General features: G+C 42.9%; 2 protein-coding genes and 1 long non-coding RNA gene across 4 annotated transcripts; 2 read left to right on the forward strand and 1 right to left on the reverse strand.

The window, feature by feature from the left end:
* Positions 1-12636: 12636 nt before the first annotated feature.
* LOC127433251 (eosinophil peroxidase-like) lies at positions 12637-21724 on the forward strand. 2 transcript variants are annotated; one of them, XM_051684964.1, is made up of 15 exons: positions 12637-12671; positions 13327-13392; positions 14341-14434; positions 14527-14702; positions 14805-14937; positions 15491-15620; positions 15727-15933; positions 16036-16393; positions 16515-16675; positions 16777-17035; positions 18133-18303; positions 18458-18695; positions 18772-18968; positions 19693-19746; positions 20578-21724. In XM_051684964.1, the coding sequence occupies exons 2-15, from the start codon at positions 13329-13331 to the stop codon at positions 21012-21014; spliced, it is 2679 nt and encodes an 892-aa protein (XP_051540924.1). In that variant the 5' UTR covers positions 12637-12671; positions 13327-13328; the 3' UTR covers positions 21015-21724. The 2 variants fall into 2 exon arrangements, with proteins under 2 accessions (XP_051540924.1, XP_051540925.1); XM_051684965.1 differs by lacking the exon at positions 12637-12671 and having other exon boundaries at positions 14344-14434.
* A 913-nt stretch (positions 21725-22637) lies between these two features.
* On the forward strand, positions 22638-59975 carry LOC127433252 (eosinophil peroxidase-like). Its single transcript, XM_051684966.1, has 14 exons — positions 22638-22701; positions 24228-24321; positions 24405-24580; positions 24683-24815; positions 25375-25504; positions 25607-25813; positions 25916-26273; positions 26406-26566; positions 27525-27783; positions 30951-31121; positions 31280-31517; positions 31594-31790; positions 41060-41113; positions 59557-59975. The coding sequence occupies exons 1-14, from the start codon at positions 22638-22640 to the stop codon at positions 59973-59975; spliced, it is 2661 nt and encodes an 886-aa protein (XP_051540926.1).
* Positions 31652-37061, reverse strand: LOC127433261 (uncharacterized). Its single transcript, XR_007895864.1, has 3 exons — positions 32672-37061; positions 32003-32082; positions 31652-31787 (listed from the first exon to the last, which is right to left on the reverse strand). It is a non-coding gene; the product is annotated as an uncharacterized LOC127433261 (long non-coding RNA).
* Positions 59976-65085: the final 5110 nt, after the last annotated feature.

A 65085-nucleotide genomic window follows, 5' to 3' on the forward strand; every position in this document is an offset into this window, starting at 1 on the left:
AATTATAAACAAAACATTTCGCTGCCCAAAATAACTTCATATTTCATTGTGCATTTTATTGTGGAATAAACTGTAAAAGAACATATTTAAGCAGCTCGTCAATGCTTTTAAAATAGAAAAACAATAAATAGATGCTGTTTATCTGTTTAGAATTGCAGTCTGCTTTAGCAATAATAAAAATAAAAAAATTCCCCAGACTATTTAAAAAGTTACACAGTTAATTCATCAAGGACCAGTTTAAGTTGATAACACTGCGTGGACCACAAGAGACTACAGATACCTACATGTGTGGATGCATTACGCCTAAAAAAAAGACATAATAGCCCATTATTAATAATATTTATCTGAATTTTTATATGTTGTTTTAGTAAACTGTGAGAGACATGATGTGGGTGATTTGACTTAATGAAGTTCTTAACCAGGATGCAACTGCGATGCAAGCACCGTCTTGGCTGCACAAACGCTGTGTGCGTTTTTACCAGTTGTCAGGTCCCGTGCGAAACTGCCTTGTAGTTTCAAGTACATACCTATCTTTTTGTGTTCATCGTGCCAGCCACCTCAGTAATTGTTGTAATACAGCAGTCTCTGTAGTAACATTCAAGAGCATTGGTTGACTGACTGCCACTCTGCAGGTGTGTTTGCTCAACACGGTGAAACAAACTCTGGCTACGTCTACAACATCAGGGGGGGCAACAACTGCTTGCAGACAGAATGCCCCTGTTATTTCTGTTTCGTTATTTTTATTTATTTATTTTGTTCATTGCATCACAAATCTAATATCATGGACTCGGCTGGACTCAGAAAAAAATAATGAGTCCCAAAGGCTCGAGTCCATGACAAGTCCAAGTCCATTAAAATTGAACTTGTGACTCAGATTCGAATCCGAGTCCAAACTCGAGTACCCCAACTCAAAAAATTAAACTCAAACATTGTCACGGAGACAATAAATTAATTTCTAAAGAGCTGTAGTTACTTAGAAGATTAATATTGAAATAAAGGTTCCCTATCTGTCACTCACTCGACGTTGTGTCGATGTAGTGACACTAGGGGTCACTCTTGGGAGCCCCAAACACCTCTGCTTTTTTGAAAAAAAGAAAAAAAGTGGAATTTGCATGCCACTCCCCCGGACATACGGGTATAAAAGGAGTTGGTATGCAACCACTCATTCAGATTTTCTCTTCGGAGCCGAGCGGTTCTATTCATTGAAGCTGAATTCATCCGTGAAGTTCATTCACCTCATCTGCTGGATTCTACGGCGCATTTCAGCGGCTTCTCCCCCTCTACACCCGTGGAGTGCAGAAAACGCCCCTGGGCGCTTCGGCAGAAACAACTAAAAGAGTATATTCTAAAAAGAGTATATTTTCTTTCTAAAAGAGCGGCACACACGGAACGTCTTTTTAATGATGCTTTCCATTTGTGTATTATTCCTGGTTGCGGTTGATATCTCTCCACTTCTGACGGCCACGATCGCTGTCTTACGTGTCTGGGCATTGCCCACGCGGAGACATCATTTGTGGATGAGTCATGTCCTCATTGCGAGAACATGACCATGGCAACGTTGCGGTCCCGGCTTGCTTTCATAAGCAAGCCACCCCAGTGGCTCCCCGCACCGGTCTGGGGACCTCAGTGGGACCACCTCCGCCAGGTATCCCCCCACGGACCTCCCATTCCACAGCATGCTCGCTTGCCCCGATCGGGCTTTCACACGAGACCACCGGCTCGTCTCAGCACGAGTTCGACTTCTCGTTCGGAGCTCCGGAAGACGATGAGTTAGAGCGCAGCATCGGAGAGCGGGATCATCCTGTCTGATGCAGAGGCTTCGGCTGGGCTTCCTCCTTCGGGAACGGTCGCCAAGTCTCACGCCGATGTGGAAATGACGGACATGCTTTCCCAGGCAGCTGCAAGCATCGGGCTAGAGTGGAACCCTCCACTATCCCCTGAACCCTCGCGGCTCGATGATCGGTTCCTGGGCACAGGGCGCCGCCCATGGCCACGCCCCACCCCCATTCCTTTCTTCCCGGAAGTGCATGAGGAGCTGACAAGATCGTGGGAGGCAACTTTTACTGCCCAGTCCCGGTCTTTCAGCTTCCCCGCTCTCACTACCCTCGATGGTGGAGCGGCCAGGGGGTATTCGGTGATCCCCCAGGTGGATAAGGCGCTCGCGGTGCACTTGTGTCCGCAGAGCGCTGCCACCTGGCACGGGCACCCGAAGCTCCTGGCCAGGGCCTGTAGGTTTACATCGTCCCTGATGACTGTGGCCTGCGGTGCCACTGGACAAGCTGCCTCCGCCCTGCACGCGGAGCTAAGCTAAAGGCGCTAAAAGAACTGCACAAGGATTGATGCAGCATTGCGTGGCCATCACGCCGATCTGTCGTGGCCTCTTCAGCCCTTGGACCGACCTTGCATTTCTACGGGCAGGGGTTCCCCTATAGCAGGTCTCCAGGCACGTCGTGGTTACAACAGATGTCTCCAAGATGGGCTTGGGTGACGTATGCAATGGGCACACAGCCGCCGGCTCCTGGACTGGCCCGTAGCTGCGTTGGCACAACGACTGCCTAGAGTTGTTGGCAGTACTGCTCGCCCTGTGGAGGTTTCGGCCGTTGATCCAGGGCAAGCACGTGTTGGTCCGGACGGACAACACAGCATCGATAGCGTACATCAACAACCAAGGCGGCCTACGCTCCCATTGCATGTCACAACTCGCCCACCATCTCCTCCTCCGGAGTCAGTGGCACCTCAAGTTGCTATGAGCCACTCACATCCCGGGTGACCTCAACACCGCAGCAGATGCGCTGTCACGTCAGGTTACCCTCAGGGGAGAGTGGAGACTCCACCCTCAGGTGGTCCAGCTGTTTTGGAGTCGATTTGGTCGAGCACAGGTGGACTTGTTTGCTTCCCAGGAATCCTCCCAATGCCCGCTTCGGTACGCCCTGACCAAGGCACCCCTCGGTATAGATGCACTGCCACACAGCTGGCCCCCTGGACTACGCAAATACGCGTTTCCCCCAGTAAGCCTACATGCACAGACCCTGTGCAAGGTCAGGGAGGACGAGGAACAGATGATCCTAGTAGCACCCTACTGGCCCACCCAGACATGGTTATCGGATCTCATGCTCCTCGCGACAGCCCCCCCTTGGCTAATTCCCCTGAGGAAGGACCTTCTTTCTCAGGGACAGAGCACCATCTGGCACCCATGACCAGACCTCCGGAATCTCCACGTCTGGCCCCTGGACGGGACGCGGAAGACCTAAGTTGCCTACCACCCACGGTGGTAGACATGATCACTCAGGCTAGGGCTCCCTCTACGAGGTGCCTGTATGTCTTGAAGTGGCATCTGTTCGCTAAGTGGTGTTCTTCCCGACGCGAAGACCCCCAGAGATGCGCAGTCAGATCAGTGCTTTCCTTCCTGCAGGAGAGGCTGGAGGGGCGGCTGTCCCCCTCCACCCTGAAGTTGTATGTAGCCGCTATTTCGGCACATCACGATGCAGTAGATGGTAAGTATTTGGGGAAGCATGACTTGATTATCAGGTTCCTGAGAGGTGCTAGGTGGTTAAATTCCTCCAGACCATGCCTTGTCCCCTCATGGGACCTCTCCATAGTCCTTCAGGGTCTACAGGGAGCTCCCTTTGAGCCCTTGGAGTCAGAAGAGCTTAAGGCACTCTCTTTGAAGACTGCCCTCCTGACTGCGCTCACATTGCCTGGCCAGCGGCGCCTCTTTGGCAGACATCTGCAGAGCAACGGGCTGGGCAACACCCAACACCTTTTCGAGGTTTTACAATCTCCGGGTTGAGCCGGTCTCATCCCGTGTATTGGCTGGCACGAGCAGGTAAGTTCCGGGACAACTGGCCGGGTGTACCGCTTGTGCATAGTTCCTTTCCCTTGAGGTGAAGACGTGCGCTCTTGACTCCCAGTCGTGTTCACAGACTGTGATCCCTGGATGACTTTCCTCCTTAGCCCTCTGGCAGCTGAGTTTGCGGAGAAACTCGCTGACTGGCCCAGTACGTGCGCTAATGAGCCCCTGTGCTGAGGTAGGTGCTCCACATGTGCTGATTCCCCGAAGGCGACCCCATGTGATATCTTCCACAAAATTGTTTCCCTGACGGCAAACTGAGTCTTCCTTGGGCAGAGGCCCCTCTGCCCCTGGTCGCCATGCTCTGTAGAAACTCCTCCCCCTTCGGGTAGGACCTACCATAGGACCTCTCCACATGACATACTTCCGACAAGACTCGGTAAGACCATGTGACGTATTCCACTCAAAATACCCCCCCTTTTTGGGCGGGGTGTCGTCTCCGTGGTGTCTTCCCCTTGGGAGGGACACCCCCCAATGCAGACACTTATGGCTCCCAGTCAGTTAACAACTCTTTTTGGGCAGAAAAGAGAGGGAAAAGAGGCCTCAGCTGGGCTAGCCTGTCCCTGTAGTTGGGCAGTCGTCTTGTTCCTGATGGACCGTTCGACGCCATAAGAGCATTGGGGGAGGTTACGTGACAGCCTGGTGCGCTGGCTACAAGGCACACATCAGTCTGCCCATCACACACCACCAGTTCACGTAACACAGTTCAGCTAGTTGTGGCGTTTTGTATAGGGACCCCTAGTGTCACTACATCGACACAACATTGGGTGAGTGACAGATATGGAACATCCTGGTTACTTTCGTAATCTCCGTTCCATGATGGAAGGAACGAAACGTTGTGTCCCTCTTGCCACAATGCTGAACTACCCGGGCTTGAGCTCTGAGATCATCCCTGGACTAACGGACTGAAGCAAGAAATGGAAAGACAATTTGAAATAATTGATATAGGCATTATGAAATATAAATGTGGAGATGGGGAGGTGGACAGATGCCGGAAGAATTGTTGGGAGCGAGGGAAGCAAGCGTTTATTTCCTCAGGATTTGAATGGAAGGCCTAGATTAACAAGCTCCTCCCAAATTTACATTTGGAACTTCATTTATGCTCAAGTGAGATGTGTTAAATGCTTGAAAAAGTTTAAGCTTAACACTATGAAACGGCCCACTTGTTTAAAATTCCCTAAATTATATAATGGTTACTATATAACATCCTGGTTACTTTCGTAACATCCGTTCCCTGATGGAGGGAACGAGACGTTGTGTCGATGTAGTGACACTAGTGGTCACTCTTGGGAGCACCAAACACCTCTGCTTTTTTGAAAAAAGGCCAATGAGAATTGGTGAGTGGAATTTTCATGCCACTCCCCCGGACATACAGGTATAAAAGGAGCTGGTATGCAACCACTCATTCAGGTTTTGTGCTGAGGAGCCGAGACCAGGTCCTGGCCATTTCAGCGGGTAGTTCAGCGTTGTGACAAGAGGGACACAAAGTCTCGTTCCTTCCATCATGGAACAGAGATTACGAAAGTAACCAGGATATTCCCTATCTGTCACTCACCCGATGTTGTGTCGATGTATTGACACTAGGGGTCCCTATACAAAACGCCACAACTAGCTGAACTGTGTTGCGTGAACTGGCGGTGTGTGACGGGCAGACTGCTGTGTACCTCATAGCCAGTGCACCAGGTCATCACGTAACGTCCCCCAATGCTCTTATGAGCGTCGAACGGTCCATCAGGAACAAGTCGACTGCCCAACTATAGGGACAGGCTAGCCCAGCCGAGGCCTCTTTTCCCTCTCTTTTCTCCCCAAAAAGAGTGGAATTTGTTAACTGACTGGGAGCCATAAGTGTTTGTGTCGGGGGGTGTCCCTCCCAAGGGGAAGACACTGTGGAGACCACACCCTGCCCAAAAAGAGGGAGGGGGGTGTATTTTGAGTGGAATACGTCACATGGTCTTACAGAGTCTTGTCGGAAGTATGTCATATGGAGAGGTCCCATGGTAGGTCCTACCCAAAGGGGGAGGAGTTTCTACAGAGCATGGTGACTGGGGGCAGAGGGGCCTCTGCCCAAGGAAGATGCAGTTTGCCATCAGGAAAACAATTGAGGAAGATATCACATGGGGTCGCCTTCAGGGAACCAGCACATGTGAAGCACCTACTTCAGTACAGGGGCTCATTAGCACACGAACTGGGCCGGTAAGCGAGTTTCTCCGCAAACTCAGCTGCCAGAGGGCCAAGGAGGAAAGTCATCCAGGGATCACAGTCTGTGAACATGACTGGGAGTCAAGAGCACACGTCTTCACCTCAAGGGAGGGGAAAGATGCTATGCGCAAGCGGTACACCTGGCCAGTTGTCCCGGAACTTACCTGCTTGTGCCTGCCAATACACAGGACGAGACCGGCTCAACCCATAAATTGTAGAACATCGCAAAGGTGTTGGGTGTTGCCCAGCCCGCTACTCTGCAGATGTCTGCCAAAGTGGCCCCACTGGCCAGGGCCCAGGAGGCCGCCACACTCCTGGTGGTGTGGGCTCGTAACCCAGCAGGGGGTGGCACTTCCTGAGCCCGATATGCCATTGTGATGCCATCGATGACCCAGTGGGTGTTCCTCTGTTTGGAGACAGCGCTTCCTTTCCGCTGTCCACTAAAGCAAACAAAGAGCTGCTCGGAGCTTCTAAGGCTCTGCATGTGATCAAAATAGATGCGTAAAGCTCACACCGGACACAGCAACGACATGCTGGGTCTACCTCCTCCTTGGGCAGCGCTTGCAGGTTCACCACCTGATCCTAAAAAGGAGTCGTGGGAGCCTTGGGCACATAGCCCGGTCGGGGTCTCAGGATCACGTGAGAGTAACCCGGCCCAAACTCCAGGCACGATTCGCTGTTGATGGAAGTGAGCGCAGTCAGGAGGGCAGTCTTCAAAGAGAGTGCCTTAAGCTCAGCTGACTCCAAGGGCTCAAAGGGAGCTCCCTGTAGACCCCGAAGGACTACGGGGAGGTCCCATGAGGGGATGAGGAGCAGTCTGGAGGGATTCAACCTCCTAGTGCCTCTCATGAACCTGATGTTCAAGTCGTGCTTCCCCAAATACTTACCATCTACTGCATCGTGATGCACCGAAATAGCGGCTACATACACCTTCAGGGTGGAGGGGGACAGCCGCTCCAGCCTCTCCAGCCTCTCCTGCAGGAAGGAAAGCACTGATCTGACTGCGCATCTCTGGGGGTCTTCGCGTCGGGAAGAACACCACTTAGCGAACAGATTCCAATTCAAGGCATACAGGCGCCTTGTAGAGGGAGCTCTAGCCTGAGTGATCATGTCTACCACCGTGGGTGGTAGGCCACTTAGGTCTTCCGCGTCCCATCCAGGGGCCAGACGTGGAGATTCCAGAGGTCTGGTCGCGGGTGCCAGATGGTGCCCCGTCCCTGAGAAAGAAGGTCCTTCCTCAGAGGAATTCGCCGGGGAGGGGGGGGGCTGTTGCGAGGAGCGTGAGATCCGAGAACCACATCTGGGTGGGCCAGAAGGGTGCTACTAGGATGACCTGCTCCTCGTCCTCCCTGACCTTGCACAGGTTCTGTGCAAGTAGGCTCACTGGGGGAAACACGTATTTGCGTAGTCCAGGGGGCCAGCTGTGTGCCAGCGCATCTATACCAAGGGGTGCCTCGGTCAGGGCGTACCAAAGCGGGCAGTGGGAGGATTACCGGGAAGCAAACAGGTCTACCTGTGCTCCACCGAATCGACTCCAAATCAGCTGGACCACCTGAGGGTGGAGTCTCCACTCTCCCCTGAGGGTAACCTGACGTGACAGCACGTCTGCTGCGGTGTTGAGGTCGCCCGGGATGTGAGTGGCTCATAGCGACTTGAGGTGCTGCTGACTCCAGAGGAGGAGACATGCAATGGGAGCGCAGACCGCCTTGGTGGTTGATGTACGCTACCAATGCTCTATTGTCCGTCAGGACCAACACGTGCTTGCCCTGGATCAACGGCCGAAACCTCTGCAGGGCGAGCAGTACTGCTAACATCTCTATGCAGTTGATGTGCCAACGCAGCTGCGGGCCAGTCCAGGAGCCGGTGGCTGTGTGCCCATTGCATATGGTGACCCAGCCCTTCTTGGAGGCATCTGTTGTAACCACGACACACCAGGAGACCTGCTCTAGGGGAACCCCTGCCCGTAGAAATGCAAAGATGGTCCAAGGGCTGAAGAGGCGGTGACAGATCGGCGTGATAGCCACGCGATGTGTCCCACGGTGCCATGCCCATCTCGGGACTCGAGTCTGAAGCCAGTGCTGAAGCAGTCTCATATGCATCAACCCGAGTGGTGTGGCCACTGCTGAGGATGCCATATGCCCCAGGAGCCTCTGAAAAAGTTTCAGTGGAACCGCTGTTCAGGGAGGATCTGACTAAACACATTTCTACTGTTACACTTGGAAAACTCCACTGTTGGTTACAACTAAACAATTACATTTGCATTTCTACAACTGACACATATCTCTGTGCCATCTACATTCCTCCAGCGGAATCCCCTTACCATGATGAGGAATATCAGAAAAACCATCCACACAGAGATTAGCCATTTCCAGGCCTAGGGAAACGTGCTTCTGTGTGGAGACTTTAATGCAAGAACTGGAACTGAGCCTGATAATATTGACCCAAAGGGCAACAAACATGTATTTGGCCTGAGCTCCCTGAGCCTCACAAAAAATAAAAAATAAAAATAAATAAATAAATAAATAAATAAAAAAATCTCCCAACACAGAACAATCTCGACCATATTGTAAATAAAAATGGTACAGAATTAGTGCACCTCTGCCAAGTCTCAGGCCTATACATACTTAATGGCAGGATCAGAGGGGACTCTTTAGGGATACAATAAAAAATAAAAAAATAAAAATCCAATTGACTTTCCAATTACACATGATGAATTGGTTCAAAAACCTAAAAGCCAAAAATGCAAAAAAATCTTATGGTGCTGACAACATCCAAGGTGAAATGCTGAAACACAGCACGCCTGAGCTGCAGACAGCTGTGCTCAAATTATTCAAACTTGTACTTAGTTCCGGCTGTTTCCCTTACATCTGGAGCTAAGGACTTATACCCCAATTCACAAGAGTGGAGACAAATTGGACACTAATAATTTCAGAGGCATTTGTGTATCTGTGTAAGTAATCTGTGGAAGTTATTTAGTAATAGGCTATTTTAAATAATAGAATTCTAAACTTCCTTAATGAACACAGTGTCCTGAGCAAGAGTCAGACTGGCTTCCTTTCAAATCATAGAACTACGGACCACATTTACACCCTACATACCCTAATCAATAAACATCTAAACCAGACCAAAAAAGGGAAAATATTTGCATGCTTTGTTGATTTCAAAAAAGCATTTGATTCTATTTGGCATGACGGACTATATTACAAATTGTTACAAAGTGGTGTAGGAGGTAAAGTTTATGACATCATAAAATCAATGTATTTGGACAACAAATGTGCAATAAGATTTGGCAACAAACAAACAGAGTTCTTCACCCAGAAGAGAGGAGTGCAGCAGGGCTGTGGTCTGAGTCCAACACTGTGCAACATTTACATTAATGAATTAGCGGTGCAGTTGGAACAGTCTACAGCCCCTGGAATATCTCTGCAAGACAAAGACATCAAGTTTTTTCTCTATGCAGATGACCTGGTGCTGCTGTCACCCACCTCACAGGGACTACAGCAACATCTGGACCTGCTGGAGAACTACTGCCAGAACTGGGCCCTAGCAGTAAACCTCAAAAAGACAAACATTATAGTCTTTCAGAAAAAGCCCAGATGTCAGGAACACAGATACCAGTTCTCTCTAGGCAACACCACCCTATAGCACACGATGCAGTATACTCACCTTGGCCTGATTATCACTGCATCAGGGAGTTTCAGTAAGGCAGTGAATGCACTGAATCAAAATCAAAAAAGCTTGAAGAGCTCTATACGCTATTAAGAAAAAGTTCTATAATATTGAATTACCAATTCCAATCTGGTGTAAAATCTTTGATAATGTCATACAGCCCATAGCGCTGTACTGAAGTGAGGTATGGGGTCCACTCAGTGATCAGAAGTACACTAGATGGGACAAAAATCCAACAGTAGCCCTACACACAGAATTCTGCAAATTAATTTTCAAATTACAAAGGAAAACACCAAATAATGCATGTAGGGCAGAATTAGGATGATTCCCATTGATTACAAATCCCATTGATTTATTGTATTACATACAATAAAGATCTCTAAAATTTTGGATGCATTTAAAATCAAGTCCCACAAAATTGCTACATTTTAAAGCGCTACAAACCCAAGAACTGAACCCTGAAAAAAGTCCACTCAGTCAGCTGATTCTGAGACTCACTAACCCAGTTAACACTACTAACACTAACCAGCCTCAGACCAGCACTGCTTTTCAACCACACATCAGAATAAATCAGGTCATCAAACAATCTAAAATCACCTATCTGGAACACTGGGATCAAGAAACTAAAACACAAAGCAAATTACAATTCTATCGGACTCTAAAATCAAACTATGAATTGGAAGAGTATCTCCTGACTATCAGAGATACAAAGCAGGGACAGATCCTGACCAAGAACAGGCTCAGTGAGCACAGTCTAGCCATCGAGAGAGGCAGACACAAAAAAACATGGTTACCCAGAGAAGAAAGAATGTGTGCTCATTGTACGACAGGTGAGGTCGAGACAGAGGTGCACTTTCTCCTTCATTTTTCTACATATTAACTTGGTACAAATGTGAATAAAAACTTGAAGAGAGAAAGAAAGCAGCGTCATAAAGGTTTCAGCCTCCGTGGTCATGAAACTCGTTTTCCACCCTTTTTATTAAATAATTTGAGACATGTGCAAAGGAATGTGGGTGATTGAAGGCCACAAAGGATACACCTGATGCATCCTCCAAAATATGGCAAACAAGGCTGCCTTCCAAGTGTCCTCAATATTGAGACGGCCGTCGACGGTGCTTGATGATGTGGCAGCCGAGATATCCAGCCTAACGAGGCTGCAGCCAAGCACCCTTAGTCTGCCGCTTTCTGTCATAATCACGTAAGGACACGTGAACACGAAAACTGGTGCGGAGTATCAAATACACAGAATGTATGAGAGTCCTAACTGCACGTCAATATGAAGAAAGCCAAATCTCGAACATTTAAAGCCAATTTTTAAATCCCGGCCGGATGCTTTTTTCAGGTCCAAAAAAAGAGGACATGTCCGGGAAAAAGAGGATGTATGGTCACCCTACATTATCAGCATTGTTTCCTATAACCATGGATGGTGAAAAATATTATTTTAGTGGCATTGCATTTGCTTGCTTTTGCACAGGAGACTTGGTGTTTCCCTCAACTTTGTGAAACAGTTTAAATTTACTATAATCTGACACCGATAAACATCTAAAACTATGATCTATAGTTCAACTACAATGTAAAAACTACAGTATATAAACGACTTGAGGTTAAAAGACTGAGCTGATTCAAAGGGAAGGAATGAATTTCAATACACAACAGTACAAAGTGATGGATAGATAATTCGAAAAAGAGAGTCATTTGAAAAGTGAACATGCTTAACACTTGATTAGCGCTATCATATGTTTTTTATCTAATAGCAAAATCTCTTTTGAAAAACAGATTTTGTCTTGAGGTTTTGCCTTTAGTTCAGTTAGCCAGCAAAATAAAATAACTTCCTCTACATTGTTTTAACATTGTTGTGTTTATACATGTAACCAAAAAACAACCAATCTGTAGACTCTTTTAGTAGTACAAAAGTAATGAATATAATTACTGTGACAGGGCATTACTTGCCATGGAACCACTAATCATTGTTGCAGAAGTTGGCTGCACGATTTGTCTGGAGCTGTTCTCTGCAGATAAATAAATGAGAAACATATTGTACTATACATGAGAGACCCCATATACTGAATGTCCAACAACAGAAAGTAGGACATCTGACAAAACACAAACAACCTGATAAGAAAATGAAGAGACAATAAATTCTGATAAGGTTTTTAGCTTATATCAAATATTCTCTTCATTTAAGTCATTCTCGTTCTAGTCGAGCCATAGTGTGTGAACGTGCAATATTACAGAATATTTCAAATATTCTGTAAATATAGACATTCTTGGTTTAGGCTAATGCATGAAACAAGTTTCTAATCAGTTTCCAGGCTTGGATCAGTCACAACATGCCCTTTGTTCAAAGCCATAAACTCTTTGACAGGTGCAAAGTCAGTAAATATGGTCTTTTTGCCGATAAATAATTAGAGAAGGAAATTCTAATTCCTAGCATGTACGTTTACTGCCGTGATAGTCAGAGATTATAGGTCACTAGGTTGTTAATTTTTTTTTAACCTATCTATTGTTCGTCAGTTTCACAGAAAAGATTTCTTGTTTTTTAAGTAAGAAAAAAACAAACAATAGAAACAGGAAGACAATAAGGTAGTGAAATCATTCACATTAATAAGTAATTTTTAGGGTTAGATCAAGTTAAAACAGATCCTTGAGATACCAATTGCATGCTTCCACTTTTTACAATGTCTGCCAAGAACAGGGTTGGGAAACACTGATGTCAGTAATGTAGAGTAAAAATGTTTCAGAATGTCACTTCAAATAAATCAATAAAACAACTAACACACAAGGTCACTGCACTTGCGAAAAGGAAGAAGGAACTAATCCTGTAGCCACGCCTGAGACTCCCTGAGTGATGCATCACAGATTGAGGATGAGGGTTGCTTTAAAAGCTCATCTGCTCCATCCTCAGCCAGAACAACACACTCTGAGCCTTGAGTCACAAACATCTTATATACAGGTGAGAAATGCTAAATATTTTGAAGTTCTCTCTTAATTAATTTTCTTAACTGCAAAATTTTATTTTACAAATTATATGTGGTTATTGTTATTCTTAATAATGCTCATCCCAATGCAAGGCATGCATGTAAAGAATTCATGTGTTAAACTAAAGTCTAGTAGACTATTCTGCCCCTTTAAGTCAAAACACAGTAACTGTGCTTTTTTTTTTTTTTTTTTTTTTTTTGGAGTTACTGCAGTTTTCACTCTCCATTTTCTCTGAATTTGAGCACAGTTGAACCAAACCCATCTGTTACAGGACATATCATATTCTAAGAGTTCAGTCATAATTCAATTTTGACAAAATGTGTAGTTTATTGCGCTTTGCACAGCAGTATTGGTATTTATTTGTCATTTGTTTCTGATTCTCTATCAGTATTTTGACATTTTCTATGTGTATTATCCTGATCACCCAAGCGTTAGTTACATTGACATGTTTTTGAGCAGATATTTTGTTTTAGAGTTTTAACGCAGCCATTTAACTATAAAAGAAAATTTTCAAAAAAGTGTTAAGGCATAAAATGGCACTGCATGTGTTGTCCCAACACAATTTTCATAAACAAAAAATGGTCTATTATATGGTGAAAAAATTATTCTTCTCTGTATATCTGTTTCAGAGATGAATCTTCACACATTTCTTTTTGTGGTGGGCTGCTGTTGTGCCCTTAAAACAAATGCCTTAGGTAAGTTTACCAATTAATCATGAAATCAAAAACAGCAAGAGATGCAAAATATAGCAAACACATTTGTTATAGCATCAAACTACTGTAAGTAGGGCTGTTAACTGATTAAATTATATGATGCATCGATGAATTAATCACAATTAAATCGCAAATACGTATAAATATTTACTGAGAAAGGCCCACAAATAATGATACGTTAGTATATAATAATTTAAATAATTACACATAAATATTAGAATTCAGATAATTCAATACATTACATCATATACTGTACATACATATTGGCAGCACACAAGTTAAACATTTCTACAATACAAAAAGTCAAAATATTGTTTGTTTTATGTCCATATAATTGAAAATAACCCTATTAATAGAAAATAACCCTATTATTGGCTTACTTCCGTCTGAGCTACAGTATTTTTAATTTGTAATTTAAGAAAATAAAAAAATAAATGACAACACCTTAAAATGTAGTTTGAAACTTTGAAAAATGCATCACAAGATCCTTGTATTTGGTTGTGCTCGGGTCCAGCTGTCTTCGAGCTTAAAATCGCATCTATAGAAGGCTGTGCTGCCTGTTGTTCTTGTTGGTTTGACGAGGCATGTTGCCTGTACAGCTGGAGCGCTGACTGCCCCCTACTGCCACATCAATGTGGAACATCAAGTTTGAATTGCTCCAATAGTAGGCACATTCCTTATTACGGAAGTAATGTACGGATCAGGGGTGTGATTAATTGCATTAATATTTTTTATGTGTAATTTTTCATGTAATTAATTGCACTAAATGAACGTGTTAAATTGACAGCCCTAGCTGCAAGAAATCCTGTTTTGCTGTCATGAGTCATTAGACTTGCAGCTCATTCATCAGAAAAACGTTTTGCTATTGTATTAGTCATTATTAGTCTGTCTAGCATACGTCTCATTTCATAATACCCTTTTCTTATTTAGCAGAAGAAGAGAGTCCTGGAAGACAGTTCATTCTTGATTCAATTGAGGAAGCAAAAAAAATTGTGGATGCTGCCTACAAGTATTCCCGTGATGAGTGAGTAAAGTTTGTAAGAACGTAAACTGCTCAACGATTTTTTGACATCATGCCAGTTGTTCATCTATTTTCATACATTTTCCCACTTCCAGGAGTTTAGCAAGGGTGCGCAAGGACGTCATCAAGCCTTCGGACAAACTGCGTCTTATGAAACAGCCAGCTAGAAAAACCCGTGAGGCAGTGAGAGCCGCAGATTACATGGAGCAGACGCTTAGACTGATCAGTGAGAAGGCTCATCATGCACACAAGAGGTCCATCAATGCTATAAGTATGAGGGCAACACCTTGCAAAACTCACACAGAAATGCAGATCTGATCCATTACAGTGTGATGTTCCATGCCTACAACTATCAATGTGTTTTTTCTCTTAGGCCTGCTCACTCCAGATGAGCTTAACACCATCAAGCGTCTGACAGGTTGTGCTGCTCAAACCCAGCCCCCATCTTGTAGGACCACACCCCTTATAAACAAGTATCGAACTGCCTCCAATGTCTGCAACAACAGGTCAGTCCCTCCCTCCTTATTCAGAGTATTTTTTCTAAGTCTGAGTGATTCTTCAACTAATTACCACCTGGTAGAATTATTTTACTGATACAATACATTGGGGTTCAAAAGTTTGATAGTGCACTACAGTGCACTCTTTACTGTATAGGTCACTAATAAAAAAATAAGCAAATTTGTGACATTGACCATGTTAACCCCTTTATACAAAAGGTCAGGTTTCCTTACTTATATAGAAGCACACAAGATACTCTTTGCAGCATTCTCAAATCATGCTTGCAACATACAGGCTGTCATTAAAGACATACAAGTACTAAGAAACTCTGAAATTCATGTTAATTTAAAAAAAAAAAATTCTTTTATCTTGTTATGGTCATAATATATGTTATAAAACAAACAAAAAAAATGTATCAGATCAGAAAAATGCAAAACAGAAGCATTTTCAGTGGACTCAGGACCCTACTGAATTATTTACAATTGTATTCATGCAGTTACTGAAAACAAGTGAATCACTGCTGTGGACTGAACTCTGTTTGTGATTTTTATCAATCTTTAGGAGGAACCCTCTCCTTGGTGCATCCAACACCCCTTTTACCCGCTGGCTGCCTGCAAAGTATGAGGATAGCATCTCACAGCCCAAAGGGTGGGACCCCAACACATTGCACAATGGTGCATTACTACCCCTGGTAAGATGGAGATATTTATAATCAGCTTACTGAAATGAACATGACAATCAGGTAGGTCACCAATCAGTTCACAATTTCTCAATTCTGTCTGTCTTGTTGATTCCAGGTCAGACTGGTTTCCAATCGTATTCTAAGCACTGCGGATGCTGACGTAGAGAATGATAATGACTTCACCTTCATGCTCACAATCTTTGGACAGTGGGTTGACCACGATCTGACTCTTACGCCCACCTCACCAAGCATTAGGTCTTTCAGCAATGGCCTCAACTGTGATGAGAGCTGCGAGCGCTCCGAACCCTGCTTCCCAATTCCGGTCAGTCAATTTTTGTACCTTTGCAGTCTCTCAATGTCCTTTCCCACCTGTTTACTTCATTCCTAATTTGTCTTTCATGCTATTTTTAATGTCTGAAATCAGATCCCAAAGGAAGATCCACGTCTGAGTCCTGACACCTGTCTCCCCTTCTTCCGTTCATCACCTGCTTGTGGTTCCGGGAACACCGCCTTTATCTTTGGTGGTGTCCCCAAAGTCCGAGAACAGATCAACGCTCTAACAGCTTTTCTAGATGCTGGGCAGGTTTATGGGGCAGAGGATGGGCTGGCAAAGGAGCTGCGTGACTTGACCAATGATGGTGGTCTGCTTCGCTTCAATGATCAGTTTCTTGACAATGGGCGAGAGCACCTGCCCTTTACCAATGTACAGAGCAAAATGTGTGCTACGCGTGGAAAAATCCTCAATGACACAAGCCTGACAGAAGTGCCTTGCTTTATTGCAGGTCAGTAACTTTTTCGTTTTTTGATTGAAAATGCAGCAAATTTGTCTTCATATAAGATTATCACATTGCATAGTAGTTGACAGTTGGTAAATTTTGCCTCTCAAATTATGCATTTGTGTAGGGGATGGTCGTGTTGATGAGAACATTGCTCTTACCTCATTACATGCACTATTCATGAGGGAGCATAACCGATTGGCTCGTGCCCTTCACATATTCAATCCTAGTTGGAGTAGTGAAACCCTCTATCAAGAGGCACGAAAGATTGTGGGTGCCTACCAACAGGTAAAGCCACCCAAAAAAATCCATTGATTAAACACAAGCAATTACAACCTTTAATTGAACAGATATGCATTATCAAGGACTCCTAAATCTTTCTCTTTTAGATACTGGTGATTAAGGAATACCTGCCGCACATTGTTGGCCCTGATGCTTACAATAAACACCTTGGCCTATATCCAGGTTATGATGAGAATGTGGACCCTAGCATTGCTAATGTCTTTGCCACTGCAGCTTTCCGTTTTGCCCACCTGGCCATTCAACCCATCATATTTCGTCTTGATGAAAATTACCAGAACCATCCTCAGTTTCCAAGCGTGCCCCTCTATGAGGCCTTTTTTTCTCCTTGGAGGGTGATTTTTGAGGGTAAGTTTGGGAGACTTGCATGGTGTTTCAAACAGCATAAATTATCCTGTTTACACCTGGTATTAAGATGCGTCTTGGTTGATCCGATAACGTAGTCAGGCGAGACACGTCACTGTATACACCTGGTATTACCATGCGTCTCAAATGCAACTCCTGTCACCATTTGTGTTTGGTTTTTGAGGTGTCTCTGATTTCATTACGACATACAATCATCTGCATGATAATAAACTGAAAAAAAGATGCAAAAGTCGCTCCAAGATGCAGTTGAAGTTTAATCTAAGAACAAACGCAACATTTCGAGTAAAATTATCCATTAATGTAGTGGAGTACCTGTGTTAGCTGAGCTTCAGATGTGTGTGCTCCACATCTGTGTCCCTGCATGTTGATCTCATAAAATTTTCCCATCATACAGTTATTTCCTTTTAAAGCTGCACGTAACTGGCAAAGTTTAAAACTTGTTTTAGCAAAAGCATTTGATTGAGCTTATAGGGGTGGTGCTTCTCTGCTGTCCGGAACACATCAGGACAGATTATCATTTACACCTCAAATTCGATGTGGTCAGGGGCGGACTTGTCATAGAGAGAACCGGGACTTCCTGGTGGGCCGATCGTGAAACGGGGCCGAAAGGCTGGTGATAAGCTGAAACGGGCTGCCGCATTATGCCGAACGGGCCGCGACTGTTAGCAGAGCCTAGGGCTGTATCAGAGACAGGTGTGATATTTCATGGCACTTATTACAGTGTTATCTGAGGGATAATAGGGACGTTTTCTGCATTTCATTTAATAAAAAAAAAAATCACTTACAGCACCTTTAATACCAGGTGTAAATAAGGTCAATGATGCCTCGCGAGGAAGTTTAAGGGAGAACAATCATGGTAGCCATGCTGTAAGGTCGTTATTCCAATAAAAATGACTTGAGTTCAGAATGACAGTAATTTTAAGCCCCAGACTTTATGGCTCTCCAAGCACTCACAGTGGAGTGTAAAGTCTTAGAGGGGAAAAGGGTATATTCTGAATGGAACACAACCTGTAACAGATAATGTAGTACAGATTTGTTGTGGTCTACCCACTGAGCCCTAAAACTTTCCTTCTTGTTAGGTGGTGTGGATCCTCTGCTCCGAGGATTGATTGGTCAGCCGGCAAAATTGAACACACAGGATCACATGTTGGTGGATGCTCTTAGAGAGAGGCTGTTTGCTTTTACTAGCCACATTGCTTTGGACCTGGCCGCCCTCAACATGCAAAGAAGTCGTGACCACGGTATACCAGGTAAACATTCTAGCCTCTTACCAATTCTTGACCCTTTTAAAACCAACCACCTAAAGCTAATTCAGCCCAATTTCATGCTGAATTATAATTTAATTTAGTTCCATGTGTTTTTGAGAGGAAACTTACCATATACATACATTTTGTTCCTCATAAGGCTATAATGCATGGCGGCAGTTCTGTGGACTGTCCACTCCTCAAAATGAGCAAGAATTGGCTGTGGTGATGAACAACACTGAATTAGCTCGCAGGCTTATTGAGCTTTACAGAACCCCTGCCAACATTGACGTTTGGTTAGGAGGCGTCGCTGAGCCTTTTGTACCTGGTGGTCGTGTTGGTCCTCTTTTTGCGTGCCTTATCTCTATGCAGTTCAAGCACATTCGCCAGGGTGACAGGTAAATCTCTGTGCATTTAGTCTATTAGTCTAGTATGTGTGTGACTGGTGTTAATGCCAAGTGTGATTGTGTTCAGGTTATGGTGGGAGAACAAAGGAGTGTTCACAACTAAACAAAAAGCCTCACTGGCCCCTGTGTCTCTGGCCCGCATCATCTGTGACAACACAGGAATCCGTAACGTTCCCTATGATCCTTTCCGCTTCAGCAGTTCTGCAAGTTTCGTTAGCTGTGACAATATCCCAGCATTTGACCTCACCCCTTGGATTGAGACTGGTAAGACACCAAACAGAAGAACTCTTAAATGCATCAAGTATACGTATGTGGTCAAATATAACACAAATCGTCTTCCTCTGACTGCAAATTTCTGCTTAAGCTTCTATCTACCTTTATATGTGCTTGTAAAGTACTGTATCTAATTTTATGGTAGCATAGGCACATATTGGGTATTGAAGACATTTTACAATCTGTCTGCATTGTCACCATGGTTTGGTTCACCTTTAGTTTGGTGATTGACCTTCCAGGTGACAGTGGCATCCATGTTACAAACAGTGGAAATGAGGTTAGACAAGTTATTATTTTCTGCTGAATGCAAGAAAAAGAGTAAATAACTGTGTTTTGTGTATTACCTATTATTTAGCTTGAATGAAAGTGAACTTCTCTGCAAATACTCTGCAAAACCTTTCAACTGGCATGAGCATGAGCAGCTATTAGGGGCCAAGTATGTATTGCTGTACACAGGTTTGGTGCAGTGACATGTATGATACTCAGTCTAACTGTTAAGCAGTAATTTATAGCTCATCCAGGAACTGCACCAGACCTTTGTAAACTGTTAAGTCCTGAACTTCCTCCATTTTACTTGCTTAAAGCTTCTTGCTTGGGTTTTCTGCCTCTTTTGCATTTTAAATGGTAATTTATTTATTTTTTTATTTATTTACTATTATGTAAAATAATTAGGCACATAGCACAAAAATATAACATCCATTCATTAACCCCTCAGATTCTGATACCTTTCAAGGGCCTCCCGGACCCAAAGGACCTCCAGGGGAACAAGGTAAGCCAGTTTATCAGCTCATTAAGACCCTGTTTACACATGGTTTTAACATCTGTTTCGAGTGATTCAATCATAAGTGGACACTGATAAATAGAGGTGTAGACGGGATCCAAAACATCTTGTGATCCGAACACTCAAACCACATTTGAAAGTGGTCAAATCACCTGTGATCACATTGCATTTGTGTAAACACTCATTTGTTCCGATGCATCCTAGACAACAGTGACAAAATGCCTACTCCCTGGTCAATCATCCACTGCACTAAAATAAGTGTGACATATTGATTCACAAAATCAAAGACCCTCTCTTTGAATTCTGATCACAAGTGGCCACAGGAAATGCACAAGTTGTTGAAAGGTATTAACAGTGATGTGTCTTGACTGACCACTTGTGATCTGATCACCCACACTGCTTGTAATATTGGGTGTAAACAGGGCTTCAATGTTCTTTAATTATACCTGATGACAGATCTAACCAGTATAAACCAATGGAGGCAAGATTAGATAAACAGCATTAGAATAAAGTTTCTGCTCCTATTTTGCCATTTGAAAACTAATTTATAGCTACTTTCCAGACAGAATAATTATGCATTGATGTATACGCCAGCTTTACACTTAGCATGGCTGTTTAGCGATAATTGTTTCAGGCCCAGAATTGTATCATCTCTAAAAGTTGGATAACTGCAGAAGCTATACCACTCCAAACTTTATAATGAATGAATATACAGTATTATTATCTAATAAAGTATTAAACTAAATAAAACATGAAGGATGAGTATTAATATCCCTTAAAGATTTTTTTATTTTCCTCTCTAATATTTGCTCTTTCCAGGTCCCCGAGGTCTAGCAGGCCCACCTGGACCTCCTGGACCACCCATTAATACCACAAGACAACAGTCTGCCTTCTTTGCTTCCCTTGGCACAATCCTCCCGATCTCTGCTAAAGTTGTTGTGTTCAATAAAGTCCTTTACAATGGCCAGAACCATTATGACCGAACAACAGGGTTGTTCTACTGCAATATACCTGGTGTATATGAATTTCAGTTCTCATGCATAGGAACTAGAACGTTGGGCACTGTGACCTTAAAGAAAAACCAAATTGTACAGCTAACTGCTGAAACAATCAATCTAAATGTACGAACATTAGCTGAAGGGCAGGTAGTTCTGAGGCTTCAGAAAGGAGACTGTGTGTGGATAGAGACTTCTCGGGGTGCAAATGGAATAACCAGTTCCAGCTACTTCTCTGGCCATATTCTCTTCGCTGATTAAGGAATCTATTATGAAAAACATTGTTTTCATTTCATATTCCGATTCTTTTATTTATAAAAAGTGCACGCAAATGCTAAATATCCTTCTGATAAAAGTTTAATCAACCTTCCACTGTTTGGATACTCTGAGATTCTTGCATATTATTAAAATTAAATTTTTCAACTTATGTTACAACTGTGAATTTTTATTTATTAGAATAGCAAGAAAGAAGTACATTCCAGAAAATAAATGTAATAACCAGAGTAAAATAATTTGCTCAAAACCAAACTGTGGAAACCTATTCAATGCAAATTGTATATTTCTGCCACACTTATCCACCTTTTTGTATTTTCGAATTTATTTTATACTGTGATTGCTTACTTTCCCTGGTCTGTTTTATTGTTAACAAACATATTAACTATGTTTTTATCAAAGTAATGTGCTGTAATCATTTGAATCTCAATTTAGTGTTCAGTGATACTTATTGTTTAAGTTGTAATACATTACTACAGTATATTCATCACTATTACTGTATACTATATGAATATCAACTACTGTATATTCATTATTTAGTAGCATTATTGTAACTTTACATGCACTAGCTCATTTTATTTGTTGTATGTTTGTTTTGTTGTCATATTGCAACAAATTAATTTGTAGTCCATTCTGTGACAACTATATTTTGTGTATGCTTTTAACAAAGTGAAATAAGTACAAATAAAAACAACTTTTTTTTTTATCCTCCATTGATTAGCAGTCCTTTTCTACTTTCTAAATGCTAAATGCACTTTCAGAGTGTGAATACATAACCAAATAGGATATAATATCAAATAATTATGTGTGACTATGACACAATTGTTAATTCTAATCTACAACTGTGATGTGTCTGTATACAGCAATGACAGCAATGTATTCACTAGAACTGCCGCATTCTAGCCCTGAATGTCACCATCTCTAACCACCACTGACCACTTAAACAGTTTCTTAAAAGTGTCAGAATGTTCAAATTAATAAAAAAAAAAAAAACTACACATGGTCACTGCACTTGTACTTGGGACAAGGAAGAAGAAAGAAATCTTGTAGCCACGCCTTATGTTTCTCAAGTGATGCTTCACAGAGTGAGGATGAGGGTTGCTTTAAAAGCTCATCTGCTCCATCCTCAGTCAGAACAACACACTCTGAGCCTTGAGTTAGACCCAGAGAGCCAAACATCTGATATACAGGTGAGAAATTCTAAACATCTGTAATAATTACTTAACCGCACATGTTTATTTTGAAATTATATGTGATTATGGTTAATCTTAGTGATGTTCATTCAAATGTAAGGCATGCACGTAAAGTAATTCATGTGTTAAATTAGTCTAGTCTAGACTACTATCCTTGAAGACAAAACACAGTAACAACATGGAAACTGATTAAGTGGATGCAAAATTCTTTTGTCCAGGATATTTTCCTTTACATAGACATATTTTTGAGCAGCTATTTTGTTTAAGAGTTTGCTCATTTTAATGCAGCTATTTAATTTAGGAGGACAAAAATACATAAAATGACAATGCATGAGTTGTTCTAGTGCACATTTCATAAAAATACAATTGTCTATTATATGGTCAAAAGATTACTCTTCTCTGTATATCTGTTTCAGAGATGAATCTTTACACATTTCTTTTTGTGGTGGGCTGCTGTTGTGCCCTTAATACGAATGTCTTGGGTAAGTTAATCAGTTAATCATGAAATCAAAAATAAGACTACAAAACATGAAAAATATAGCATCAAATATGTTTATGCTGCAATTTGGGCTGTCAGTGGATAGAATTTTTTTATCTAAATAATTACATGGTGTGCCATTAAATTAATCACAAATATCAATATTTACTGAGAAAGGCCCCCAAATAAAGATAATGTAGTATATAATAATTAAAATAATTACTCATTTAATATATAATAAATAATTCAGATAATTCAAATACATTACATGATATACATATATTTTAAGCATTTCTGCAATAAAAAGTGCATTAAAAGTCAAAATTTTGCTTGTTTTATTTCCATATCATTGAAGAAAACATATTATTGGCCTACTTCCATCAGAGCTATTTTTATTTGTTTGTCTATGTACTTGTGCATCAGATGGATGCTTTTGGAGCGTCTCACTTTGGTTGTGTTGCACTTCACTAGATTTCAGCACCTCCAGTCATAAGCGCTGAGTTTTTTGAATGCTCTATCAAGTTAAATGTAGTTTGAAACGTTGAAAAACGCATTTAAAGATCTCTGCATTTGGTTGTGCTCAGTCCAGTTGTCTTTGAGCACAAAAGCGCATCTGTAGAAGGCTGTGCTGCCTGTTGCTCTTGTTGGTTTGACAAGGCAGGTTGCCTGTACAGCTGGAGTGCTGACTGCCCCCTACTGCCACATGTGGAACATCAAATTTGAAATGCTCCGATGGTAGGAACATTTCTTATTATAGAATTTACGTGTGGATCAATGGTATTAATTAATTGCGATTTTTTTTTTTATGCGTTATTTTTCATATAATTAAATGCACTAAATTTATGTGTTGAATCGGCAGCAAGAAGAGCAGCAAGAAATCCAGCAAGAAATCCAGTTTTGTTGTCATGAGTCATTTAGACGCAGCTCTTTCATCTAAAAAAAAATATATACAGTACTGTGCAAAAGTCTTAGGCACATAAGATGGTTATTTATATCTTCAGCTTTAGTGTGTCAATAGGAAATATAAATGTTAGACTCCCAAACATTACTTTTGCAAAAAGAAAAGATTAGAATAGAAGAACAGGGAGCCCTGCAACAGATGTCATGGCCCCCACAAATCCCCCCACTGAACATCGTGTCTGTCTGAGATTACACAAAGAGACAGAAGCAATTGAGACAGCCTAAATAGATAAAAGAACTGTGGCGAATTCTCCAAGAAGCTTGGAACATCCTATCTGCCAACAACCAAGAAAAACTGTGTCCAGGTGCACCTAGGAGAACTGGTGCTGTTTTGAAAGCAAAGGTGGTCACACCGAATATTGATTTAGCTTTTTTTATGTTTACTGGACTTTGTATGACATTAAGTGATAAATGAAAACTATTTATGTCATTATTTTTGAAGACATCCTCGCTATGCAAAATTTTTCACAAGTGCCTAAAACTTTTGCACAGTACTGTATATCGGTACTATAGTATTAGTCATTGTTAGTCTTTCTAACATTTGTCTCATGTCGTAATGCCCTTTTTTAGCAGAAGAAGAGAGTCCTGGGAGACAGTTCATTCTAGATTCAATTGAGAAAGCAAAACAAATCGTGAATGCTGCTTACAAGTATTCCCGTGATGAGTGAGTAAAGTTTGTAAGAATGTAAATTGCTCAACATTATTTTCCAGTTGTTCATCTATTTTCATACATTTTCCCACTTCCAGGAGTTTAGCAAGGGTGCGCAAGGATGTCATCAAGCCTTCCGACAAACTGCGTCTTATGAAACAACCAGCTAGAAAAACCCGTGAGGCAGTGAGAGCTGCAGATTACATGGAGCAGACGCTTAGACTGATCAGTGAGAAGGCTCATCATGCACACAAGAGGTCCATCAATGCTACAAGTATGAGGACAACAATTTGCAAAACTCACACAGAAATGCAGATCTGATCCATTACAGTGTGATGTTCCATGCCTACAACTATCAATGTGTTTTTTCTCTTAGGTCTACTCACTCCAGACGAGCTTAACACCATCAAGCGTCTGACAGGCTGTGCCGCTCAAACCCAGCCCCCATCTTGTAGGACCACACCCCTCATAAACAAGTATCGAACTGCCTCCAATGTCTGCAACAACAGGTCAGTCCTTCCCTCCTAATTCAGAGTATTTTTTCAAAGTCTGAGTGATTCTTCAGCTAATTACCACCTGATAAAAGTATTTTACTGATACAATACATTGGGGTTCAAAAGTTTGATAGTGCACTACAGTGTGCTATTTCTAGGTCACTAATAAAAAAATAATCAAATTTGTGACATTGACAAAGGTCAGGTTTCCTTGATTATACTGAAGCACACAAGATACTCTTTGGAACATCCTCAAATCATACTCGTATAACATGAATCATCAGGTTTTGCACAAAATGCTGACATACAGGCTGTCGATAAAGCAAAAGGGGGACATACCAAATATTACGAAATTCATGTTAATTTTTCAATTAAACTTTCCACTCAACTTGTTATGGTCATAATATATATGTTATAAAACAAAAACAAAAAATACTAAAGGAGAAAATGAAAATAGAAGCATTTTCAGTTGTGGACTCCTGGACCCCACTATATTACTTACAACTGTATTTATGCAGTTACTGCAAAACAAGAGAATCAGTGCTGTGGACTGAACTTTTGTATCAATCTTTAGGAGGAACCCTCTCCTTGGTGCATCCAACACCCCTTTTACCCGCTGGCTGCCTGCAAAGTATGAGGATAGCATCTCACAGCCCAAAGGGTGGGACCCCAACACATTGCACAATGGTGCATTTCTGCCCCTGGTATGTTGGAGACACTTATAATAAGCTTACTAAAATGTCCTTGACAATCAGGTAGGTCACCAATCAGTTCACAGCTTCTAAATTCTGTCATGTTCATTCCAGGTCAGACTGGTTTCCAATCGTATTCTAAGCACTGCGGATGCTGACGTAAAGAATGATACTGACTTCACCTTCATGCTCACCATCTTTGGACAGTGGGTTGACCACGATCTGACTCTTACACCCACCTCACCAAGCATTAGGTCCTTTAGCAATGGCCTAGACTGTGATCATAGCTGTGAGCGCTCTGAACCCTGCTTCCCAATTCCGGTCAGTCAGTGTTTGTACCTTTGCAGTCTCTCAATGTCCTTTCCCACCTGTTTACTTCATTCCTAATTTGTCTTTCATGCTATTTTTAATGTCTGAAATCAGATCCCGAAGGAAGATCCACGTCTGAATCCTGACACCTGTCTCCCCTTCTTCCGTTCATCACCTGCTTGTGGTTCCGGGAACACCGCCTTTATCTTTGGTGGTGTCCCCAAAGTCCGAGAACAGATCAACGCTCTAACAGCTTTTCTAGATGCTGGGCAGGTTTATGGGGCAGAGGACGGGCTGGCAAAGGAGCTGCGTGACCTGACCAATGATGGTGGTCTGCTACTTGCCAACAATCATTTCACTGACAATGGGCGAGAGCACCTGCCCTTTACCAATTTACAGAGTAAAATTTGTGCTACACGTGGAAAAATCCTCAATGACACAAACCTGACAGAGGTGCCTTGTTTCATTGCAGGTCAGTTACTTATTCGTTCTTTGATGGTAAATGTAGCAAATTTATATATGAAAAGTCTTCATATGAAATGATCACATGTATTAGTAGTCGACAGTTGGTAAATTTTGCCTCTCAAATTATGCATTTGTGTAGGGGATGGTCGTGTTGATGAGAACATTGCTCTTACCTCATTACATGCACTATTCATGAGGGAGCACAACCGACTGGCTCGTGCCCTTCACATGCTCAATCCTAGTTGGAGTAGTGAAACCCTCTATCAAGAGGCACGAAAGATTGTGGGTGCCTACCAACAGGTAAAGCCACCCAAAGAAAAATACAGTGAGTCAAACACAAGCAGGGTTGGGAGGGTTACTTTTGAAATGTATTCCACTACAGATTACAGAATACATGCTGTAAAATGTAATTTGTAATGTATTCCGTTAGATTACTCAAGGTCAGTAACATATTCTAAATACTTTGGATTACTTCTTCAGCACTGGTAGATTTTTTCACTTGTTTTGACTATAAAAACTCTGCCAGTACAGTAAGACAAAATACACATGTTAAAAATACATTCTCTGAAAAAGCTAAATATCTCAAGCAGTGTTGTTTCTAAAACAAGATAAATCAAATTGATCTTGTTTTAAGGATTTTTAGATATTTTTACAGGAAAACAATACAAAAATTATTATCAAGAATATGATTTTTGCCCTAATATCAAAGGTCTTACTAGAAAAAAAGAAATTATGATCCAACGTGAATTTTCTTGATAAAAAAATGATCGTGCCTGGTAACATAAGCATGTAAAATGGCTAGAAATAGCATTTCAGCTTAGCGTAAAGCTGACAATTTACACAAGGTTTATTTCTATTTCTTCTGCTCCAAACTTACTTCAAACTTTCTTCTCTGTCTGCTCGTATGAATGTAGCACATCATAATAAAGTGTTTCACCGTTGTTCAAATCTTTGGATCGCATCATTTATATGTATAAATGTTTTCTATCTGAAAGGACTAAATATTAAATGAAACAAATGACAATAAGATGCAGAGTAATCTCTTCAGTAATCAAAATACTTTTTGAATGTAACTATATTCTAATTACCAATTATTTAAATTGTAACTGTAGTGGAATACAGTTACTTATATTTTGTATTTTAAATACGTAATCCCGTTACATGTATTCTGTTACTCCTCAACCCTGAACACAAGTAATTACAACATTTAACTGAACAGATATGTATTATCAAGAACCCCTAAATCTTTCTCTTTTAGATACTGGTGATTAGGGAATACCTGCCGCACATTGTTGGCCCTGATGCTTACAATAAACACCTTGGCCAATATCCAGGGTATGATGAGAATGTGGACCCTAGCATTGCTAATGTCTTTGCCACTGCAGCTTTCCGTTTTGCCCACCTGGCCATCCAACCCATCATATTTCGTCTTGACGAAAATTACAAGAACCATCCTCAATTTCCAAGCGTGCCCCTCTTTGAGGCCTTCTTTTCTCCTTGGAGACTGATCTTTGAGGGTAAGTTTGAGACTTGCACTGCATTCCAAATGGCATAAATGACTTAAAGTGATCTCCAGTTGACCATTATTGTTGAGTTCCAAACCAGATCTGAAGCTCTCACATAGCCCTTTTCAACCGACATGGTTCAGACGTGGGTTCCTGGGCCCCAAAAGCTTGCTGGTCTCTACCCATGAACCAATTATGTCAGGGAATGGAGGGCAGGACAATGTTTCGTCACCATAGCAAAGTTTTCCCAAACAACAACAGTAGCTACCGTCTGCAGCAAGGAGTACTTCTTCACTCTATAACAACAATAAAAATTTTTTTTAAAAATTATCAGACATCAAAAGTATTCAGGCAACATGATGAAACGAGTGCTCTACTTGTGATATGGTAATTACGAAGATCCGAGATAAACTAGAGAAATCGCAAAGGAAAAAATTACTCTACGAGAATGAAGATACAGCACGAAATGATGTACACTGCCTTCAGTCGGGCAACTGACCAAATCATAAACAAATTGAAAAACAGTTAAGGGAGTACAGGGACCATAAGAAGGACATAAGTAAAAGCGACAGTAGACGGAGCAACGATGTTTTGGACTCGGACACCGACAAGCCTGATAACTAACTGGGGCATTGAATTCAGCCAGTAACGCTCGTGATAAACAGTGAATCGCCCGTGTCCTCTGCAGCTGATCTCTGATCTAAATTGTTATATTTGTCAACTTTGTTAGCTTTCCTTACACTGTTGTCCTCTTAATTTGTGCATTGTTTTGTTCTGTAAGGGGATTTTTGACCAGCTACTCACTAAGTTTGGAAGATCGTGGCTATTTGTTCAGTAAAACGGTGGGATTCTCAATCAATAATATTATATGCTATGGCAAAAATCCAAATACAACCATCTGCTACACCAATGTTAATAATGATTCCACTATAACAGTTTACAGAACTCAGTAAGTTAAGCCATAGTTCATACAATATAATGTAATTACACTGCCTGTCGTCTTTAGCGTAGATGTCGTCTCTGACAATCTTGTTGAGCAATGTAATAACAATGGATTGCATTAATCTGTATGTTTAAATTTGTCCTCAAAAACAAGAGTAAAAACTGTATACAAACACACTGTGATGCACCATGTTAGTTTGTTTGAGATAGTTACGTGAAACTACCACATAGATAGTAACCCGTTACATTACCGTTCGGCTCTCAGGTCAGTGGAAAAGCACAGCCGGTTCACAATTGGCTCCAGATTCCCCTAGCCGTGAACCAACGGAGCACAGGCTCGGCATGAGGACCATCGCAATTTCGGTGAAAAAAGTCTAACAGTGGAGGGTATTTGAAGAGAATAGGGCATAGGGATTATCATTTCTGAACTGCATGCACCCTTAGCAGGGCTGGGTGATATATTGAATATTCACGATACAATCTCGATGATTTTGCTGATGATATAAAATAACGCAATATTGTGAATTTCACAATGATTTTAATGTGCTTTTTTATTTTTCATTTAGTTTCATAAAGGGCATCCGTACACTAATTGTACAATCCTTAAGGGCTGCACAATGAATGAAAATAACATTAAAATGGTGAAATGGTGATATGTGATTATTAAATTGCAAAAGGCTGTGATTTAAGACAAATAAACATGGTCTGTGCACTTCAGTATAAACTGGTGATGCACTGTTTTGTACACACACGGGGCTCATGGGCTTGTTTTCAGCACTTTTAGAGCAGTTTACATGCATTGTGAAAGAAAAGTATTTTATGTTAAAACATTCGCGCAATTCCAAACACCAGTAATCACTACGAGTTATTATACAAATTGCGACTGGCTGTGTCTCGTTTGGACGGCTGCGTCCTCCGGAGGTCGCATTTGTGAAAAGCGAGTAGCACACTCCGAATGCAGCCTTCAAATGCGACCTTCTTTCACGGAATTCGGAGGATGCATGAGGCTATCCTTTGTGGGCACTCACAACCCACAGTTCTTTGCTTCAACGGAAATGTAAAAAAAAAAAAAAAAAAAAAAAAAAACAACGCCAATTTGCCCGTAAATACGAAGTTCAAACGCAATTAATGTTAATTCCCAAGTTGAAGTACCTCCGTAGATGGGTGCTGAGTATATAATATGTATAATTATATTAATATATAATTAAAATAAAGTATTAGACTAAAAGTACACCTGTAAAATCTATTTTCTTTTCTCCTAAAATGTACCTCATACATTCCCTTCTAAAGGGATTTTGTTCCGTTCTCACTCTAAGCGCTCGTGCTTGTTAAAGAGTGGCGTGCTGTCATAGCAACCATGTTACGTTCCGTTTCCGTTTGTCCTAGGAAGGCCGTCTCGTTTAAACGAGACTTGTTTAAAGGAGGACACTCGGTATACTGCAGCCTTCAAAGGACGCGTCTTACCTAGCACGCAGCCTTCGAAACGAGACAGCCAAAGTCTAATAGAATAGGAGTTGACAGCGTTTTACCAGATGCAGAACATTGTAAACTGTCAAATACATACTTTCACTGTTAAAATAAAAGCTCCACCCTCCAACACAATTCTAATCCTCAAAATAATAATGATAATTCATTATTATATTATAATAATAAGCTTGATGGGGTCCAACGGTAATAATTTAGTAAAATGCAATTTTCAGCTGGGTTCCAAATTATTATTATTTTTTTATTATTTATTTTTTGCAGACCTTGATCATTCACAAAAAAAAAAAAAAAAAAAAAAAAAAAAAATTAGTAAAAAGATATGAAGGTAAATAATGTTTTTTAAGAGACTATGATTCATTGTATATAAAATATACATATAAAAGTGCATATCAGTAAAACATTATTACATCTCATTCTCCCTTGTGTTCATTTAGTCAATGAAGGGGGGGGGGGGGGTGCCTTTATTATTTTAAATATTTATATTCAATGCCTTTAAAAATATTGAATATACTTGGCTACAAATGTCTGGATGAAATAATGGTTTCTCTGAAAAAAATCACTTTTGAGCCATTTCAGAGCAAATACATAATCATCAGTATATTGAATATACTCAGTAGGCTGAACAATATTGAGATATATTTTGTAGCCATATCACCCAGCCCTAAACCTAAGATATAGATACTGTTGTTAAGATTTGTTGTAGTATACTCATTGAGCCCTAAAATTGTCCTTCCAATTTTTCTTCTCCTTAGGTGGTGTGGATCCTCTTCTCCGAGGACTGATCGGTCGGCCAGCAAAACTGAACACACAGGATCACATGATGGTGAATGCTCTTAGAGAGAAGCTGTTTGCTTTTACAAGCCACATTGCTTTGGACCTAGCCGCCCTCAACATGCAGAGAAGTCGTGACCACGGTATACAAGGTAAACATTCCAGTCTCTTACCAAAGTCTTGACCCTTTAAAAAAATAACTACATGAAGTTAATTCAGCCAAACATTATGCTGCATTTTAACTTAATTTAGTGCTCCATGTGTTTTTGAGAGAAAACTTACCCGATACCTACCTTTTATTCCACATAAGGCTATAATGCATGGCGGCAGTTCTGTGGACTATCCACCCCTCAGAATGTGCGAGAATTGGCTGTGGTGATGAACAACACTAAATTAGCTTGCAAGCTGATTGAGCTTTACAAAACCCCTGCAAACATTGATGTTTGGTTAGGAGGCATCGCTGAGCCTTTTGTACCTGGTGGTCGTGTTGGTCCACTTTTTTCTTGCCTTATCTCTACGCAGTTCAAGCACATTCGCCAGGGCGACAGGTAAATCTCTGTGCATTTAGTCTATTAGTCTAGTATATGTGTGAGTGATGTTAATGCCAAGTGTGATTGTGTTTAGGTTATGGTGGGAGAACAAAGGAGTGTTCACAACCAGACAAAAAGCCTCACTTGCCTCTGTGTCTCTGGCCCGCATCATCTGCGACAACACAGGAATCCGTAACGTTCCCAGTGATCCTTTCCGCTTCAGCAGTTCTGCAAGTTTCGTTAGCTGTGACAATATCCCAGCCTTTGACCTCACCCCTTGGATTGAGACTGGTAAGGCACCAACCATAAGAATTCTTAAATGCATATTTGTATGTGGTCATATATAACACAAATCGTCTTTCTCTGACTGCAAATTTCTGCCTAAGCTTCTACCTACCTTTATATGTGCTTGTAAATAACCTACTTTTATGGTAGTAATGACATACATTAGATATTGAAGACATTTTACAATGTGTCCATATGGTCACCATGGTTTGGTTCACCTTTGGTTTGGTGTTTGACCTTCCAGGTGACAGTGGCATCCGCGATGCAAACAACGGAAATGAGGTTAGTCAAGTGTTTCCTGAAAGAAAGAAAAAGAGCAAGCAATTGTTGTTTTGCGCATAAACTATTAATTAGCTTAAAATGAAAATGAACTTCTATGCGTAACCTCTCAAATGGAATGAGCATGAGCAGCTATATGGGACCAAGTGTAACACTGACTCAGGCTGAGTGGGATCCATGTGCGGTTTATTAACACAGCAAGTTCAGAGTACAAACAGGCATGGGTAAAATAACCAGGGCAACCAACAATATCAGAGACAGGGCAGTAACGTAGTCAAACAGGCAAAGGATTGAGGCAGGCAGCAAACCAGCAATAGAGATAGTCCAGGCAAACACAGTAATAGGCAGGCAGCAGAGAATCATACAAGGTAAATCCAAAGCAGAGTCAAACATGGGTAGATCAACAGAGTAAGTAATAACACTAAGAAATGTAGCCAGGGCAAACAAGACTTTGCAATGAATGAACACACACATTGGGCTTAAATAGTCTGAGTGATATGAGGCAGGTGTAGGGTAATCAGTCCAGGCATGTGGGCACTTGGGAAGTGCAGTTCAATGTTAATATTCAGGTGAGTGAGACCTCCGGTGGTTGATTGAGGAATCTTCACCTTTCGTGCGTTCATGACAGAGCCCCCCCCCGAGAGCACATCCGATGTCAGGGTCTTCCTCGAGGTCGAGGGGCCAGTTCCCTATCTGTCACTCACTCGATGTTGTGTCGATGTAGTGACACTAGAGGTCACTCTTGGGAGCCCGAGACACCTCTGGTCTTTGATAAAAGGCCAATGAAAACTGGCGAGTGGTATTTGCATGCCACTCCCCCGGACATACGGGTATAAAAGGAGCTGGTATGCAACCACTCATTCAGATTTTCTCTTCGGAGCTGAACGGTGATGCTCACTGAGCTGAATATTATTGTTCATTCACCTCTGCTGGATCTGACGGCGCATTTCAGCGGCTTCTCCTCCCTCTGCACTGGTGCACTACAGAGAATGCCCCTGGGTGCTTCGGCAGAAATAAAAGAGTATATTTCTCTAAAAGAGTATATTTCTCTAAAAGAGCAGCACACACGGAACGTCTTTTTAAAGATGCGTCTTTCTAAAGATTCTTTTCCGATTGTGTGTTATTCCTGGTTGCGCTCGTTATCTCTCGCCTTCTGACGGTCACGATCACTGTCTTTCATGTCTGGGCACTGCTCACGCGGAGACAGCATTCGTGGATGGTCATGTTCTCATTGTGAGGATATGTCCATGGCAACGTTGCGGTCGCGGCTTGCATTCGTAAGAAAGTAACCCACCCCAGAGGCTCCCCACCTCGGTCCTTTTACCCACAGGTATGAGGCCAGCGCGGCTAGCACTGGGGGTGATTTGGGGACCCCAATGGGACCGCCTCCACCGGGTATCCCCCCACGGACCTCCCATTCCCCAGCATGCTCGTCTGCCCCGATCGGGCTTCTGGATGAGTCCGCCGGCTCGTCTCACGGCGAGTTCAACCTCTTATTCTGAGCCTGCGAAAGTGATGATCTCTCGAGCGCAGCATCGGAGAGCGGGCTCGTCCAGTCGGAAGCCTCAGCTGGGCTCCTCCCTTCACAGGCTGACATGGAGATGAGGACATGCTTTCCCGGGCAGCCACGAGCGTCAGCTTGAGTGGAACCCTCTGCTCTCCCTGAACCCTCACGGCTCGGTGATTTGTTCCTGGGCTTGCGGCGCCGCTCAAAGCCACGCCCCGCCCCCGTTCCTTTCTTCCCGGAAGTGCATGAAGAGCTGACAAGGTTGCGGGAGGCACTTTTTACTGCTCGGTCCCGATCTTTTCAGCTTCCCCGCCCTCACTACCCTCGATGGTGGGGCAGCCAAGTGCTATTCGGCAATCCCCCGGTGGATAAAGGCGCTCACGGCGCACCTATGCCCGCAGAGAGCTGCCACCTGGCACAGGTGCCCAAAGCCCCCGTCCAAGGCCTGTAGGTTTATCTTGTCTATGACAGCCAAGGCCTATGGTGCTGCTGGACAAGCCGCCTCTGCCCTGCACACCACGGCTCTCCTGCAAGTCCGCCAAGGCACTAAAGGAACTGCACGAAGGTAGTTCCGCCCCGGGATTGATGCAGGAACTGCGCTCGGTGACCGACCTTGCTCTCCGTGCGACGGAGGTCATGGCGCGGTCTGGACCTGTGAGTTCTGAACTAGGCTTTACACAGACTCCTGTTCAAGATGCTAACGCAAAAATGCATTCTGATGAGCGTCCAGCATCAAGATTGGTTCGCAGCAGTAGACCTGAATAATGCGTACTTCCACGTCTCGATCCTTCCTCGACACAGACCCTTCCTGAGGTTTGCATCCGAGAGTCAGGCATATCAGTACAATTTCCTCCCTTTCGGCCTGTCCCTGTCTCCTCGCGTCTTTACAAAGGTCGCAGAGGCTGCCCTTGCCCCGTTAAGGGAGGTGGGCATTCGCATTCTCAACTATCTCGACGACTGGCTAATCCTAGCTCATTCTCGAGACATGTTGTGCGCACACAGGGATCTGGTGCTCTCACACCTCAGCCGACTAGGGCTTCGGGTCAACTGGGAAAAGAGCAAGCTCCTCCCAGTTCAGAGCATCTCTTTTCTCGGTTTGGAGTTGGACTCAGTCTCCTTGACGGCGCGCCTTACGAACGAGCGTGCCCAGTCGGTGCTTGATGCATATAAGGCCGCTTCAGCACTGGCTCCAGACTCGAGCCCCGAGATGGGCATGGTGCCACGGGGCATGTCGCATGGTCATCACGCCAGTCTGTCACTGTCTTTTCAGCCCTTGGACCGACCTCTCATTTCTATGGGCAGGTGTTCCTCTAGAACTGGTAACTAGGTGCGTCGGGGTCATGACAGACACCTCCAAAACGGGCTGGGGCACTGTTTGCAAAGGGCAAGCAGCCGCCGGCCTCTGGACGGGTCCGCGACTGCATTGGCACATCAACTGCCTCGAGTTGTTGGCAATTCTGCTCGCCCTGCGGAGGTTTCGTTGATCCAGGGCAAACACATGTTAGTTCAGACAGACAACACGACAATGGTAGCATATGTCAACCGCCAAGGCAGTCTGCACTCTCGTTGTATGTCACAACTCACCCTCCGTCTCCTCCTCTGGAGTCAGAGGAGACCCCCTCTATGAGGCACCTGTATGCCTTTTAAGTGGCATCTGTTCGCTAAGTGGTGTTCTTCTCGTCGGGAAGACCCCCAGAGATGCGCAGTCGGATCAGTGCTTTCCTTCCTGCAGGAGAGGTTGGAAGGGAGGCTGTCCCCTTCCACCTTTAAGGTGTACATTGCCGCCATAGCAGCACACCATGACGCAGTGGATGGTAAGTCCTTAGGGAAGCACGACCTGATCATCAGGTTCCTAAGAGATGCCAGGAGGCTGAATCCCTCCAGACCACGCCTCGTTCCCTCACCGGACCTCTCTGTAGTTCTTCAGGGTCTACAGAGAGCCCCCTTTGAGCCTTTTCAGTCAGCCGAGCTTAAGGCACTCTCCTTGAAGACTGCCCTCCTGACTGCGCTCACTTCCATCAAGAGGGTTGGTGACCTGCAAGCGTTCTCTGTCAGCGAAACATGCCTGGAGTTCAGTCCAGGTTACTCTCACGTAATCCTGAGACCCTGACCGGGCTATGTGCCCAAGGTTCCCACCACCCCTTTAGGGACCAGGTGGTGAACCTGCAAGTACTGCCCCAGGAGGAGGCAGACCCAGCCCTGTCGTCGCTGTGTCCAGTGCGCGCTTTACGCATCTATTTGGATCACACGCAGAGCTTTAGAATCTCTGAGGAACTCTTTGTCAGCTTTGGTGCACAGCGGAAAGGAAGCGCTATCTCCAAGCAGAGGATCGCCCACTGGCTCATTGACGCCATAACTATGGCATATGTCGCCTAGGATATGCCGCCCCCGATAGGGCTACAAGCCCATTCTACCAGGGGTGTAGCGGCTCCCTGGGCCCTGGCCAGGGGTGCCTCTCTAACAGACATTTGCAGAGCAGCGGGCTGGGCGACACCCAACACCTGTGCAAGGTTCTACAACCTCCGGGTGGAACCGGTTTCATCCCAGGTAGTGGCACGCAACACAAGCGGATAAGCCCGGGATTGCTGGCCGGGTGTATCGCTTGCACATAGTGCTTTCCACCTCCCTTTGAGCTGAAGATGTGCGCAATTAATTCCCAGTAGTGTTCACAAACTTTGTTCCCTGGCTGACTTCTTCCGAGGCCTGTGGCAATCGAGTTTTCAGAGAGACTCGCTGCCGGCCCAGTACACGCGCTAACTAAGAGCCCTGTTCTGGGGTATGTGCTCCGCATGTGGCGGTTCCCTGTAAGGCTAACCCCATGCGATTATATATCTTCCGCTAATTCGTTTCCCTGTTGGCAAACTGCGTCTTCCTTGGGCAGAGCCCCTCTGCCCCAGTCTCCATGTTTGTAGTAACTCCTCCCCCATTGGGCAGGATCTACCTTGAAGACTCCCCACATGGTTGGAAAGACCATGTGATGTATTTTTCCACTTAAATATCCCCTCCTCTCTTTGGGCGAGGTGTGGTCTCCGCGGTGTCTTCCCCTTGGGAGGGACACCCCCCGACTAGACCTGGCAGCCCAGTCGGATAATCCCCCTTCTTTTTTAGGGAGTGGAAAAAAAGAAGGGGAAAAGAGGCCACGACTGGGTTAAGCCTGTCTCTATCTTTTGGGTAGTCGACTTGTCCCCAAAAAGGGCAATTCGACACTCATAACTATGTTGGGGGAGGTTACGTGTCAACCTGGTGTGCTGGCTATGAGGCACACAGTAGTCTGCCCACCACACACCGCTAGTTCAAGTAACACAGTTCAGCCAATTGTGGCGTTTCGTATAGGGACCCCTAGTGTCACTACATCGACACAACATCGAGTGAGTGACAGATAGGGAGTGTCATGGTTACTTGTGTAACCTCCGTTCCCTGATGGAGGGAACGAGACGTTGTGTCCCTCCTGCCACAACGCTGAACTACCCGCTGAAATGGCCGGACCTCATATCGGCTCCTCAGCATAAAACCTGAATGAGTGGTTGCATACCAGCTCCTTTTATACCCGTATGTCTGGGGGAGTGGCATGCAAATACCACTCACCAATTTTCATTGGCCTTTTATAAAAAACCAGAGGTGTCTCCGGCTCCCAAGAGTGACCCCTAGTGTCACTACATTGACACAACGTCTCTTTCCTCCATCAGGAAACGGAGGTTACACAAGTAACCATGACGTTTCTCCGGGTGAGTCCTATGAAATTCTGTGATGAGATTGGGGTTGAGGATATCATCTGCCTTGACCCAGGACCTCTCCTCCGGACCGTACCCCTCCCAATCTACCAGATATTGGATCTGGCTTTCCTGACGTCTGGAATCTAGCAGATCTCGTACTAGGAATGCCTCCTCACCATCCACGATCATGGATGATCTTCCACCTCCACCCTCGGACTACCGGCAGGTTTCAGCAGAGAGACATGAAAAGTGGGAGAAATATGATAATTAGCAGGTAATTGGAGGTGATATAACACAGGATTAATTTGTCTTAGGATTTTGAATGGACCCACATACCTGAGACTGAGCTTCTTGCAAGGTAGATGGAGGTTCTGGGTTGAAAGCCACACACACTGTCCTGGAATGTATTTGGGAGTGGGACGACAATGGCGGTCCGCTTGTTCCTTTCCCCTGTTGATGGTACGCTGTAGATGGACATGAGCTTGATCCCAAACAGCCTCACTACGCTGAAACCAGTCATTAACAGCAGGTTCATCAGACGGTTCACCAGACCATGGAAATAGAGGGGGTTGGAACCCAAGAACACACTGAAAGGGCGTCAATTTTGTGGAGGGTTTGAGGATCAAGTTCTGCGCATATTCTGCCCAGGGAAGAAAGCGGCTCCAGTCGGCATGATTCTGTTGACAGTACATGCGTTTGGTGAATTTGGTGAGTTCTTGATTCATACATTCCATCTGGCCATTAGACTGGGGGTGATAACCTGAAGTGAGACTTATATTGACATTAAGTTGTCGAAAGAAAGCTGTCCAAACCCTTGATGTAAACTGAGGTCCCCGGTCAGAGACAATGTCTTCAGGAAGACCATAGTAGCGGAACACATAATGGAAAAGATGTTCTGTAGTTTCAAAGGCTGATGGAAGCTTAGACAGGGTATTAGTCGACATGCCTTAGAAAAACGATCAATGACAGTTAATATGGTGGTGTTACCTTGGGAGATGGGTAGATCGGTGACAAAATCAATGGCGATGTGGGACCAAGGTCGTTGTGGAATGGATAGAGGTTGTAGCAACCCTGCTGGTAGTTGTCTGGGTTTTTTTGCTGTGGCGCAGGTGTGACAAGCGTTCACGAATGCACTGGTGTCTGCCTGTAATGTCTCCCACCAGAACCGATTTCTTAACAATCGTACTGTGGTAGTAATGCCTGGATGGCCAGAGCTTGTGGAGGAGTGCACCCAGCGGATTACCTTTTCTAGTAGAGTAGGTGGCACAAACATTCGGTTGGGCAGACATTCTGGAGGGACCGGGTTCTGTGCATGTGCCTGGGAGATTTTGGACATGATGTCCCACTGGACCGGAGCTAGGATCAGAGAGGATGAGATTATGGGTTCTTGAGAGGGATTCTGAGGAATGGAGTCAAATTGACGGGATAGTGAGTCGGCTTTGCTGTTCTTTGTTCCTGGATGATAAGTGATTGAAAAGTTAAAACGAGTGAAAAATAGTGCCCATCTGGCTTGTCTGGGGTTTAGTCTTTTGGCTGATTGCAAGTATTCGAGGTTGCAATGATCAGTTAATACCAGAAATGGATGTCTGGCCTTCTCCAGCCAGTGTCGCCATTCTTCGAACGCTGCTTTCATGGCTAACAGTTCACGATTGCCCACCTCATAATTCTGTTGAGCAGAGGAGTTTACATAAGTAATATGCACAAGGGAAAAGATTAGGAGGATTACCTTGGTGTTGAGAGAGGATAGCGCCAATACCAGTGTTTGATGCGTCTACTTCAACCACGAAAGGTACATTGGGATCAGGATGATGCAGAATAGGAGCAGTAGTGAAGTGACTTTTCAATTCATTAAAGGCTTGGATGACGTCAGAAGACCAGAGAAGCTTGGTATTACCTCCCTTTGTCATGCCGGTGAGTGGAGCGGCAACAGTGCTGAAGCTTTGAATTAATCTTCTGTAAAAATGTGCAAATCCTAAGAATTGTTGTAGTTCCTTTACAGTAGTGGGTTGAGGCCAGTTTAGAACCACTCGTACCTTGCCCTCGTCCATAGACACCCCTTCTGGACTGATGATATAACCGAGGAAGGAAATTGAAGTTTGGTGGAATTCACATTTCTCTGCTTTTGGCATACAACTGGTGTTCCATGAGATGCTTCAGAACTGCCTGGACCTGCTTAATGTGTTCCTCCAGGGTGTCTGAATGAATCAGGATGTCATCTATATATACACAATTAAGCCCTGGTTAAGCATGTCTCTGAATACGTCATTTATGAAAGACTGGAACACAGATGGACTATTGGACGCTCCTCTGTGGTGAGATGAGTTCGACCAACCTGCATGGGTTCAGCGACATCACTGGGTTGATGCGTTTGAGTGAGAGGACTGGTAAATTTATTTGATCTCCTGGAGCAAATGAGATTGTCAATACGAATAGCGAGGTCGATGAATTGGTCCAGAGTTCTGCCTTCATCACGGCAGGCCAGCTCAGATTGCACGTCAATGTTTAATCCTTGACAAAACAGCAGTTTTAGTGTGTCCTTTGAATGAATGTTCGAACAGCTCTCTCAGACGTTGAACAAATTCATTGAAAGTGGTGCGGTTTAGTCCTTGATTGGCCCAGACAGATGTTGCCCATTCCAACGCCTTACCCATGAGCAGAGAACACACAAGAGAGATCTTACTATCATCAGACGGGTATAACGAGGGCTGTTGAGCCAGGAACATAGAGCATTACATAAGGAAGCCTTTACACTTGACTGTGATGCCATACAATTTTTCTGGAAAGGCTAAACGTGGATTAGCAGTCACTGTACTATGAGGCATTGAGACTGGTACCTGACTCGCTTGAGGCGTTGCGGGAGCGGATTCAGGTGCGGGTTGATGGAGACTCTGCACGGATTTCACTAACTCTTCCGTTAGTGTGACGAGTCGGCAAAGTTGTTGTTGGTGAGATGCCAGTAGGTTAGCTTGGGCAGAGAATTCACTGGACAGATGCATGAGGATTGCTATATCGGTAGTTGGCAAAGTCTTCTGTAACACTGACTCAGGCTGAGTGGGATCCATGTGCGGTTTATTAACACTGCAAGTTCAGAGTACAAACAGGCATGGGTAAAATAACCAGGGCAACCAACAATATCAGAGATAGAGCAGTAACGTAGTCAAACAGGCAAAGGATCAGGGCAGGCAGCAAAACAGCAATAGAGATAGTCCAGGCAAACACAGTAATAGGCAGGCAGCAGAGAATCATACAAGGTAAATCCAAAGCAGAGTCAAACACGGGTAGATCAACAGAGTAAGTAATAACGCTCAGAAACGTAGCCAGGGCAAACAAGACTTCACAATGAATGAACACACACATCGGGCTTAAATAGTCTGAGTGAAATGAGACAGGTGTAGGGTAATCAGACCAGGCATGTGGGCACTTGGGAAGTGTAGTTCAGTGTTAATATTCAGGTGAGTGAAATTGATGAATCTTCACCGGCGTTTGTGACACCAAATATGTATTGCTTTACAGAGGTTTTGTGCAGCGACGTGTATGATACTCAGTCTAACTGTTAAGCAGTAATTCATAGCTCGATCAGGAACTGCACCAATGCTTTGTAAGCTGTTTAGTCCTGAACTTCCTCCCTTTTGCTTGAGTCAAGCCTATTGCTTGGGTTTTCTGCCTCTTTCACATTTTAAAACAAAGATTTTTTTTTTTTTTTTTTTTTTTTACTTTAATGCAAAATAATTACACTTATAGCACAAAAAAATATAACATATTTATTAACCCTTTAGATTCTGATACTTTTCAAGGACCTCCCGGGCCCAGAGGACCTCCAGGGGAACAAGGTAAGCCAGTCTAATAACTTACTTGACCTTGTTTACACCTGGTTTAAACATCTGTTTCATTTGATTCAATCATAAGTGGACACTGATAAATAAAGGTGTAGACAGGGTCCAATGTGTGACATTGAGAGATTAAGGAGGAGCTAGGTAGGCACGGTACAACAAGGTGGGTTCATGTGAAAAGTACTCTTTATTTACAGTCCGTGATAGAGGGCAGTGCTATATACATTAAAGTGCAAAGAAAATTACATGATAAACAAATCAAAAGAACAAGAATATTTACAAAAAATGTTGCCATGATGCAACACACTCACTTTGACTACAAAACACTGCAAAATTGCTGGGAGCAGCAAAAACCTATTCAATAAACAATGCATTAAATTGCCTCACCCTCTATTTGCACTTTTCTGGTTTCGAAAAAAGCTCAAACAACCTCACAACTGAAATAGATGGAACCAATCTGCCACAAAAGCTCATTCAAGCACACATTAAATAGGCTATTTTCATGCCTAACAACAAAGGGTCATATCATTATCGTGGTGGCACTACCCTTATACAGATTCATCAATGAATTAGCATTAAGACACACTCACTTAGCACTTTATTAGGTATACCTGTACACCTTCTTATTCATGCGATTATCTAATCAGCCAATCAGTGCAATGCATAAAATCATGCAGATACAGGTCAGGAGCTTCAGTTAATGTTCACATCAACCATCAGAATGTGGAAAAAATCTGATCTCAGTGATTATAACCGTGGCATGATTGTTGGTGCCAGACGGGCTGGTTTGAGTATTTCTGTAACTGCTGATCTCCTGGGATTTTCACACACAACAGTCTCTAGAGTTTACTCAGAATGGTGCCAAAAAACATCCAGTGAGCGGCAGTTCTGCAGACAGAAACACCTTGCTGATGAGAGTGGTCAATGGAGAATGGCCAGATTGGCTGGAGCTGACAGAAAGGCTATGGTAACTCAGATAACCACTCTGTACAATTGTAGTGAGCAGAATAGTATCTCAGAATGCACAACATGATGAACCTTGAGGCGGATGGGCTACAACAGCAGAAGATATCAGTTTCCACTTCTGTCAGCCAAGAACAGAAAGCTGAGGTTGCAGTGGTCACAGGCTCACCTAAACTGGACAGTTGAAACACATAGCCTGATCTGATGAATATTGATTTCTGCTGAGGCACACAGATGGTAGGGTCAGAATTTGGCTCCAAGAGTCTGAATCCATGGGCCTAACCTGCCTTGTGTCAACAGTTCAGACTGGTGGCGGTGGTGTAATGGTGTGGGGAATGTTTTTTGGCACACTTTAATACCAATAAATCATCGCTTGAATGCCACAGTCTATTTGAGTATTGTTGCTGATCATGTGTATCCCTTCATGGCCACAATTAACCCATCTTCTAATGGCTACTTCCAGCACGTTATTGCACCATGTCACAAAGTAAAAGTCATCTCAAACTGGTTTAATAAACATGACAATGAGCTCACTGTTGTTCAGTGTCCTTCCCAGTCACCGGATCTGAATCCAACTGAACACCTTTGGGATGTGGTAAAACAGGAGATTCACAGCATGAATGTGCAGCTGACAAATCTGCAGAAATTGCGTGATGCAATCATATCAACATGGACCAGAATCTCAAAGGAATGTTTCCAACATCTTGTGGAATCCATACCACAAAGCATTGAGGCTGTTTTGAGAACAAAGGGAGGCCATACCCAGGACTAGTATAGTGTTCCTAATAAAGTGTTAAGTGAGTGTACATTGTCATGACATTTCAAACCACAAAGGTAAACAAAATTACAAGATAAATACCTTTCATGACAATAAACATTCAATAAATAAATAACTCACATCAACACAAACATTAGCCACACATGGTAATGAAGTGTGGTATATCCCTTGTTTACATAAGCATGTTCTAACGGTTGCACGCTCACCAGAACAAACCAAGAAATAACGGGAGACATGGGTAGGTGACAATTAATGTAACATGGTTGTGTATTGACAGATTACCAATAAATAACTGGTTAACACATTTATTGACTTTGTGGGGTTATTTACATGAGATAATGGCGGCAGCTAGACTGTAAGGAAATGGAATATGACTTACATAATATCAGAATATATATGACACATGAATGTACACAGAAGCATTGTGAGTATTAGGGATGCAACGAAATTTCAGCTGCTGAAAATTTTCAGTCAAAAATGGCAAAAATTTAATTTCAAGTTTTCGGCCGAAAGAGAAAGAAAAGGCAGAAAATCTTGCCCAGAAATTTAATCGGAAACTTTTACTTTAAAATCAATTGATAATCACTAGGAGGCAAATTAATACATGACTACCTCTGCAGCGAAAAAATATAAACGCCTTCTTTACGTCATCAAACCATTGGCCCCGCCCACTTCATACACACTCAAAGAGAGCAGGACAAACAGGCCTAGTGTGGCCTAACTATTCCTGAACACAAAAGGGGGACCCATCTGGATTATTTTGAATGATTTTTGTATATAAACATGCACTACACAGACGTCTTTGACTGTTGTCATGTATCTCGTGCCACTTTTATAAGACACAGTGTCAAGTTACAACTCTGAAAAGGAGACGCAAGAATGGAGCTTTACATGCACAGCTGCAAACACTGGAATCAGAGGCGAGTCTCTTCAAAAGGACAGACATAATAATAATTTCCCCATGTTTCCCATTTTCCTCAATACATTCCTTCGCTTCCACCATGTAACACTGAGCAAACGGCATAGATGGTTTAGAAAGACCAACAATTTCAAACAAAAAAATAAGGTGTTTATTAATCTTCAGTAGTTTATTATTTGTTATCTGTAAACAAAAAGCTTAGTTAGCTCTTCAGTATTATAACAAGCGCATCTGTAGGTCTCCGTGCAGAGCGCGAGCCTGTAGTCCAACACCACATGTCAGCGAGAGACTCGCTCACTTTAAAGCTACACTATGTAACTTTTGGCCCTCTAGCGGTTAAAAAATAAAAACTGCATGCGTCTTGCGGAAGACAATTGTTTTGGTTGTGCTTTGGCTCTGCTCCTCTGCATAGATGAATGTGGTTCGAGACACCGGTGTACACATGGATACAGGACATCTTATCAGAGCGAATGGACAAATAAATAATGAAAGAAAGGAAAAGACGAATATCTGAAAGCATGTCATCTGAGCTGATAAGTGCCATATCGTATGCTGTTGTTTTTACTTACTGGAAACACTGATGTTTTGAAATAAATTATGTTACAAAAGTTAGGCAACGTTCATTAAAATTAGATATAATGATTGCTAGTCTGATAAGGTCAAATTTTGTAACGTTTTTTTATAACTGCAGGATATTCTGGCCAAATAGACCACTGTAGTAACTCATTTATAGATTGTCTTTGTTACCAACCAGTGGTCAACATCATTTCAAGACTCACATGTCCTTGGCAAGCCTAGAACTAAAGGATTTATTTATATAAATTATTGCCATTATAAAGAAAAATATACAAGTGTGCTACCAAGTGAAAATTTCTGCACTGATTACAGTATATTTATTGTATTTCACTACACACACGTTATTTTACAAAACCACAACGTTTTGCTGTTATTGTGAGTGTACGCAAATAAAAGTAAACCCTTTATAGTTTCGAATGATGTCTTACTCTTATCTGTATGACCAAAAATTTGTATTTTTTTGCTGTTCTCAGGGAAAAAGCCAGGTGATCATGCTGGTGACCAAAGAGGATTGACTATGTTATGTTATCAATATAAAAAAACAACTCAAACAGGAGCAATTCAAATATTGAATTTTGGGGCCATTTCCGACCCTGCACAATGCAATTTTTAGCCAATGCCTGATTAGCTTGATTGTTGTTAAGCTTAATGGAGGGATATTGCCTAAGTTCTGCTGGCTCTATGGAGATTTTTTATATTGGTTTAATTTCACAGCAGTGGCAAACAATGTCAAAGTTTAGGGCAAACATTATTGTGGCAGCGGGGGCGTGGTCAAGCATCTCTCCGGAGAGAGAGAAAGTGGTAAGGGCGCTTACACCTGAGTTAAATTATGTCTAACACCTGTCTCTAATTTCAGAGAGCACGGGGAGAGCGGCATAAATAGAGCCACACCGCAGGTAGACGAGAGAGAGAGCCTTGGCATGGACGGTGAAGCCAAGAGTTATTATTACAAAGTTGAGAGTTTATTTTGTGAACTAGTTTGTGGATTTTTTTAGACTGAGTTATCGAACAACGTAAAAGACTTGAGAGTGTGTATGTGCTGCAGAGAGGAAAATAAAAACACTTACCTGAACCAGGAAATCTGTTTCTCGCCTCCTCCTTCCACTGAGAAGTGTTACACTGGTGCCAAAACCCGGGAATTGAAGTTTGGTTGAAGATGGATGGAAGTCGCCCCGTTTAGTCCTCCCAGTTGGCGGAGATCCTCCAAGCCCTCGCTGGCCTACATCGGAACCACCAGCAATCCCTCGGCCAGTGGGCGGCCCGACTCATACCGCTACTGTCCGGGGAAGCCCAACTCGTGGCTCAACAACTACCAGCGACGAGCCTCCTGGCTTATGGAGACTTAAGGAAAGCCATCCTGCAACGGGTTGGTCGAAGTCCGGAAGAAAGTCGTCAACTCTTCCGGAGCCTGAAGCTGGAGAGCTCCAACCGCCCGTTTGCCTTCGCCCAACGGCTCCGCGACGGGATCATCGACCAGGTGGTACTGGAGCAATTAATACATCAACTGCCAAAAGGGACGGCGGAGTGGGTCCAGTGCCACCGCCTGGCGTCGCTGGAGGAAGCCATCCAGCTTGCGGAGGACCACATGGTGGCGATCCCGAGGGCGGAAGAGCCCTCCCACTCTCTCTCTCTTCCCCCGTCTCATTTCCTTCCCCTCTCTCCTCTCGTTCTGCTCTCTCCAGGTCCCGTTCCTGCCCCACACAGACGAGGAGGACATCAGCCACTGAGACCAGTTCCCCGGGTGTGGGAGCCGACACCTTCCCCTATCCCGATGCCCCGCTGCTCTCCCCCTCGGGGGGGGGGGGCGCCCGCCGACGCAAGTGCGGGCGTAACGCCTGGGCCAGCCTGCTGGAGGTGCGGCGACCCGGACCACTTCTGTGATCAGTGCCCTCTGATGGAGCTGGGAACAGTGGTGCGGGTCTCTGACCTCCCGCAGGCTGCCCCCGACCGGGCCGGAGCGTACCGGATACCGGTAAGTGTCAAGGGGGGTACTCACCAAGCGTTGGTGGACACCGGGTGTAATCAAACCACTATCCACCAACGCTTGGTTCAACCCGAGGCATTGGACACCACTAAAATGGTGAGGGTGAAATGTGTGCATGGGGATATTCACAAGTATCTGGTGGTGACCCTGACGATTAAATTCCGGGGGAAAAGCATAGAGTGGAGGCCGCGGTTAGTTCCCACCTCACCCATCCGCTGATTTTGGGGACCGATTGGCCTGATTTTAGAGTTTTATTAAAGGGAATTTGCGCAGATGGGTCCTGTATGAAGTTAGGGAGATGTGTAATGTGCGATGCTCTGGCAGGGGAGGTGGAGCCGGGGCCGTCCTCAACAGCTCCATGTCATAATGACGAGAGAGGGGGAGAGGCTGCAGCCCTGAGGGGGATTTCCCTTTGGAGCAGTCACGAGACGAAACCCTCAAACACGCCTTCGACCAAGTGAGAGTCATCGATGGTCAATGACTCCAGCCGGACATCGCCCTTTCATACCCCTATTTTGCGATTATACGCAAGCGGTTGTATAGAGTGACACAGGACACTCAAACTAAAGAGGATACAACCCAACTTTTGATTCCAAGGAGCCGTGGGGAAATGGTATTCCAGGTGGCTCATTATAATCCCATGGCAGGTCCCTTAGGAGAAAGGAAAACATTGAACCGTCTAATAGCCCGTTTCTATTGGCCGGGCATTGGCGGCGATGTCCGCAGGTGGTGTGCGGCATGCCGTGAATGCCAACTGGTTAACCCACTGGGCACCCCAAAAGCGCCATTGCGCCCTCTCCCTTTGATCGAGGTCCCCTTTGAGAGAATTGGAATGGACCTCGTCGGGCCATTAGAACGCTCAGCACGCGGACATCGCTTTGTATTGGTCCTGGTGGACTATGCAATGCGATATCCGGAAGCGGTGCCTCTTCGCAACATCTCAGCATGCAGTTTTGCGGAGGCACTCTTCAAAATAATCTCCCAGGTGGGGATTCCGAAAGAAATCCTCACCGATCAGGGCACAACGTTTATGTCACGGACACTACGCGAACTGTACGTGTTGTTAAATATTAAATCGATTCGCACCAGAGTATATCATCCTCAAACGGATGGCTTGGTGGAACGATTTAATAAAACCCTCAAAAACATGATTCGTAAGTTCGTGCACGACAATGCTAGAAATTGGGATAAATGGCTCGACCCCCTGTTATTTGCAGTACAAGAGGTCCCGCAAGCCTCCACTGGCTTCTACCCATTCGAGCTGCTGTATGGGCAATGCCAACGCGGCGTGCTTGATGTATTGCGAGAGGCCTGGGAGGAGGGACCTTCAAACAGCAAAAATGAAATTCAATACGTTCTTGATCTTAGAGCAAAACTCCACACTTTGGGACAGTTAACACAGGAGAATTTGCTCCAAGCTCAAGAACGACAGTGCCGACTGTATGACAGGGGAGCTCAGCTAAGGGAATTTGCACCGGGAGATAAAGTGCTTGTATTGCTTCCCACATCGAGCTCTAAATTACTCGCCAAGTGGCAAGGACCCTTTGAGGTCACACGACGAGTGGGAGATCTCGATTATGAGGTTAAACGAACCAATAGAGGGGGCACATGTCAAATATACCACCTCAATCTCCTGAAATTGTGGAGGGAGGCGGTTCCCGTGGCGTTGGCTATGGTAGTTCCCGAGAAGGTGGAGCTCGGACCGGAGGTGAGTTCAAAACATAAACAGTTCACCCCGGTCACTTGCGGAGACCACCTCTCACCGAGTCAACTCGCGGAGGTTGCTAGGTTGCAACAGGAGTTTGCGGATGTGTTCTCCCCTCTACCGGGATGTACAAACCTCATCCACCACCACATCGAGACCGAGCCGGGGGTCGTGGTACGTAGCCGCCCCTATCAATTACCCGAACACAAGAAGAAATCGTTCGGGAAGATGCAATGCTCGATATGGGGGTAATAGAAGAATCCCACAGCAATTGATCCAGCCCAGTTGTTCTAGTGCCTAAGAGCGACGGGTCTGTGCGATTCTGTGTGGATTATAGGAAAGTCAACGCGGTGTCTAAATTTGATGCATATCCAATGCCTCGCGTTGATGAGTTGCTCGATCGGTTGGGCACTGCTCAATTTTATTCGACATTGGATTTGACGAAGGGTTATTGGCAGATCCCCTTGACACCAATTTCCCGTGAGAAAACCGCCTTCTCCACACCGTTTGGATTACACCAGTTTGTGACACTTCCGTTCGGTTTGTTTGGGGCCCCGGCTACATTTCAGCGTCTCATGGACCGAATCCTCAGACCGCATTCAGCTTACACCGCTGCCTATTTAGATGACATCATCATTTATAGCAATGATTGGCAGTGGCACATGCAACATCTGAGGGCGGTTCTGAGATCGCTGCGCCGAGTGGGACTCACAGCAAACCCAAAGAAGTGCGCGATTGGGCGGGTGGAGGTACGGTATCTGGGGTTCCACTTGGGCCATGGGCAGGTGCGTCCCCAAATTGACAAGACAGTGGCGATTGCGACCTGCCCAAGACCCAAGGCCCAAAAGACCCAAAAAGGGGGTGAGACAGTTCCTGGGGCTGGCTGGCTATTATAGAAGGTTCGTACCTAATTATTTGGACGTCACCAGCCCGCTGACTGATCTCACTAAAAAGGGAGCTCCAGACCCGGTCCAGTGGACAGAGCAGTGTCAGCGGGTGGTCACGCAAGTTAAAGCCACACTTTGCGGGGGGGTGCTTTTACATTCACCTGACTTCTCTCTCCCTTTTGTTTTACAGACAGATGCTTCAGACAGAGGGCTGGGGGCTGTACTCTCGCAGGTGGTGGAGGGGGAGGAGCGCCCGGTGCTGTACATTAGCCGTAAGCTCTCGTTGAGGGAAACTAAGTACAGCACCGTGGAAAAGGAGTGTCTCGCCATCAAGTGGGCGGTCCTCACTCTCCGATACTACCTGTTGGGGCAGGCCTTCACCCTCTGTTCTGATCACACCCCACTCCAGTGGCTCCACCGCATGAAAGATACCAATGCCCGGATCACCCGTTGGTACCTGGCTCTTCAGCCGTTTAAGTTCAAGGTGGTCCACAGACCGGGGGCGCAGATGGCTGTCGCCGACTTCCTTTCCAGGAATGGGGGGGGAGTGGTAGACAGGCCGGATGCCGCCCCAGCCTAAGTTGGGCGATGGGGATATGTGGCAGCGGGGGCGTGGTCAAGCATCTCTCCGGAGAGAGAAAAAGCAGTAAGGGCGCTTACACCTGAGTTAAATTATGTCTAACACCTGTCTCTAATTTCAGTGAGCACGGGGAGAGCGGCATAAATAGAGCCACACCGCAGGTAGACGAGAGAGAGAGCCTGGGCATGGACTGTGAAGCCAAGAGTTATTATTACAAAGTTGAGAGTTTATTTTGTGAACTAGTTTGTGGATTTTTTTAGACTGAGTTATTGAACAACGTAAAAGCCTTGAGAGTGTGAATGTGCTGCAGAGAGGAAAATAAAAACGCTTACCTGAACCAGGAAATCTGCTTCCACTGAGAAGTGTTACAATTATCCTTACCTGGCTGTCACATATGAAGGCTGGTCAGGTAGACTTCGATGTTGCTCCTCAGGGCGCTCGTTCTGCATGCGTTAACTGTGTGGAGGCTGTGACAAAGAATGTCAAAGAGGGGAAGGGGCAGGGGCTCGTGTGGTCTTGCAGAGTTACAACTTAAATGCAGATGTCGGGCACACGTTTAATTGAGAATTGATGCCAAGGGCCAAATTCAATTTAAATTATATTAAAATATAAATTAAAAAATAAGAAATGACTTGCAAAAAGGGCACTTATCTAGTGAAAGAGGGCAGGTGCTTGAGCACTACTTGGGGTCTGTCTGTGCACGTGACTGCCTGCCTGAGTTTCGTCGACAGTTGGATGCGGCACGAAATTTGACGGAGGCGGCTGCCTCATAATTCTCAAATGAAGGAAAAACCTGTGATGACACTTGATCATAAGTTACTCGTGCTCAAAATATTTTTTTTTGTCAAATTCACATCAACACAGCAAAATGCAGCATTTGCTGATATTAATAAAATATGCAATAAATGTTCCTATGTCAATACATTCAGCCGTAACTACACAAAAATCTCCTCAGCATTTACTGTATCAGCAGCATGGACTGGAACCATGCGGGTCTTGTGTCAAACGGCCCGCACCAGAGAACAAATTGTTGCTTATTTGCCAAAGTTCATGGAATGAAATGTATTCAGAAGTTATGTTTGAGGTCAACGAAATGAGGCTGCAATTTTTTTGTGCTGTCTTTGCGATATTTCCGGGATGGCAAGCGCTCTCTCGCATGCTGGTGTTCAGAGCCCCTCTCCCAGATTTACGGTGACTTATATATCTACTGAACAAAAATTGACTTTTCCCAGTCAGTGGGTGTTTTCAAACCATTAAGATTCCCTACTTTCATAGTTAGTTAGTTTAGAAATGCCCATGCTGGTTAGGAAACGCCCCCTGATTTCCACACTGAGATTCCCTACTTTCATTGGATAGTTTAGAAATGCCCATCCCAGTTTGAAAATGCCCACAGATTTGAAAACACCCATTACTATTCTGCAGAGACCTATACTTCGATTTACGTGCATCTAAATATCACATATGCCGAACATTGTAAGCATTATTTTTAAATAGATCAAGATTGAATATCGTCAATAGCCTTAAAAATTATGAGATAATTTTTGAAGCCATTGAAGCCAACCCTAGATTACTGCACCTCTTTGAAACCTGTTTTGTTCGAGTAATATGACAAAATATATTCTTTACAGTATTATTGCTGTGCTGGATTGTCATATTAGTTTTGTACTACTATTTTTTATGCTGATTTCTGATGTTCTCACAGAAACAATACACAATCCAAACATGCACAGTCTTTACTTCACAATATACTTTTGAAATATACTCTGGAGTAGCTGCAATACTTTCTAAATGAAGAATTTGGTTAATTGGTTTACAAGCAGTCCATTTATGTAAAAAAACAAACAAAACAAAAAAACATATCAGTATAATACATTATAGACACAGTCTCTTCAACTATATGTGCTGAATGAAGCCATAAAAAGGTCTTAGATCACACTTAGATAATATTCACAGCTTGTGCTTTGAGGAGTTTGATGTCTGCTTATTTTTGAAAGATGCTTTTTTTTTTTTTTTTTTTTTTTTGCATAATGATCGAAACCACTTTAAACAACAGTACAACCCATTGAGGGGACTGTAAGATCCCTGTCAAAAACCATACAGCTCTGATGAAAATTAAGAGACCACTCCAAATGTTCAGTTTCTCTGGATTTACTATTTATAGGTATGTGTTTGAGTAAAATGAATTTTTTATTTTTTTATTTAATAAACTACTGACAACATTTCTCCCAAATTCCAAATACAAATATTTAGAGCATTTATGTATTTGCAGAAAATGACAACTGGTCAAAATAACAAAAAAGATGCAGTGTTTTCAGACCTCGAATAATGCAAAGTAAACAAGTTCATATTCAACACATTACTGATGTTTATCTTAGGAAGAGTTCAGAAATCAATATTTGGTGGAATAACGTCCTGGTTACTTTCGTAACCTCTGTTCCCTGATGGAGGGAACAAGACGTTGTGTCAATGTAGTGACACTAGGGGTCACCCCGAACACCTCTGCTTTTTGAAAAAAGGCCAATGGGAATTGGCGAGTGGAATTTGCATGTCACTCCCCCGGACATACGAGTATAAAAGGAGCTGGTATGAAACCACTCATTCAGGTTTTGTGCTGAGGAGCCGAGACAAGGTCCCGGCCATTTCAGTGGGTAGTTCAGCATTGTGGCAAGAGGGACACAACGTCTCGTTCCCTCCATCAGGGAACGGAGGTTATGAAAGTAACCAGGACATTCCCTATCTGTCACTTACTCGACGTTGTGTCAATGTAGTGACACTAGGGGTCCCTATACAAAATGCCACAACTAGCTGAACTGTGTTACGTGGACTGGCGGTGCGAGACGGGCAGACCGCTGTGTGCCTCGTAGCCAGCGCACCAAGCCATCACGTAACCTCCCCCAATGCTCTTATGAGCCTCGAACGGTCCTTCGGGAACAAGTCGACTGCCCAACAAATAGGGACAGGCTAGCCCAGCCGTGGCCTCTTTTCCTCTTTTTTTCTCCCCAAAAAGAGTGGAATTTGTTAACTGACTGGGGGCCATAAATGTCTATGTCGGGGGGGTGTCACTCCCAAGGGGAAGACACTGCGGAGACCACAACCCGCCCAGAGAAGGGGGTATATTTCGAGTGGAAATACGTTACATGGTCTTGTCGGAAGTATGTCATGTGGAGAAGTCGCATGGTCGGTCCTACCCGAGGGGGGAGGAGTTTCTACAAGCATGGTGACCGGGGCAGAGGGGCCTCTGCCCAAGGAAGACGCAGTTTACCGACAGGAAAACGATTTAGCAGAAGATATATCACATGGGGTCACATATGGGGAACCAGCATATGTGAAGCACCTACCACAGTACAGGGCTTAGTTAGCACATGTACTGGGCTGGCAGTGTGTTTCTCTGCAAACTCGTCTGCCACAGGGCTAAGGAGGAAAGTCATCCAGGGATCACAACTTGTGAACACGACTGGGAGTCAAAGGCGCACGTTTTCACTTCATGGGAGGAGAAAGGTGCTATACGCAAGCGGTACACCAGGCCAGCTGTCCCGGAACTTACCTGTTTGGACCTGACAAAACACGGGATGAAACAGGTTCAACCCGGAGATTATAGAACATCGCAAAGGTGTTGGGTGTCGCCCAGCCCGCTGCTCTGCAGATGTCTGCCAAAGAGGCGCCACTGGTCAGGGCCCAGGAGGCCGCTACACTCCTAGTAGAGTTGGGTCATAGCGCCACGAGGGGCGGCACATCCTGAGCGTGATATGCCATCACGATTGTGACCCAATAGGCGATCCTCTGTTTGGAGACAGCGCTTCCTTTCCACTGTCCACCAAAGCAGACAAAGAGCTGCTCGGAGCTTCTAAAGCTCTGCATGCGATCCAAATAGATGCGTAAAGTATGCACCGGACACAGCACCACCAAAGCTGGGTCTGCCTCCTCCTGGGGCAGTGCTTGCAGGTTCACGACCTGATCCCTAAACGGGGCCAAACTCCAGGCACGTTTCGCTGACAGAGAACGCCTGCAGGTCCCCTACCCTCTTGATGGAAGTGAGCGCAGTCAGGAGGGCAGTCTTCAAAGAGAGTGCCTTAAGCTCAGCTGACTCCAGGAGCTCGAAGGGGGATCCCTGTAGACCCTGAAGAACTACAGAGAGGTCCCATGATACAGGCACCTTGTAGAGGGAGCCCTAGCCTGAGTGATCATGTCTACCACCACGGGTGGAAGGCCACTTAGGTCTTCTGCGTCCCGTCCAAGGGCCAGACGTGGAGATTCTAGAGGTCTGGTCACGGGTGCCAGATGGTGCCCCGTCCCTGAGAAAGAAGGTCCTTCCTCAGGAGAATTAGCCAGGGGGGTCTGTCAGCTAGGTCGTTCCAAGGGCTGAAGAGGCGGCGACAGATCGGCGTGATGTCCATGCGATGTGTCTCGCAGTGCCATGCCCATCTCGGGACTCGAGTCTGAAGCCAGTGCTGAAGCGGTCTCATATGCATCAACCCGAGATGTGTGGCAACCGCAGAGGATGCCATATGCCCCAGGAGCCTCTGAAAAAGTCTAAGTGGAACCACTGTCTTCTGTCTGAACGCCTTCAGCACCGACTATGAGCGCACGTTCGTGAGGCACACCGTCATCAAGACTGAGTCCAACTCCAAGCCTAGAAAAGAGATGCTCTGAACCGGGGAGAGCTTGCTCTTTTCCCAGTTGACCCGAAGCCCTAGACGGCTGAGGTGCCTGAGTACAAGGTTCCTGTGTGCACACAGTAACTCTCGAGAGTGAGCTAAGATCAGCCAGTCGTCGAGGTAGTTGAGTATGCGGATGCCCACTTCCCTTAGCGGGGCAAGGGCTGCCTCTGTGACCTTCGTGAAGACACGAGGGGACAAGGGCAGGCCGAAGGGGAGGACCTTGTACTGGTACGCCCGGCCCTCGAAAGCAAACCGCAGGAAGGGTCTGTGTCGGGGTAAAACCGAGATATGGAAATACGCGTCTTTCAGGTCTACCGCTGCGAACCAATCTTGATGCCGGACGCTTGCTAAAATGCATTTTTGCATTTAATCGTAGAAAACATTCCCTGTCTTAGGTCAGTTAGGATCACTACTTTATTTTAAGAATGTGAAATGTCAGAATAATAGTAGAGAGAATTATTTATTTCAGCTTTATTCCTTTCATCACATTCCCAGTGGGTCAGAAGTTTTGCATACACTTTGTTAGTATTTGGTATCATTGCCTTTAAATTGTTTAACTTGGGTCAAACTTTTTGGGTAGCCTTCTGCAAGCTTCTCACAGTAAGTTGCTGGAATTTTGCCCGTTCCTCAAGACAGAATTGGTGTACCTGAGTCAGGTTTGTAGGTCTCCTTGCTCGCACACACTTTTTCAGTTCTGCCCACAAATTTTCTATTGGATTGAGGTCAGGGCTTTGTGTTGGCCACTCCAACACCTTGACTTTGTTGTCTTTAAGCAATTTTGCCACAACTTTGGAGGTATGCTTAGGGGCATTGTCCATTTGGAAGACCCATTTGCAACTGAGCTTTAACTTCCTGGCTGATGTCTTGAGATGTTGCTTCAATGTATCCACATAATTTTCCTTCCTCATGATGCCATCTATTTTGTGAAGTGCACCAGTCCCTCCTGCAGCAAAGCACCCCCACAACATGATGCTGCCACTCCCATGCTTCACGGTTGGGATGGTGTTCTTTGGATTGCAAGTCTCACCCTTTTTTCCTCCGAACATATGTCATTATCTTATGGTCATTAGGGCCAAACGGTTACATTTTTGTTTCATAAGAACAGAGGACATTTCTCCAAAAAGTAAGATCTTTGTCCCCATGTGCACTTGCAAACTGTAGTCTGGCTTTTTTTATGGCGGTGTTTACCTCCAGCATCTTCACAAGGTCATTTGCTGTTGTTCTGGGATTGATTTACACTTTTCGCACCAAACTGCTTTCATCTCTAGGAGACAGAATGCGTCTCCTTCCTGAGCGGTATGATGGCTGCTTGGTCCCATGGTGTTTATACTTGCATACTATTGTTTGAACAGATGAACGTGGCACCTTCAGGCATTTGGAAATTGCTCCCAAGGATGAACCAGACTTGTGGAGGTCCAAAAAAATAATAATTCTGAGGTCTTGGCTGATTTCTTTTGATTTTCCCATGATGTCAAGCAAAGAAGCACTGAGTTTGAAGGTAAGCCTTAAAATACATCCAAAGGTACACCTCCAATTCAGTACACCTCCTATCAGAAGCTAATTGGCTAACTGTCTAAAGGCTTGACATCATTTTCTGGAATTTTCCAAGCTGCTTAAAGGCACAGTTAACTTTGTGTATGTAAACTTCTGACCCACTAGAATTGTGATATAGTCAATTAAAAGTTAAATAATCTGTCTGTAAACAGTTGTTGGAAAAATTACTTGTGTCATGCACAAAGTAGATGTCCTATACAACTTGCCAAAACTATAGTTTGCTATTATTAAATCTGTGGAGTGGTTGAGTAAGATGAGTAAAGAGCACTTTTGCATAAATATATGTCATATTTATATCTGCACATGTATTTTGCTATGAATATATTCCAAATGGACTCCTCTTTTTATAATGTCTAGATTAATGCCTGGATAATATAACACAAGGAAGTGATATAAATACACATGGAATAATGTACATTATTAAGAATTACATGGATAGGATAAAATAGTATGCATAATATTAAAAATAATATAAAAGAAAACACTGGCTCATGGTCTTTTTTTATTTAAATTATTGCAATACTTTGTTATATTATAGGAATCCAAAGGCCATAGGAATTCATTGTTCCCGTTCAATAGCTTGTTACGAACAATTGCTTCCAAAAAATGGATTTGGTGTGAACAGGCCTTAAATCAGTCTACTTCTCATTAACTGGTTTGTCATGAGTCATGTAATATATATGATTTATAATGTTTAAGATGTCAGCTTACATGTAGCAGACTCCAAGCAATACAAGACCACAAGCATTTAATTTGGGCAAAGTAGTTTAGTAACTGAGGTGCAGCAAGCTAGCCAAATATATTTAACTATGGCTTCATGAATGGGTTAGCTAGCTAGCTTGTTGAGCACAAATAGAAACAGCTTATTTACCCAACATTAGTTAAGTAACAATACAATAATATTTATATTGACAGAGAAATGTGATTTCCTATAACAACTTAAGTGAACACAAAACAGATCCACTTAAGAATCCATTCCCTTTAATGGTCCACATACAATGTTGGGTGAAAAATGTGCCAATAAATCTGGCTTTATGTTCACTGAACATTTTTTTATGTTAATTTTGCAGCTACATTATCAATGTACATAGTTAACAATAAATATTTTCTTAATAGGTTACACCTTTATTAATGTAATTCTTTTGTCTACTCTATTTTATAATGAAATGTGCAGTTATAGAAAAAGTGGTTTTGATGCATCGCTAAAAACATGTAGAATTTGTTCAATTATTCCAAGCAAAGTCTAATTTAAAATAATTATTTTCCATTTCGGCCTAGGATTTTCATTTCGGTGCATGACTAGTGAGTATGTCCAGATGAAGTTGTGAGCTAAACTAGATTACCAGATCCATGTAATCAGCACACAGAGGGGCACACTGTTGCTCTTGTGATGATGTCAGCATTGCGCAGCCTGGTCTCATGAAATTTACGTGTGTATTGCAACGTTTTTGCAAAACTGAAATTATGTGCTTCAAAACACGTTTGGCTGCACTTTTCAGGAGAAATGTACAGTAAGGGGCGCCAAAACTAAGCAAAATGAGGTTGTAATCAGATAAGGTTTTTAAGGTAATTTTAGATGGAGGTTTTAATAAAAACACCTCCCTAATCTAAAACTTTACCCTAAACTTAACCAATCTTGTCTGGAAAGAGAAATTAGACTTTAACAAAACAGACATCCTTACCCTTAACCAACACCTAAACTTTACCGATAGTGTTTTAAAATGCAGAAGCAAAATGAAAAGCAAATTTTCTGAAGCAACCACATCAATTCGTGTCACTTCTATATCTCTGTCGTGTAATGTGTCAGCTTGAGTTCTTGTCTGGTTTTGAACCACGGTCCTCTAAGTCAAAAGTCCAACACTCTTATGAGGTGAGCTACCTCGCAAGTTAATTATATTGGAATAAGTGCATATATGTAGGTGGGTCTGTAATACAAGTGTTAAAATTTATAATTTTTCAAAAGATGTGTTAGAGTAAATGTGTGTCGATATCATAACATTGCAGGGTCTGAGTAATAGAGAGAAATATAAGTGTTTATAAAGTCATAATCAGCCATTAAAGTCATGATATGAGTAAAAGTGAATAAAACACAGTTGTTGTAGTGCATCTAGTGTTCATTTCACCTGGAAACTGCAGGAAATTGTACCTGGAGTCACGTATGACAAGTTTTGCAAAAATGTATATAGAGTCAGAATGAGAACAGTAAGAATTGACACCTGTGGGAAATTATCTCTAACAGCTGTTCTGTGTTTCAGTGAGAGCTGGTGGGGGATAAAAATGTTTGTCCAGACTGCCGGAGGGGAGAGAAAGAGAGACGCACACAGCAGAGTCCAGTGTGTGCATTTATATGATGCTGAAAAGCAAACCTTAGGTGCTTGCACTGAAAAGTGTATCAAATAAAGACTTATTGGATTGTTTATCCGGCACCCTCTTCCTCCTGCACAACCCAGCAAGAGATGTAGTAGGCTACTCACGAAATCGGAGACCCTTCCCTTGAATTCTGAACACAAGTAGCCACAGGAGATGCATGTTGTCACAAGGTGTAAACAGGGATGTGTCTTTGCTGACCACTTGTGATTTGACACCTAAGATCAGAAATAAGATCTAATTGTCAGGATCCTGTCACCTTTGTCAGTTTTATTGTGGTGACAGAACCCTGACACGTATGTTCTATGTCTCTGTGTAAGTGCATGGCTTGGTTGTTTTCCTTGCCATGTGCTCTTCTGTCTAGTCTGTGTTTCATGTTCAGAACCTGGTGTTTGGATCCTGACTCTTTGGTCTGGTATGGTCTTGTTTCTGAGTCAGGATCCGGATACTCATGCTCCATGTCTTGTCTTTGTGAGCGTAAGGCTTCGTGTCTCTTGCCATGCACTCTTGTCTGGTCTTGTCTTTTTGTTTGAGCACATGGCTAATGATGACTTCATTAGCATGTGTTTTATTGTCTTGTCTTTGTGTTTGTTTGAGCACATGGCCGATGACTGCTTCATTGCCATGTGCTCTTCCTGTCCGGTGTGTTTTGTGAGCAAATGGTTCTTGTTAAGTTGTTTGCCATGTGCTCTCCTGTCTCTCGTCTTGACCCTGCCCCCTTGTTACCTCTTTATTAGTTAATTTGCTTCACCTGCTATCCTTATTACCCTCCTCGTTTTCTTTCCTATTTAACCCCATTGTGTTTTTTGTCTTGTGCCAGTTCATTGTGGTTTATCACCCTGTTAGGTTCTCCCGTGTTGGTTCCTGTCTTGCCCTGTCATATCTGTTCCAGCCTGGAGCATCGAACCCAGTCTGTTCTGCAGTGTTCTGCCCTGGTCCTTTAAGTTTTCCCCTTTGGGTAGTTTTTGTTTGATTTGTTTATTGTTTGAGTATTAAATAAAAGCCCATTCTTCTCACTTTCTACAAGTCCTCGCCCTCTCTTCTACAGTTCCTAACACTAATATCAGATGTAAGCAGGGCCTCCGTGTTCTTTTTTTGAATCATACCTGATAATAGAACTAACCAACATTAAACAATGGAGGCAATATTAGATAAACAACATTAGAACAACAGTTATGCTTCTATTTTGCTAATGAACTTCCCAGGCCAGACAGAAGAATTATGCACTGATAAACTACAAATTATACTAAGCAGGGATAGTTAACGATAATACTTGTCATGCAAGTTCCAGGCCCATAACATTAGAATGCTATACCACTCTGATCTGCCTACTTTAAAATTAAAAAGATTCTTTGTAACAAAGTATGAATCTGAAATAAAATATGAATCTGAAATCAAGTATAAAGGAATGTTAATATCACTTAAAGATTTTTTTAACTTCCTCTCTAATCCAGGTCTTCGTGGTTTAGCAGGCCCACCTGGACCTCCTGGACCACCCGTTAATACCACAAGACAACAGTCTGCCTTCTTTGCTTCCCTTGGCACAATCCTCCCGGTCTCTGCTAAAGTTGTTGTGTTCAGTAAGGTCCTTTACAATGGCCAGAACCATTATAACCAAACAAAAGGGTTGTTCTACTGCAATATACCTGGTGTATATGAATTTCAGTTCTCATGCATAGGAACTAGAACATTGGGCACTGTGACCTTAAAGAAAAACCAAATTGTACAGCTAACTGCTGAAACAATTAAACTAAATGTTAGAAAATTAGCTGAAGGGCTGGTAGTTCTGAGGCTTGAGAAAGGAGACCGTGTGTGGATAGAGACTTCTCGGGGTGCAAATGGAATAACCAGTTCCAGCTACTTCTCTGGCCATATTCTCTTCGCTGATTAAGGAATCTATTATGAAAAATGTTTTCACATCATATTTCATTCCTTATTTTTAAAAAAGCAAGCAAATGCTAAATATCCTGGTTCAGATAAAAAAAAAAAAAAAAAATTATAAAAAAATTCCACTGTTTGGAAACTCTGAGATTCTTGCTAAATGAATGAATTCTTGTTTATTAGAACAGCAAGAAAAAAAGTACATTCAGATATGTTGTGAGTAAATTCATTTGCCCTAAACCAAACAGTGTTTTTTGTACAAAACAACTTTTTGTACTTTAAATGTTTTTGTTTGTTTTACAGTGTGATTGCTTATTTGTCCTGCTCTGAGTTTTATTTTAAACAAAGAATGTAAACTGTTTTTATCAAACACCATGTTTAAGGGTTCAGTTATACAAATTGTTTAAATTGAAGCATTTTTTTAATGCTAAACTATATTCATTGTTTAGTAGCATTCTTGGAACTATTTCGTGCATTAGCTCATTTCTTTTTTTATTTTTATTATTTATTTTTTTTCATATTGCAGCAACATATTTTGTAGTCCATTCTGTGAAAACTATATTTTCTGCATGCTTTAAGTGAAATTAAAAAAAACTTTATTTATCATCCATTGATTAGCAGTCCTTTTCTACTTTCTAAATGCTGAGGTTTCAGAGTGTTAATACTTATAATACAAAATAAGACATAATATCATATGTCTGCCTATGACACAACTATTAATCCTGATCTACAACTGTAATGTGTCCACATGAAAATGAGGTCTTTACTAAAATTGTCTGGTGGAAACAAAAATTAAAAACAAACTGCACCCCTAGTATCTCTGCAGTGGTATGGGGTGTAATGACGGTGTGGATGTTTTCCCCATTCCCCACTTTTTCCCCATCCTGTTTCCTGTCTCCACTCTTAATTTTTCCTTTAATACTACTTTTATTAATAAATAAAAATTTATATAAAGGTTGATTTCCTCACAGTAATTTGTTCACGTGAAGGTCAGTCGAGTGTGAGGTTTGATCCAGGTAAAATTAACCATGGTTTTACTATAGCAATATTGTAGTAACCATGTTTTTGGCCATAGTTTTAATGCAACAACCATGGTGTTACTACAGTAATATGGTGTTAACACAGTAACCATGTTTAATGTTGGGGTTACAATGATTTTACTATAAAATGCCATGGGGATACTTTGGTTACTGTAGTAAAGCCATGGTTAATTTTTGTAAGGTAAGGTTAGGTTTAGGGGTTGGTGTAGGGTGTGTGTGGGACTCTAAATATACCTAATAAACACACTGCAGTGATGCAACTATATTGTATGTTAGTATTTAATTATGGGTACAAATAGCATCTAACACTATTTGCACTTAGTGCAAATAATATGCTTTTTGTTGCTATTTACACTTGGTGCAAATAGCCTCTGCCAAAAAAATGTATAACAGATTTGTATTTGTACATCCTTCTGATTCTGGGATAATGTAACTGCAACGTCATAGGAACGTAATTTCATTACCATTACATTACCAATTTACAACGTTGTCTTTACGTCCTCCAATTGTCCCAAGCTTACCCAGAATGGGCCATTTACATAATATTCTGAATGTTTTGGTAATTCCATGACATAACGTAACTGCAAAGTCAAACCCGTAATTTTATTACAACTTTGTCTTCCAATTCCAATTCGTCTTTATCATGCTGAGTCAAGTCGCAACACAGGAAAACTGCATTTCTATCAAATATTTTTGTTGTTGTAGCAGTTTCATAATTGTTATCATTGAAGTTGTCTGTATTTGGAAGACTGAGGGGGGTATTCAATCTTACAAAAATGTGTCAATATAAAACATAATGTTTACATACTAATTGGTATTTCATGATAAATAACAATGCCTTAACATATCACAAACTACAGCAATGGTCGATTGACATGAGGATAGCTGTGGATACATCTTTCATCAGGTAATTGATTACTGGGAGTATTTTTATTAACTTACCCGTTATTTCGACGCCGATGCATGAGTTTAACTAGGGAAAATCCAATACTCGCAGAATAACAAAGAGCATTGTTTTAGGTGAACTAATATAAATTTTTTATTAGATCTGCCGATAATACCCCGGTCCTGTGGAGGGCAGCAGCGAAAGTTCAAAACCCTACATTTGCTTGCGGAAGGAAAACAGTCAGCCAAACTCTTCAGAAGCCGTGCAGCTAACGACGTACTGTCGACATAAATCAACGAGTACTGATTAAAGTTCGTCTTTCACTGACGATGGCGAAGAAAAGAAAGCGCGGGAATTGTCCCGCGTTTCCTACCTGGCTCATTGCGCGAATACTGCACGACCAGTATCGGGTGAAGACCGTCAGGGAAGAAGGGGCAATATTTTTAGCACGTGTGCTGGAGTTTCTTGTGGCCAGTGTCCTAAAGCTGGCTGGCGAAACTGCTTTACGAGCTAAATCAAGCCAGATCACATTGCATCATATCCCAGGACTACAGGATCCAAGGAGAAGTGCAATGTTGCTCAAAGGAATGCGCATCCAATCGAGATACTCGAAAAAGTTGCGAAATTTACCAACCATTAAGAAGCCGGAACAAGCTGTGGCGACATAGTTCACTGCATTTTTTGAGAACTGTTGAAAACTATTCTTTTAGTGGCATTACATTTGCTGACTTTTGTACTGGAGGTTTGCTGTTTCTCTAAGCTTTGCTTTAGAGCAATCATTGATTATAATAATTTGTCTCTTGAGAGTGCTATTCATCTAAACAACATTAAGGCTGTTTATACCCGCAGATAATAAAATGCATTTAAATTTAACTATACTGCCTTTTATTAGTTAGCCTAAATATGGACACAAAAATGCAAAAAACGCAAACTGTGTGCAACATGTTATATCTTAAAATGTAATTATATAAAAACTATAGGATATGACCGTCTTTAAGTTGGTAGACTGAACTGATGGATGATTCGAATCTGTTTTGCCAACAGATGGCGCCAGAAGAACACATGTATATATCTCGTAAGGATCAGAGCATTTTAGCTAAATTTAGATGTCTATAAAATGGTTCTTTTCACCAGCATTGGATTTTTATGATGGGTTCAAACACATAATTTAAAACCTATTAAATTAAGATATTTGTGAATTCTGTCATCAAAACTAAAATTCTAGAATCCTATTTTTGTAGTAGCTGGTATGTATATTCAAATATATTAGCTTATTTTTAAGATTTACGCATTTCAGTTTCATGCCAAAATCTCATAAAATGTAAGTGTAATTGTTACATTTTTTTTATTTTTTTTAAGATTAACTAATTGAATTTAATGGAATTTAGTTATGAAATGGAAACGTATAAATCTTAAATATATATATTTTTATTAACAAGTGAAAATAAAATCACACTGGCATGAAGGTAGATTTTAACCAAAAGGTTGAACTGTATTCTCAGTGGCAGTGCTATTTTCATAAATGTCAGGTCAGAGCAGGTTGTCACTTTGTGTTTTAAAAGTTAAAAATGAATACAATTGCTTAATTACAGGTTTCGTTGGCCAAAACAATGGTTTGGCATTTTCGCATGTTGCTGCTTCTTGGATTCATAATTGTTTTACCATTGAAAGTAAGATGAAAAGCCTGTAATTAATGGCAGATTTACAGTGCAACATGTCCCACTATTGGGGCATCTTGTCACAAAAGGTCAAAGTTTGTTAAATTAAGTATATCCTTTCTCCTGGACAGTAATGGTGCATACCCAAGTGCTGTTTAGTAGCAAAGACATTTAAGGTATGTGACTATACAGAAATTGACCTTGAAGAAAAAACTTGCATATTCACTGGAGTAAAAAAGTGACAACTAGCCCCGCTCTCCCTTATAAATGTATGTTTAAATAGATTTAAATTAGATTTATATTCCCTTTGTGTAGCTTTGCAATGTCCTATTTGTCCCCAGTGTCCATATTTCTTTTATCAGACATTCAGACTAAACTCTTTTCTCTTGCTGCTTTCCACTTCAATCAAAGAACTTACAATGTCACCCCATTAGAGGAAAAAGACACAAACGATGCTAGACTACAAAACCACTGACTTTCTCGTGAAATCTAATGTTTAGTTTAAGTCTGGGATACCTTTGAATTCTTTTTTTGTCACCACAAAATGATAACATTGTGGTTTACTGTTACCCATAAACACCCCCCTTCCATGGGATTTATAAAGAGGGACTTAAAGAATGACCCAAAGGGAATGACAGAAATGTTTAGCACGCGAATCGGGAAGACGTTATTACTCTGTCATGATGAGTGTTCTGCGAAAGGAGAGAGGCACTCCTCCCCTTGTTCACTCTCTATGAATTCTTTCCCAGTCCAGCCTACATGCGTGTGCCACGTAGGCCAGTGTGTATGTGTGCACAATACCAGTTAAGACTTTGCTCCTGGCTTCAGAGTAATGGAAACCTGCTGTTTTTGGAGGGAAAATAATCTGAAATGATCTGTGCAGGGTTACTAGTTTATTGAGTTAGCGTTTCAAGTTGTATAGAACAAGTGACATGTTATTTTGTCTTTTATTAGATCATTTACAATGTAACTGCTTAAAGCTGATTTAAAAAAAAGTTTAAATATAGGAATTGATAAAGGTGGACAGTGTAGTGTTAGATATTGCTAACTTGGATTTACATACTGAATTCACTGTTAAACGTATTTGATCTTCATTGCATTAGAAAACAAAGACATCCAACCATAATTTGCAAAGAGATTATGATAGAAATTTTATCAAAAATAACTTTTGGTAGTGCAGTTTAACTTTAGATATTTGCCACTAATGTCTGACACCCAGAAAGCGTACAAATACTTTGTGCACTTATTTTTTAACAGTGTACCTATTGTTTTCTCATTTATAAACCAGCAAACCTCTATGTGAAATATTTTGCAATAGGTGTGCTTGTCCTATTCTTCTTACCATAAATTTCACTTGGTTTGATATTTTGTTACCTAATGACATTCATATTCATACAGTTTTAAAGAATATTTCGGGTTCAATACAAGTTAAGCTCAATTGACAGCATTTGTGGCAAAATATCAGTTATCACAAAAAATGTATTTTGACTTAAAAAATGAATTATTTTTTTCATTAATAAAAGTAAAAATCGAGGT

This window comes from Myxocyprinus asiaticus, chromosome 43 (assembly GCF_019703515.2).
Source record: "Myxocyprinus asiaticus isolate MX2 ecotype Aquarium Trade chromosome 43, UBuf_Myxa_2, whole genome shotgun sequence".
Lineage (NCBI taxonomy): Eukaryota > Metazoa > Chordata > Actinopteri > Cypriniformes > Catostomidae > Myxocyprinus > Myxocyprinus asiaticus.

Excerpts from the sequence above, each read along its gene's own strand:
- LOC127433252 (XM_051684966.1), top strand. The coding sequence starts at position 22,638 with ATGAATCTTTACACATTTCTTTTTGTGGTGGGCTGCTGTTGTGCCCTT. Across the intron at positions 25,505-25,606 it reads ATGGTGCATTTCTGCCCCTG|GTCAGACTGGTTTCCAATCG; the intron begins GTATGTTGGAGA and ends TGTTCATTCCAG. Across the intron at positions 31,122-31,279 it reads TCGTGACCACGGTATACAAG|GCTATAATGCATGGCGGCAG; the intron begins GTAAACATTCCA and ends ATTCCACATAAG.
- LOC127433251 (XM_051684964.1), top strand. The coding sequence starts at position 13,329 with ATGAATCTTCACACATTTCTTTTTGTGGTGGGCTGCTGTTGTGCCCTT. Across the intron at positions 14,435-14,526 it reads TACAAGTATTCCCGTGATGA|GAGTTTAGCAAGGGTGCGCA; the intron begins GTGAGTAAAGTT and ends TCCCACTTCCAG. Across the intron at positions 16,394-16,514 it reads AGTGCCTTGCTTTATTGCAG|GGGATGGTCGTGTTGATGAG; the intron begins GTCAGTAACTTT and ends GCATTTGTGTAG.